Below are 72,089 nucleotides of genomic sequence, written 5' to 3'. Positions count from 1 at the left end.
CGACTATCAGCCTTGTGATAGACATGTTAGATAATATAACCAGAACAAAAGGTTACCGACTACCAGCCTCGTGATAGCGGTTTTGAAGACATGATCAATTATCAGCCAAGTGATAAAATGATTTCTGGAGACTTTGCTAGGGAAATTACTGGTTATTCAGCCTTGTGAACAGTAATAAGACCCTGATCGTCAAATGATCTTCATGATTGATTTCCTTGAGAGGAAATTTTTGAAAGAAACATAAACTGCTCAGATGATGAGGCTATTGCTTATTGTCTATTTTTTTCACGACTCTGTTTGAGGAATCGGAATTTGAATTTTTTGGTAAAGACAAGGTTCTAACCAAGAATGAATTGGAAAGAGACAGTCAAACAAGACTTTGTACCCATGAGGAATGAACTCGAATGGGAATTTTCTCCTTTGTTTTGAGAGGAGAAACTAAAGCAACCTTCTTCCACGAGGAATGATCTCAGTGGGGAACTGGAGAAACAAAAGATGTTCTTTCTGCTTATGGGTGACAACCTACTAGAGAGATAACATGCCCATACCTGTTCTTTTTCTCTCTTTTTTTTTCTTTTTTTGCTTTTTTTTTGGGATAGATATATCCTGAACAAGTGATTTCGAAGCAATCATTGAAAAATGCAAGAATGCATAAATGATGCAAATATGTATGAATGATGAATGTCATGAATGTAGTATGCATGCCGACAATACTGACAGATAATGAAGTGTATACTGGAGAGGGACCGACGTTGCAATACAACCAGATACTTGGCAAATGTTCTTCAACACGGTGTAGATAGCACGGGTGATGAATGGTGCTGCATGTTTTAATCTTTTCTGGGGAAGATAAGCATCTTTTCTCATTGAGATGGAAGAACCTCTTCATTGGTGATGGAAAATCTTCGTCACTGGGGATAAAAGACCTTCTTTACTGGGGATAGAAGAGCTTCTTCACTGGGGATAGAAGAGCTTTTCCTATCATAATCTTTGATTCATCCCATGGAGATAGCTGTTGATGTTCCTTCTGTTGTTCACAACTCAAAGGAAAGTTTCGCTTTTATTTTGAAAAAGTGAAGTAAATTCATTTAAAACTTTCTTTTTTTTTTCTCTCAAAAGTGAATAACACAATTAAAGCGTCATTTTGCAAGCTGAAAGAAATTAAAGATTGCAAATAAATGGGCACAAGGCTCAAATTTATTTAATAGGATGGTAATCAGCTAAAGGCGTGATTCCATAGAGTATTTACAAAAGTTGGAAATGGTAATTATGCGGAAAAGGCTACATTGAAAGCAATAACCACTATTCCCTAACAACTTTGAGTTCCAACTGTGCTTGTCGCTTCAGATTGGCGATGATTTGATTGAAGATCCTTTGATGAAAAAGACTCCTCAGGTGACGAAGTATGGACTGATGCAGTTACTTTGTCATTAATCCCTAATTTTTGCCTAGATTGCCCTTTCAGGTTTTCAATCTACCAGGATGCATTTTTTCTGTTTATTGTCTCTAATTTTTGCCTGGACCGCCCTTTCGGGTTTTCAGTCCACCGAGACGCTCATTTTTGCCTAAGTCGCCCTTTGTGGGTTTTCGACTTACCGAGCTGTTCTTTTGTATTTTTTAGACAAAGTATTTCTTGACTGCATCAGCATTCACAGGATGTGGGAGTTCATCACCATCCATGGTTGCAAGAATCATGGCGCCGCCAGAAAATGTTCTTTTGACAACATATGGGCCTTCGTAATTAGGAGACCATTTGCCCCTTGAATCTGGTTGAAAAGACAAGATCTTTTTAAGCACGAGGTCACCTTCTCGAAATTCACGAGGTCGAACCTTTTTGTTGAAGGCTTGTTTCATCCTTGCTTGGTATAACTGTCCATAGCATAGAGCAGTCATACGTTTTTCTTCGATTAAGTTCAACTGATCGTATCTGCTTTGACACCATTCAGCCTCTGATAACTTAGTTTCCATGAGGACTCTCATTGATGGGATTTCAACTTCTACGGGGAGTACAGCTTCCATGCCGTATACTAGAGAAAAGGGAGTTGCCCCTGTTGAAGTACGCACTGAAGTACGGTACCCATGTAAAGCAAATGGCAGCATTTCATGCGTCTTTGTAAGTGACGACCATTTTCTGGACGATCTTCTTAATGTTCTTGTTAGCAGCCTCAACTGCGCCGTTCATTTTTGGTCTATAAGGAGAAGAGTTATGATGCTCAATCTTGAATTCCTCGCATAATTCTTTCATCATTTTGTTGTTCAAGTTTGAACCATTGTCAGTAATGATCTTGCTGGGAATACCATATCGGCAAATGATGTTATTCTTGATAAACCTCACAACCACTTGTCTTGTAACATTGGCGTAAGATGCTGCTTCGACCCATTTGGTGAAGTAATCAATTGCTACTAAGATGAAACGATGACCGTTTGAAGCTTTTGGTTCGATCATTCCAATCATGTCGATACCCCACATGGAGAAAGGCCATGGAGATGAGAGAACGTTGAGTAGAGTCGGTGGCACATGGATCTTATCTGCGTAGATCTGGCACTTGTGACATCTTTTCACATGTTTATAACAATCTGATTCCATTGTCAACCAATAGTATCCTGCTCTTAACATTTTCTTGGACATTGCATGCCCGTTTGAATGAGTTCCAAAGGACCCTTCATGCACTTCATGCATTAACATGTCTGCTTCGTGTCTGTCCACGCATCTGAGCAAAACCATGTCGAAGTTTCTTTTGTATAGCACATCTCCGTTCAGGAAGAAACTGCCAGAAAGCCTCCTTAGAGTTTTCTTATCTTTGTTTGATGCCCCAAGCGGGTATTCTTGAGTTTGAAGGAAGCGTTTGATGTCGTGGAACCACGGTTTATCATCGATGACTGCTTCAGTTGCAAACACATAGGCAGGCCTTTCAAGGCGTGTAATTCTGACTTTAGGCATATCGTTCCAATGATTGACTTTGAACATGGAAGATAGAGTAGCCAAGGCGTCTGCCATTCGATTCTGATCTCGAGGTATATGATGCAATTCAACCTTGTTGAAGAAAGTCAACAGACGTCTTGCATAATCTCTGTAAGGAATCAAACCAGGGTGGTAAGTTTCCCACTTGTCTTTGATTTGGTTGATCACGAGGGCTGAATCTCCATATATGTCGAGGATCTTGATCCTTAAGTCAATGGCTTCTTCGAGACCCATGATACAAGCTTCATATTCTGCGATGTTGTTGGTACAATCAAATAGCACTCTGGCAGAGAACGGGATATGAGTACCCTTGGGAGTGATGATGATTGCCCCAATTCCATTGCCAAAAGCGTTTACTGCTCCATCGAAAATTAGGCCCCATCTTGATCCAGGCTCAGGACCTTCTTCAGGTAATGGTTCTTCACAATCTTTCATCTTCAAGTACAAGACATCTTCATCAGGAAAGTCAAACTTGAGAGATTGATATTCATTAATTGGTTGATGCGCCAAGTGATCGGCGAGAATGCTTCCTTTGACCGCTTTTTGAGCACGGTATTCAATGTCATATTCGGATAACAGCATTTGCCATCGGGCAATCCTTCCTGTTAATGCAGGCTTTTCAAAGACATACTTGATCGGATCCATTTTGGAGATTAACCAAGTAGTATTGTTGATCATGTATTGGCGGAGACGTTTTGAAGCCCAAGCCAAAGCACAACATGTTTTTTCGAGCATGGAGTAACGAGACTCACAGTCTGTGAATTTCTTACTCAAGTAATAGATGGCATGCTCCTTCTTACCGGTTTCATCTTGCTGTCCAAGCATACACCCCATGGATTCTTCTAACACAGTAAGGTACATGATTAATGGTATTCCTTCAACTGGAGGAATCAATATTGGTGGTTCTAACAGGTACTCTTTGATACTGTCGAACGCTTTCTGGCAATCTTCAGTCCATACAACCCCTTGATCTTTGCGGAGAAGCTTGAAAATTGGCCCACAAGTAGCAGTCATTTGAGAGATAAATCTGGAGATATAGTTTAATCGTCCGAGAAATCCTCTTACTTGTTTTTCAGTTTTTGGTGCGGGCATCTCTTGAATAGCTCTGACTTTGTCGGGATCTACTTCAATACCTCTTTGGCTGACAATGAAACCCAAGAGTTTTCCAGATCTAACCCCAAAAGTACATTTGTTAGGATTCAAGCGAAGCTGATATTTCCTTAGTCGTTGAAACAACTTCAAAAGGTATTCAATATGTTCTTCTTCTGTGCTGGACTTGGCTATCATGTCGTCCACATAAACTTCAATTTCTTTATGCATCATGTCATGAAAGAGAGTAGTCATCGCCCTTTGGTAAGTTGCGCCTGCATTCTTCAATCCAAACGGCATCACTTTGTAGCAAAAGGTACCCCATGGGGTGATGAAAGATGTCTTCTCCATGTCTTCAGGAGCCATCTTAATCTGATTATAACCGGAGAACCCGTCCATGAAGGAAAAGACGTTGAACTTAGCGGTGTTATCAACCAGCATGTCGATATGAGGTAATGGAAAGTCATCTTTTGGACTGGCCTTGTTCAAGTCACGGTAGTCAACACACATTCTGACTTTGCCATCTTTCTTCGGAACTGGCACTATGTTGGCCAACCATTGAGGATAACCCGAGGTGACAAGAAAACCTGCGTCCAGTTGCTTTTGAACTTCCACTTTAATCTTGTTAGCCATATCAGGGTGAGTCCTTCGCAATTTCTGCTTAACTGGCGGACATTCTGGCTTCAATGGCAAGTAATGCTGAACAATATTGGTATCCAACCCAGGCATGTCTTGGTAGGACCAGGCAAACACGTCAACATATTCTTTGAGAAGGTCTGTCAACTTACTCTTGACATCAGCATCAAGCAGCGATCCAATGGTCACTTCTTTTTTGTCTTCTTCAGAACCCAAATTGATCTTTTCTAAAGGCTCTTTGTGAGGCAGAATGGCTCTTTCCTCGTGCTTAAGTAATCGAGAGATCTCGTCCGGGATCTCCTCTTCTTCCTCTTCTTCGGCTTCGAACACAGGAAACTCAAAGTTGGGAGAGGGCATAGGGTTATTGCATTCAATGGGTTTATCAATAGTAAATCTGCACATGTGATTTATATCTATTTCAGAAAATTTATGAATGCAGGAGTGTATGCAGATTTTTTTGGAAATTTTTTTTTTTATTTTGGTTTTTTAGGATTACCATTTCCAGAAAAAAGGCAAAAATAAAACATATAATGTAGGGAATTCAAAATGACACTTTATTTATGATTCATCTTTGAAACAAAGCCCTAAACACAAACTCATTTGTCTTGGGCAGGACAAAGAGGGAAACTTTTAAAACAAAGCCCTATACACAAAGTTATTTGGGCGGAACATTTAAAAGCAAAGCCCTATAAAACATCTCTCTGCTTTGGGCAAGGCAGGAGGTCAAAATAACAGCGAGGTGATTACTTTGAGCGGCGAACAACATTCGGAACGTCAACAGCCTTCCAGTAGCAACGAACTCCTCTGTGTATTATGTATTCAGGAAAATTCTCCTCAGAATGATCTTCAGTATTGACATTGACCGCTGGTCGAGCAGGATTTGAAGGTCCTGGTTTGTCAACCTTGTTCTTTGTAGAGTTGAAACGGTCTTCTTCTACTTCTTGAAGAGCATAAGACGAATCACAATCTTCAGAATTTTCAGGATGTATTTCCCAGTCTTCAGGATGAAGAGACTCATTGTCAGCGACACTTTCCGAGTCAGTTGCGGGACCATCTTCCCCTTCATCTTCAAAAATGGCATTTATGTGATAATAACCATCTTCAGGATTATAAATCTTGGTAGATGCGTTGAAGCCGAAATCTTCAGTAATTTCAGGTTGCTGAGAAAATTGACAGGGCTGATAAGCCTCTTCTGGTTGACTATTATATTCAAAGGGATCTCCCCGTCCAGTTGGTTGGATGTCTTCAATTGCAATCTTTGAACTTTCAGGTGCAGTATATTTCACCATATAATCAAATTTTCCACTTGGTTGTCCCAAGGTGTCCCAGATCTCTGCAGGAATAGGCGGAATTTCTTTAGCACTTGTTTTCTCTGAAGGAGGATATGGTTCTTCCTGAGATATGTATCCCGAGTCATTGAGATAACATTTCCATTCTTCTTCAGTATCGGAGAGACCTTCTTCGGTGCATTCTTCGATAAGGACATTGACCTCTTGATGAATTGGGTTAAGGAATCCTCCACTAATGAATGTTTCTTTGATCGGACGAAGGGTTTCATCCTTCTTGGTGCAGTTTGAGAATGTTGGTGAACATCCGAGACCTGCTCTAGTTTCATTCTTGGTAGGGATCACAACTTGCCCCCAGCCAGTGGTAGTTCCATCTTTCACTACTTTCACTGCCTCTTTGTAAGAAGAGATTGATGCTTTCTTCTTGGAAGATTCGTATTCTAAAGAGAGACCTTGGAACTGAGTTCCTTCCACATCATCAGCACTGATGAAAGAGAAATTGGATAAATGGCTCACCATCAAGGCTTGTTCTCCACTTATTGTTACCAACTTTCCATTTGTTACAAATTTTAACTTTTGATGGAGCGTAGAAGTTACCGCCCCTGCTTCATGGATCCATGGTCGTCCCAACAGACAGCTATAAGCAGCTTGAATGTCCATGACCTGGAAGGTGATTTGAAATGTATGCGGACCAATTGTCATGGGAAGGTTGACTTCGCCGATAACAGACTTTCGCGATCCATCAAATGCTTTGACAACTACACCACTGAACTTCATAGGCATTCCTTGGTAAGACAAGCGAGCAAGAGTCGTCTTTGGCATCACATTCAAGGAAGATCCGGTGTCTACCAGTACATTGGACAAAGAGTCTGACTGACAGTTCATAGAAATGTGCAAAGCAAGATTGTGATTTCTGCCCTCCTCGGGGAGTTCTTCATCACAGAAGCTTAAATTGTTACAAGCTGTTATGTTGGCTATTGATCGGAAAAATAGCAAGTGTACTATTTTCACCGATGTAGTAATAATGGGTTTTACCCCAAGTATCGATCACGAGGATTGCGTAGGAAACACAAGTTATTTAAGTCAATTAAACAAAAGAGCAAATATGTGTTTTGTTATAATGCAATAAGTAAATTTAAATAACAGAAATAATAAAAATAAGCTGAGATTAAAGTTTGACTTTTTTAGATGTAATTTGAGGTAATGCCAGGGTAGGTGTTTGATCTTCCTTATAATGACTCTGTAAAAAGATCTCTTCAACAAGTTCATAGGATGCAACTATTTGTTCTTAAGGGTGTTTCCCTAAGTCCTTAGTGGAAAACCTTTTGGTTTGCAATCCTATTGCCTAAGTCCTTAGAAACAAAGGTTTGTAAACCAAAGATGTAAATAATCAAGAATGTTCAAATAACCTTTCGGTATCCCTAGTCCTAGGTGATAACTACTATATCAAATTGTTTAAAAACCTTAACAACCGTAGTCCTACAAATTGTTAACCGTAGATCAATCTTTGTTTTTCCGACAAAGAAGGCATAAGAACATTAAACAATCAAATTGCATAAAACTATTACTTGATTAAAGAAATACGGAATTCAAAAGTCATTACAATTCAAATCAGGGACACCCCCCTGGCATTGGGGGGTTTAGCCTCTCATAATATTCAAGAAAGACAAAGTAAAGAATTTAAACATTACAAAGATAATTGGGAACTTTGATCTTCAATGGTGTCCACCGTTGAATCTCTCCGTCTCCGAAACCCTTGATGAAGCTATCTTCTCTCCTCTGTGAATTTCTATCGTATGATGCAAAAGTGCCTTTCCCCTTGTCTCTCAAGCTTCTTTTAATCCCTCTAGGTTTTCAGATTTCAGCCACAATGCCCAAACTGCCCCCGGACTTTAAAAATTGGAAAAAACCACAAATTTAGAAATCCTGCCCGCACCGCTGACACGGCCGTGTCCCTTGACACGGGCAGACCGTGTCCGCTTCTGGTCTGGGAGATAAATTCTTCTTGAGGCCTGACACGGCCGTGTCAGGTGGCACGGTCAGACCGTGTCCGCCTCTGCCCATATGCTTTTTCCTTGCTTTTTGCTTCTTTCTTCACATCTTTTGGCCACGCGATCTTCCATCACTCTGAAGCTAACCTGAAACCATTACCAAACGAGATCAAAAGCACCTAATTGACAATGAAAACGACATAAAAATACATTGCTCATAAAATAACTAGAATTAGATGAATTAAAGAAAAACACTTAAAAAAAAAACCACAAAGTGTTACCAAGAATGGCGATCTTATGCCGAATGTATGACGAAATTAAGTAGAAATGGTGACCGATCACAACCCCAAACTTATCTCATTGCTTGTCCTCAAGTGATGCAAGAGATCAAACAGAGGTCACCTTAAACTTTTCTTTTCCACAACATAGTCGATGTCTTTCACAACTTACTTCTCTTTCTTGATTAGGCGTTCGGACTTATCGAACCTTGTTGTCCATCACACTTCACAACAGAGTGTATTTCACCTGCAAACTTTTCACACTTCTCACATTGTCTCTCGGGGTTAGAGTGTTTTTCGCTCAACATCACGATATGCAATATCAACCCTTGACTTTGCATGCATCCTACTTTCACTACACAAAGAGAATTCACACACTTTTGAGGACTTTTTAGGTTGTAACGGGGCTGAGGTGGAAGGAAGGATAAACAAGAGATTGATATGCAAATGGTTTATGAACTAGCACTTATGTTATTTTTCTTGTCTTTGTGTTCGATTTTGTGTGAGGGGGTTTCTTCTTAGACTCTCCTTTTTACCTAATTACCGGGTAATCAACATCGTTCGAGTCTTTCAAATCTTTTTAGGCAAGTGTTTCAAACAATTTTTTTTTCTTTTTCTTGTGCTTTACACATTTTTCTTATCCTTTTTTTTTCATATCACACTTGCCCTTTTATTTTCTTAAGCACCACCCCAAACTTACGATTTCACACAAGTTCAAGAGAAACAATAATTACACAAGTGTCAAACAAAAGTGATAGAATTATGGTTAAGGATGACACGTGTGGATTTAAACAAACAAGGGGGAATGGCTCAACGGGTTTAACGAGGGATAAAGCAAAAATAAATGAAGGACGGAAAGGCTCTGGGGAGAACAAACAAGTGCCTCAGTGTGTGATTTCATAATTGTACTGTGTCGGTAGGACAAACGCAAAATTAGAGAGATAAAGTCATACCTGATTTCACTCTCATGATGATCTTTACATGTGTTTGGCATTTTATGTTCCTCACCATGTAGGCTAAATTTGCAGCTTCAACACACCCTTTATGTCATGTGACTTTCCTTTCCGGCTCGATTTCACCACTTACCTTCTCAGTCCAGTTCTTCAAGTTGCGTCCGACACTTTCGGCTATGTCCACTTCCAAAGTACCTCGAGAGATTAAGTTCAGGTTGCACCTTTCATCCACTAACTACCAATCATCATTTATTTGGCATCCATCACTCAATCTATAACACAATGTCAAAACAACACACAAACAAAAACAAAAATGGAAAACAACTAAAAACAAATGCAAAGAACCCCTCCCACACTTGAACTAAACATTGTCCTCAATGTTTTAGAACCAGCCTCAGAGAGGTTGCTTACAGAGGTATTGCATTCCAATGATCACTTCCTAGATTCCACTGGAGATGCTCTCTTTTATTTCCTGAAAATAAGACAAACAACCAGAAAAAATAATTATTAAAACCGTGGGTTGCCTCCCACGAAGCGCTTCGTTTAACGTCGTATGGCTCGACGGTCCATTACCCTTTATTATGGAGGGTATTTCCTTCTCCAAACCTTTTTGTTTGTTACTTTCTCCACCAAGAACTCATGAAGATGAAAGGCATGGACCACTTTTTTCTTTAACTCACTTTCAACCTTCATCTTCTCACCTTGGTTTTCTTCTTTCTTTTTCTTCTTAACTTCTATAGCGACCTTAGGACTTTTGATAGAAGCTTGAGCTAGTTCCACCTGAGAAGCTATGCTTGAAACTTTTTCTTGGAGATGTTTAGGACTTTTGTCTTCTCCCTCACTTTCGATCATACCAACAGAAGCTTGATCATGTACACCTTCACTTTGTTTCTTGACTTCTAACATCTTCAAGGTTACTTCTTCATCAAATGATTTCACCGTTAGTGTCCCTTTCTCAATGTCAAAGTTGCAACGACTTGTTAACAAAAAGGGTCTCCCAAGAAGGATAGGAGTTTCTTCATCTTCAGGAATGTCCAAGATGTGGAAGTCAACAGGGAATACAAACTTATCAATCTCCACCAGTACATCTTCAGCTACCCCATGAGATTTCTTGATGGTGTGATCAGCGAACTTTAATTTTGTCTCACTTTCGCTTATCTTTCCCAATTCAATCTTTTTGAAGATAGATAGTGGCATTAAACTCACACTAGAACCAGAATCAATGAGTACCTTTTTAAACATTCTGTTCTTGATTGTGCATGGTATCGCCACTGCTCCAGGATCTTTCTTCTTGATGGGGATCTTCCTTGCTGGCGAGACTATACCACACTTTTCAGTTGCAATTTCTGGTTCTCCTCCCACGGGTCTCTTTTCAGAAATCACCTCCTTCATAAATTTCTTATACAACGGCATGTGCTCAAGTGCTTCAAAGAAGGGGAGATTGACTTCTAATTTTTTAACCAAAGCTGCAAACTTCTCAAAGTCCTTTTCTGTTGAATTCTTCTTTGTCACTCTAGAAGGAAAAGGTAGCTTGATTGTCGGTTTAGCATTTTGCTTATTTTTCTCTTCAAGTTGCTTAACCGGTGGTATCACAATTCCGGGCTCTTTCACATTCTCTCTTATCTCCAAATCTACCTCAATCATCAAGGGATCATCCATTTCCTCTTCTTTTTTTTCTGATTCTGCCACTTTCTTACTCCTTGTAGTAACAACATTAATCTTCTCTTCGTCTTTCGGATTTTTCACAGTTGAGCTTGGAAGGGTACCTTGTGCCTGTAGAGTGAGATGATATGCTATCTGACTCATTTGAATTTCCAGATTCTTGATTGAAGCGCTGGTGTTCCTGAGGTTGGCTCTTGTCTCTTCTTGAAACTGAGAGTTTTGGGTTGCCACTTTTTCAAGAGCGATCTCCCAATCTTCTTTCTTTGGTACCTGTTGTTGAAATTGTTGAGGATGATGTTGGAATTGTTGTTGATATGGAAGTTGTTGTTGTGGAGGTCTGTGTTGTTGTGATTGCGCTGGAGTTTGAAATTGGGTTGATCCTTGCTTTTGAAAGTTTCCTTGTTGGTCCTTCCATGCGAAATTAGGATGATTTTTCCAACCCGGATTATAAGTATTGGCGTAAGGATTATTTTGCCTCAACATATGAATCTGTTCCACCTGTTCCTGCGTTGCCACACAATGCATAGCAAAATGTGGTCCACTACATATTTCACATACAACTGAGTTCGCTGGTTCAACTTGTGCTACCTTTTGTTCACTAAGATTCATCTTCTTCAGTCTTCTTTCTACTTCAGCTGCAATTTGGTCTTCCATTTTAACTACCTGATCAGAAAGCTTCAAATCAATTTTACCTTCAGGTTGGCTCATTGCACGATCATATAACTCGATGTGCTCATTAGCAGCAATAGCTTCTATGATCTTCTTGATACCCGTGGCTGTTGAAAAATTAGTTGAGCCACCGGCAGCCGTATCAATAAGCTGTTTTGTCTTAATTCGGAGACCATTTACGAAAGTCTGCATTTGCTCGGTTGGGTCCATATTATGAGTAGGACATGCAACCAAACATCTCTTGAACCTTTTGTATGCATCCCCCAACGATTCCCCTTCTTTCTGCTTGAAGTTTACAATATCATATCTTTTCCGGATGAAAACTGATGCGGGGAAGTATTCGTTCAAGAAAGCGGTTTCCATCTGTTGCCATGTTGTGATGCTTCCAGCTGGAAGTGAGTAAAACCACTCTTCCGCATCTTCAGATAAGGTAAAAGGAAACATTACAAGTCTCTTAGCTTCTTCAGAATGACCTTCAATCTTTAATGACGTTGTTGTGGTGAGGAATCTTTGTAGATGCTTATTTGCATCTTCATTGATTCGTCCTGCAAACGGCTTGCTCTCCAACTGTCGGATAGTTGAAGGATGAAGTTGGAAGTGTGCAACATTGACCGGTTGGTTTACAATGGTCATTCTTCCAAGCGGTGCATTGGCTCTTCCATAATCACCCAAAAGTCTCTCTGGAGGAGGTGGATCAGCTGCCATAGTTTCAGGCTCAGAATCTGACTGCTCGGACTGAATAGATATTACTTCTTCTTCTTCTGATTCTGAAACTACAGGGGAGTCTTCTTTCGATGCCAGTCTTTTTCGCTTGACTTCTCGGAGTCGTGCTCTCAATAGTCTTTCTGGTTCTGCGTTAAAAAGAAGTTCAGCTGAGGCCTTACCTCGCATACAAGATTAGAAATCGATTAGTAGATAAGTAAAAAAAAAAATAAAGTTAAAATAAGCAAATAAAAATTTCAGCAAAAAGAATTTTAATTGCAGAGCAATAAAATTTTAATTGACTAAAATAAAACTTATATTTTGGCAATCCCCGGCAACGGCGCCAAAAACTTGATCGGAAAAATAGCAAGTGTACTATTTTCACCGATGTAGTAATAATGGGTTTTACCCCAAGTATCGATCACGAGGATTGCGTAGGAAACACAAGTTATTTAAGTCAATTAAACAAAAGAGCAAATATGTGTTTTGTTATAATGCAATAAGTAAATTTAAATAACAGAAATAATAAAAATAAGCTGAGATTAAAGTTTGACTTTTTTAGATGTAATTTGAGGTAATGCCAGGGTAGGTGTTTGATCTTCCTTATAATGACTCTGTAAAAAGATCTCTTCAACAAGTTCATAGGATGCAACTATTTGTTCTTAAGGGTGTTTCCCTAAGTCCTTAGTGGAAAACCTTTTGGTTTGCAATCCTATTGCCTAAGTCCTTAGAAACAAAGGTTTGTAAACCAAAGATGTAAATAATCAAGAATGTTCAAATAACCTTTCGGTATCCCTAGTCCTAGGTGATAACTACTAGATCAAATTGTTTAAAAACCTTAACAACCGTAGTCCTACAAATTGTTAACCGTAGATCAATCTTTGTTTTTCCGACAAAGAAGGCATAAGAACATTAAACAATCAAATTGCATAAAACTATTACTTGATTAAAGAAATACGGAATTCAAAAGTCATTACAATTCAAATCAGGGACACCCCCCTGGCATTGGGGGGTTTAGCCTCTCATAATATTCAAGAAAGACAAAGTAAAGAATTTAAACATTACAAAGATAATTGGGAACTTTGATCTTCAATGGTGTCCACCGTTGAATCTCTCCGTCTCCGAAACCCTTGATGAAGCTATCTTCTCTCCTCTGTGAATTTCTATCGTATGATGCAAAAGTGCCTTTCCCCTTGTCTCTCAAGCTTCTTTTAATCCCTCTAGGTTTTCAGATTTCAGCCACAATGCCCAAACTGCCCCCGGACTTTAAAAATTGGAAAAAACCACAAATTTAGAAATCCTGCCCGCACCGCTGACACGGCCGTGTCCCTTGACACGGGCAGACCGTGTCCGCTTCTGGTCTGGGAGATAAATTCTTCTTGAGGCCTGACACGGCCGTGTCAGGTGGCACGGTCAGACCGTGTCCGCCTCTGCCCATATGCTTTTTCCTTGCTTTTTGCTTCTTTCTTCACATCTTTTGGCCACGCGATCTTCCATCACTCTGAAGCTAACCTGAAACCATTACCAAACGAGATCAAAAGCACCTAATTGACAATGAAAACGACATAAAAATACATTGCTCATAAAATAACTAGAATTAGATGAATTAAAGAAAAACACTTAAAAAAACAACCACAAAGTGTTACCAAGAATGGCGATCTTATGCCGAATGTATGACGAAATTAAGTAGAAATGGTGACCGATCAGCTATTATCCCATCAAAGTGATCAACAGTCACATCATGATCTACAAAAGCCTGATCCAAGACCTTCATCAAGGCTTCCCTGTGGGCTTCTGAGTTTAACAGCAATGAAAGTATTGAGATTTTTGAAGGAGTCTGCATAAGCTGATCCACAATCTTGTATTCACTTCTTTTGATAAGCTTCAAAATTTCATCAAAATCCGGATTGACATTGGTTCCACTGGATTGACCAACATCAGCGTTTGTATTACTGACAGGAGTTTCCTCAGGATTCCCCACTGATGTATTGACAGGATTTTGTCCGGTTGCAGGAGTAACAGGCTGCTTTGAAGGTAGTGGAGTATACACACGTCCACTTCTTGTTACTCGACTCACATCAGCGATGTTTTCGACAGATGAGAGAGTTGGTAAAGGAACTTCTTGTCCATCCTTTATCATTGTTGCATTGTAGTTGTATGGAACTGCCTTGTCAGAGTCATAAGGAACAGGTCCAGGTAGACAAATGATCAGAGGAGCAACAGGAACCCTCGGCTTGTTGTAAGTAACTTCCACGCGCTCAGGCATGTTGAAATGAGGAACGATGACGTTAACTGTAGGCATTTCCGAGTTGATATCTGAGACTAAAAGCTCATGCGGATAACATCCTATCATGTTAACTTCATTTTCATCCCTATTTCTGTAAATCTCAATAGTACCATTATCTAGCAAAACTTGGAGATCTCTTCTCACAATCGAACACCCGTGAGGATCCACACAACATATTCTACAGGAACCGTATTGATGCTGGCGAAAATTCTGCCCCCGACAAAGAGTAGCGTGCATTTGTACCAAATCTGCTCTTGAGAAGTTGATATTATAGACTCGGTATTGGCCAGGACATCCATATACCATGTTTACAACATGCCCTCCATGATTGGGCAGCGGATTTGCTTGCACATTAGGGTTCAAATTTCTGAAAGAGAGAAGATTAGATCTAACCAACCTCTGAACTTCATATTTCAAAGCTATGCAATGCTCAAGATCATGGCCAGGTGCTCCTTGATGATAAGGGCATGAGACCTCTGCTTTGTACCACCATGGGAGTCTCTCAGGTACTGGTGGTGGTGCTCTAGTTTGAACGAGACCTTTTTCAATCAAAGCAGGGTACAATTTTGTATAGGTCATTGGAATCGGATCAAACTGTGGAGCTCTTTGCACACGATTCTGATTGTTGTTAAGTTGTTGAGCCTGTTGTCGAGGCTGTTGTTGTTGAAACTACGGGGTAAATCCCGGATTTGGCGCCGTATTAACAACTGGCGCAATAGCAGAAACCTATTGTTGACGACTGACATTTCCTCTTGGCCTCCCTTGGGATACCATGTCAACACTTTGTTCTTTCTTCTTTGGGAAACCACTTCTGAACTTTTTGGTTCCGCTTGAAGATCCACCTTCTTTAGTTAGACGTCCGGTTCGGACCCTTCTTCTAGACGCATCCCCATGTTTACCATTTCGGTGAAATCACTTGGAGCACTAGCAATCATGCGTTCATAATAAAACGGACTGAGAGTATTCAAGAAGATCTTTGTCATCTCTTTCTCTTTTAACGGTGGATTAATCTGAGCAGCAGTTTCTCTCCATCGTTGGGCATACTCTTTGAAAGCTTCATGATCTTTCTGAGCCATGGACCGAAGCTGATCACTGTCTGGAGCCATATCCGAGTTGTATTTGTACTGTCGGACAAAGGCCTCACCTAGGTCATTGAATGTTCGAATATTAGTGCTATCCAAGCCTGTGTACCACTTCAGTGCGGCACCAGTCAAACTGTCTTGAAAGTAATGGATAAGCAACTGATGATTATCTGCATAAGTAGACATTTTTCTGGCATACATCACAAGATGACTTTGTGGACAAGAACTACCTTTGTACTTCTCAAAGTCAGGGACCTTGAACTTAGCCGGTATTTGTACACTGGGAACCAAACATAGCTCCTGGGCATTCTTTCCAAACAAATCTTTCCCACGAATAGCCTTGACTTCCAATTGAATCTTGTTGAACTGTTCTTGGAGATCTTCCACAAGATTACGCTGATTTGTGCTATCACCTTGATCATGATAAATCTCATTGCCATCATAAGGAACAGTGTGAACCGTAGGGGTCGGAACTGTCATAGTGGGTTGAGAAAGTGCCATAGTGATTTGGGAAAAAGTTACCCCTGAATGTGGAATAAATGCTGAACCTTGTGCAGCAGGTGCTTCAGTTGTAGCTGTTTGAACCCCAGAGAAATTATGGCGGAAACCTGTACCAAAGCTGAAAGGCGGGCCCCAACCTTCTGGCATAGAGAAAGATGGAATACCGAATGCAACTGTAGAAACTGGAGTAGTGACTTCAGATGTTACTGTTGCTTGACTGTTGGGTGGCGGCGGCTGATTCTGTGCGGCCATTAAGGAGTCAACCAGAGTAGTGAGACTTTCCAACTTTTCCTGAAGAGTGGTCACTGTACCACGGAGCTCAATATTCTCTTGTTCAGAGTGTTCCATTACTCTTCTTCTGCTTGAACGAGTATTGTATCTGTGATCTGATTGCGAGCGCGGTCGAGAAACTTTGAGACGCGACAGCTTGACGATCTATTGGAGAAAGATCCAAAAGATAAGACTCTATACAACAGACTCGATATGCAGAATGATGTATGCAAAGAGAAATTTTATGATTTTTCCAAACATTTTAAAGATTATTTCCTTGCAAACATTTGAACACAAACTATTCTTTTATTGAATAAATTGGAAATGTTACAATATTGGAGCGTAGCTCCTTACAGAATCAAATGATACATGAAAATCTAAACAAATCCTAAACATCTTCATCAGACGAAGAACCAAATGCATTGTGCAGCTTGAGCTTCATGATTTCTTTCCCATAGTAAGCTTTCAACTCGGCCTTTTCAGCTCTCAGCTTGTCAACCACATTCTTCCAATTGTCAGGTATCGGAGCGTTGCTTGTTGAGCCTTCAAGCTTTTTTCTTGCTTTCTTTGATGTATCTTCTGATTGCGGCATCTTTCCGACGGATCTTCTCATCTTTGTTCATGAGCCATCCATCCTGATAATAGAGAGTTTCTTCATGTTCTTTCACTTGTTTCTTCAACTTTCTATTTTCCACATCAGTTCTTCGAAACTTTTCTTTCCAAGCGTCTTTTTCTATCCTCATCTTGGTCAAAGTGTCTTGGTATTCCTCCATAGCAGGAATGTTGGGTCGTTGAGGTACCACAGGGAACATGGGTTTTTCATAATCATAAGGCATTTGAGACTCCTTTGCTCTTTTCTTCACCCAACAGGTGTAGGCGTTCGTAGCGATACAGCTCTTTATCTCACCTTTTTCTTTCCATCGGATGTCGTACCAGGCTTTCACCATTTTTGTCTTCAACCCTTGAGGATCATTTCCTTCCTGATAGAAGTAGCTTTCCACTGTAGGGCCAATGGGTTTAGTTGAATTTGCATATCCGAGTTGTCGTCGGGCTAGGACCGGATTGTAGTTAATTCCTCCTTGTGTACCAATGAGGGGTACGTTGGCGAATTCTCCACAACTTTCAATGGTTTATGTACCGCAGCGAGCCAAGGTATACCACTGAATATCATTATTAGTAAGAGACATAAGTCTTTGAGACCAACGTAAACCTTCCCGGTTTTCCGTAAAAATGGGAGACTTAGGTAAGTGTGAAACAATCCATTTAAACAACAGAGGTGCACAACATACAATAATTCCACCACCTTGGTGATTCCTATGATGGACAGAGAAATACATGTCACCAAGCAGAGTCGGAACGGGATTTCCATTCAAAAAGACCTTTATGGCATTGATATCAACAAAGTCGTCGATATTGGGAAACAGAACCAACCCATAGATGAGCAAGGCTAGTACAGCTTCAAAAGCTATCATGCTACCAGTCTCGATGAAATCAAAGGCTCTCTTTATTAGAAACTGTGAAGGCAAACCTGGAAGGTTTCCTTTGGTAGTCCAATTACTCTCTATTTCAGATTTCTTCAAGTGGGTACCTGTTGCAATGACTGGTGACTTAGGAATGGCTTCCAAACCATTGAAAGGTATTTTGTCAGACACAGGAATACCCAAAAGATTGGCATATTCTTCCAAGGTTGGTACCAACTGATAGTCTGGAAAGGTAAAACACCGGTAGACGGGATCATAAAACTGAACCAGAGTTTTGAGAAGTCCTTCATCAACATGAGTGTTCAAGATAGGCAAAAGCTTTCCATGGCTTTTCCTAAAATCATAAGGATCTTGTACAAAAGACGCTAACTCTTTCAGTCTTTCCACATTAGGCTCTTTGAAACCGTACCTCTTGGTATGCCTTTTTACCCACTCCATAACCTAATCCTATAATGTTTGCAAAGAAAATTCTCTAATTGTTTGGAAAAAATCATGTTTTTATGGAAAAAGATTTTTTTATATTTTTTATGGATGTATGAATGCATGGATGCATGGATGCCACATACATGGTGAAACAAACATGGTAACGCAAACAGGGTAACGCGAACATGGTAACGCATACATGGTAACACAAACATGGTAACACAAACATGGTAACGCATAGGTTCAAAGGTCCAAAGTCACGAGCATGAGGTCAGAGAACCAAACATGGGATAGTTCTAGTTAATCACCTGCACAACATGTTCTACTGATACGTCAGAGTCTACATTTTTCTTTCGGATATTACCGGCTTTCCACAATTAAACTCATGAGCCAGCAATATTCTCAAGAAAAACTCGTCTGAGTGTGGTTCTCTGCATGACAACTAATCCAAGTCTTCACCTGAATAGTTTCTGCACCACAACCTAATAAGGCCAGGATGGGTTGGGGTTCTACAGTCTCTCAGCTTCTACAGTTCAATGAAAGCAACAATGTCTTCGCAATTAACTCGCTAAACATATATTACAAACAAGGAACCTCCACTGAGCGGAAGGATTCTCACGTGCGCCTGCACATGACTATACCCTCCACCTAATTTCTTATGTGTACTTAATCCGGGTTAGGATTTGTCCATAATGTATCACTTGTAACAGAACCACAGATGTAACAGAACCAGAACCACACATATAACAAAAAATGAAATGAAAAATAAAGCAAATAGAATTAACCCTTCCTTTGGAAACAATAAAAAGATGGTCCCCAGTGAAGTCGCCATTTTTCTGTCGCGGGCGAAAAATCGTTTTGTTCCTCTTTTTGTGGGATGAGACACCTGATGCCTTCTTTGGGCTCGAGTGCTCAAAAAATGATTTTTCTTTTGTACGGACCAAACTTTTTATTATTTCCAAAGGAGGAAAAGGAAAAAAGCTGCAATAACCTAAAAGTGGGGGGAGAGATCTTTGGGTAAGAGGGTTGGTTATACGTAGGGAAGGTATTAGCACCCAACGTATCTATAGTACTCTATAGGTTTCTTTGCTTTGTTTTTCATTCCATGTTATTGAGAGGTTCTTGTGAAATAGGTGGTACCTAAGGTGTTTGTTTGATTATGCTCGCAAAGATCATCGCGATCCTCTGCATACATATCCCTTAGAGGGAATCAGAGCATCTGTAGCTCGGGGTCTACGGGTGCTAAGGTTTGAATGGTTTGAGGGAGAAGTTTTGCTCGCCAAGGGTACGACCTTGTGCCTACGTATTCTCAAAGGGATGTTGAGAAAGTCAGAGCAATCGTAGTTCCCACTTATGCTAGTGGAAGCAAAGGAAAATAGACAAATGTCGTCTAAATGCTAGATGTATCTAATCTATATCATCACATACATCTGTTTGATTTTTGTTTGAAAATCTTTTCATTATAAGCCCGGGGCCATGCCACTTAGGGTGCTTAGAATGATAAAGATGTTTTTGTTGTTTAACCAGCGTTGTGGCAAAAAACTTTCAATGAAGTCAGCCTTGTGACAAAAAGTTTTGATTAATCAGCCAGCCTCGTGGCAAAAGTTTCAATGAAGTCAGCCTTGTGACAAAAACTTTGATTAATCAGCCAGTATGGTGGCAAAACGGTTTGATTGATTAGCCAGCCTTGTGGCAAGAAAAAGTTTGATTGATTAGCCAGCCTTGTGGCAAAAAAGTTTGATTTTTGATTGATTGATTGTTTGTGATGATATATAAGAGATACTCCTAGCATAGAGATGAAAAATGTCTAATCTCCTAGGGTACTTGATTTGGATATTGGGGGATGCTTATAAGAAGCCCGTGGGTCCTTGTACGAAGCCCAAGAGGAGGCTATCCGAGGGTCCTTGCATTGTAAGCCCAAGAGGAGGCTATGGGAGGGACAATCCAGGGTCCTTGCATTGTAAGCCCAAGAGGAGGCTATGGGAGGGTCACTCGTTTGTACAAAGCCCAAGGGGAGGCATGGTATAGTTGGTTTGAGCTCTTAGAGCGATTTCACCGGGAAACCATACTCTATGTCCTAACCTAAACTAGTGGAGATTCTTTGCACGAAGCCCAATAGGAGGCTATGGGGAACCTAGTGTTGTACTAAGTTGAACAAGCACACATATCACACATATGAACAAACATGAACAAGTATGAACAAACATGAACAGGTATGAACAATTATATATATATGACAGAGTGTGTGTATATAATGGAGTTTATGAAGGAAATATACCTGTAAGCATGATCCATTTGTATACACAGGGCTCGGGACTCATACTCGGGGAGAGGTCCACTTGAGTTTATTCAAAGCTATGTAAACAGGTATTCACAAAGGGCTTGGGACTTATACTTACATGGAGGCCCATGGTATTTTTGGGAAGATTTAAAGAAACCTTCATTTTTGGTTTGTTATTCAAAGTTAAAAAAAACACATTGATTGAGATATGTACAAAAGGCGTACAATGAAATACCTAATTTCATGTACTGGAATGGGTATGTACAAAAGGGGCTTGGGACTTATACCTACATGGAGGCCCGTGGTATATTTTGAAAAGTTTTGTTTCTTTGAAGTTTGGTTGTTTTGAAAATGATTTGAAAATTGTTTTGAAAAGGTTCTGTTTTTTTGAAGAAGTTTTATTGTTTCGAAAACTGTACAAAAAGAAAAGAAATGGGACTTACACTCTCTAATATTCGAGAGGCCCCACATCGTTTTGAAAATCAATTGATCAATAAAAAAGATTTAATCAATAGTTTCCTTTGAGAATCAAAAAGAAATGGTTTATCGTTTTTTGAAAAGAATCGCGATCGCTTGTTTTAAAACGATTTGAATTTTGAAAGGAATCAAATTAATCAAAATAAACAAAAAGGTTATCCTCAATTAACACTTAGATGATTAGGGTTTGCTCCAAAAATATTTACAAGTGATTAAGTTTGAAAAATCAAGTGAAAAACAATATTTAAAAGTATTAAAAACATTTAAAACATGTCATTTTAAACTCAATTAAAAATATATTAAATGAATCCTTTTTTGTGATTTTTTTTAATATTATCAAAATATGTATATTAAATAAAGAGTGTAAAAAAAATGAAGTGAAAATAATGAATTTTGATTGGTTAAATTAATTGGTGAAGTTTGTTAAAAAATGAAAGAAAAAAGGTTGCAAAAAAATTGGTTTTGTCTCCACTAGGGCTTGAACTCACGCCCTCTCTCTCACCAGCCAAAACATGAACCAACTGAGCCACGCTTGTGGCTTGTTAAACATACGCGTTTGATAAAATATATTTTAAATCAAGAATTTGAATTTCCCAAACCAAATCTGGCGCCAAGAACACAACCCTAACTGATTTTCAAATTTCTTCAAAACTGTGTTGTTTTGATCGATCAAAGGGTCTATCTCACTCGGTTTTGGACGAGGAACATGATGATGACCTTTAATTTCATTTATTTTTGCTCTAAGATGATTAATCCTCTGATGAACACGAAGAACCCTAATATGAAAAATCTTTGTGAAATCGTGTATGATCATGATATGATGCAATTGATTGAGGGTTATTATTCAGTGATGGTGCAGAAACAAGATGGTAACTCAGTTTTGCATTTATGATGCATGTATGATAGAGTTTGAAGTTCATGAACACTTACCTCAAAAACGGCCAAGCTGGAGATTGAATTTTGCGAAGGAGGTGTTACAGATGTTGTTGCTTGATCTGGACAGCTTCAATGAACCATATGGAAGGTGTCTGGATGCTTGGAGTGGATTGAAAACACCTGGAGTAATTGGAGGTACCCGATCTGCAGTTAAGCCTAAGTGTGAATCGAGCTCTATGATTCTGATGTTTCAGGTTGGTGATGAGTGTTTAGATAGCTTATATGTGATATATGTGAGGTGTGGGAAGTGTTAATTTGGACAGAAATGATCTGGAATGAAAATTGGCATGATAAGGCTCTTTATGTGTTCATATGGAGGTTGAAGAGTGAATCTGAGTTTTGGGGTGATTTGGGGTGTGTGAGTGGTTCAAACACATCCCATATGATGTTTATGAGTTGCTAGAACCATCACTTTGGCCATAACTTCAAGGGTTTGGAGGTTGAGTTTTCTACCTCTTTGAAAACTATGAAACTTGCAATTCAAGAAAGAAGAGAGAAAACCTATAATTGTGAGGTTTTGGTGTGATTTTGAATGAGGTAAGGACCTCTATTTATAGGCCAAAGTTTCTGAATACAAAGCTCTTGCAAGTTGATCAAGAATGATGATTTGGCTTAAGAGATAAAAAGGAATCTTTCACATTAAATGCAAATGGTTAAAAGTGACTTAACCATGGTTATTTCTCAAGCTTCTTATCCTCTTCCATTCTGATCTTCTAATCAGAAAATATCTCTCAATTATTGCTCCTATGCATCATTGCTTGGATTATAGGTCATGTAGTCTTGAAACTTAGTGAAAAATGGTGAAAATCCAAGTGAAAAAGATCACTAAATGCATAATTCAAAACCATAGCTACACTCCATATTTTTTCTTGCTCTTGGACATTTTGGAAAGCTCATATTACACACTTCAAAACCCTAGTTGAAAGTTTCTTCAAGATCCTTAAGGAAGTGGGTGAAAAAGATCCATGAACTTTGAAGAAAATGAAGTTTTAAGTGAAATTTTCAAAAGATACCAACTTTGAAGCTCCATATCTCTTAAATGGTTGATCTTATGGAAACAATTTATATGTGTCAAAGTTGTTTATTGGATCAAAATCTACAACTTTCATGTTGGAAGTTTTTTTCAGTTTGTAGGTGAAATTTTGAGAAATTTCCTTCCAAAGTTTGGAAAAAACCATGAAAAACACTTAGAAATTTTTCTAAGTATGAAAAGTCAGACTTTTGACTTTTTGATTCTTGATTGATTTTCTTGATTTTTCTTGATCAAATGACTTCATATATCATATATTGATGATTCAAAACTTCAAAAGTCATGGTTGACCAAAATTCCCCAAAAGTCAATGGTGATTTTGTACAGTTGACTTTTTCAGACGAATCGCGTTTCTGGAGATTTCAAATGAAACAGGCTATCCTCACCATATGAATGGTATGAATGGATCATATTGAAGCATTAGAGGATATTGAGCCATGGTTTGAGTTGTGGCACCATGTCCTGATTAAAAAGTCAATGGTTTAGTGAATTAGGTCAAAAACCCTAATTGTCGACCTGATGAAATTGATGACTGTGGATCTTGAATTGAGATGTAATTTCCATTGGATATTGTCATAGGGATTATTTGAGGATGATTGAAACCTTTGATTGACTCCCTGGGGATTTTTAGGGTTTCCCAAATGTGATCCCTGATTTTGGTCCCTGATAGTTCAAAACCCTAATCTGATGATTTGAAATTTCACTGTTGATCATTCCTTGTGTAGGAGATGTCTTGAGCCAATGGATTAGGTCAAAATGATTCACTTGGGGTCTTGAGTTCATGTCCCAAGTCATTAGGTCAAATCCTGAGCAAAAGTCAGGAGTATGCTATCTTCAGTCAAAACCCTAATCTGATTGATTCAGAGCCTTTGAGCTTGTTGAAATGAATCTTTGAGGACCAAATGTTGATTGTTGATGAAGATGATTCATTTGAGATGAAGGGAGAACAAAACCCTAATTGATTGTTACTTGTACTGATGAGTGATTTCCAGATTAAACCCTGCTGAGTCACAAGTAGCAAACACAAGCTATGCAATTTGTTAGAGATGCAAATGATGCATATACAAATGATATGAGGTGGTATCTTAGGTCAAAAATTGGGGTATGACACCAGCCTTGTGGCAAAAAGTTTTGATGAGCCAGCCTTGTGGCAAAAAGTTTTGATGAGCCAGCCTTGTGGCAAAAACTTTTGATTAATTAGCCAGCCTTGTGGCAAAAAGAAAGTTTGATTGTGATGATATAGAAGAGATACTCCTATCATAGAGATGATAAAAGTATAATCTCCTAGGGTATTTGGTTTGGATATGGGGATGCTTATAAGAAGCCCGTGGGTCCTTGTATGAAGCCCAAGAGGAGGCTATCCGAGGGTCCTTGCATTGTAAGCCCAAGAGGAGGCTATGGGAGGGACAATTGAGGGTCCTTGTATTGTAAGCCCAAGAGGAGGCTATGGGAAGGACAAGTCGTTTGTATGAAGCCCAAGAGGCGGCATGGTATAGTTGGTTTGAGCTCTTAGAGCGATTTCACCGGGAAACCATACTCTATGTCCTAACCTAGCTAAGGGGAGATTCTTTGCACGAAGCCCAATAGGAGGCTATGGGGAACCTAGTGTTGTACTAAGTTGAACAAGCATATATAACATCAACAAGCATATGAACAAGTATATGAACAAACATGAACAAGTATATGAACAAGTACATATATGACAAAGTGTATGTGTACATTGGAGTTTATGAAGGAAATATACCTTTAAGGATGAACGATTTATCAAACAAGGTTATGTACACGGGAATTGGGACTTATACTCGGGGAGAGTCCCATGAGTTTATTCAAAGCTATATAAACAAATATTTACAAAGGGGATTGGGACTTGTACCTTGAGGGAGGCCTAGGAAGATTTTGAAGAAAACCCTAATTTTTGATTTGTTATTCGAGGGTTTAAATCAAATTGATCGAGGTATAAAAAGATAGGTATATATACAATGAAAAAAACCTAATTTTATACAAAGGAATGGGACTTATACCATAAGGGATGCCCATGTTTTATTTTATAAAACATGGTTGATTGATTTGTTAACAGACGCGATGTTTCGTCGTTTGAAAAACTTTGATCTTTTATTGAAAACAGTTTGAATTTTGACAAAAGTCAACTTAATTAAGATAAAGACAAAGCTTATACCTAATTAAGACCTAAGTGATTAGGGTTTGATCACAAAATATTTACGATTAGGTTTTGAAAATCAAGTGAAAAACAATATTTAAAGTATTAAAAAAACACTTAAAAATATGTCATTTTAAACCTAATAAAAATGTATTAAATAAATATTATTTTTGTGATTTTTTTGGATATTCATAAAATATGTATATTAAATGAGAAGTGTACAAAAAATGAAGTAAAAATGATGAATTTTGATTGGTTAAAACAAGTGTTGAATTTGTGAAAAAAAATGATGAAAATAAGTGTTAAAAAAAAAGGTTTGGTCCCTAAGGGTGTTGAACCCACGACCTGGAGGTTACCAACCAAAACACTTGCCAACTGAGCTGCGCGCGCAGCTTGTAAGTAATACGCGTTCATTTGATTATATTTCAAACTCAATTTTCAAATTTCCTTCGCAAAAATGGCGCCAAGAACACTAACCCTATTTTGATTTTGAATTTTCTTAAAACTAAACCAATTTAATCAAGTGAATAGCCTAACTTGCTCGATTTTTCACAAGGAACAAGATGGTACCATTTAATTTCATTTATTTTCACTCTAAGATCATTGATTTTCTGATGAACACGAAGAACCCTAATTCTGAGATTGATCATGAAATCGTGTATGTGCAAGATAATTAGTAATTGATTGAGGGTTAATGATCCATACATATGCAGAAACATGATGACAAATCAAATTTTTATTTATGATGCATGTATGATGGAGTTTGAAGTTCAAAGCACTTACCTTAAAAGTTTGCAAAACTGGAAATTGAATTCGTGCCTAGAGGTGTTACAGATGTTGTTTCTTGATATGGACAGCTTCAATGGACCTTATGGAAGGTGTTTGGATGCTTGGAATGAATTGAATTCATCTGGATCACTCCACGGAACCCGATCTGCAGTAGGGCCAAGTATGAATCGAGCTTGATGATTCTGAGGTTTCAGGTTAATGGATGATGTTTGGAAGGTTAGTTTGGACAGATATGAGCTGGTATGAAAATTGGCATGATAAGGTTCAATTTTGGCTCATGTGGAAGTGAGGTAGTGATTCTGAGTTTTAGGTGTTTTGGTGATGTGTGAGTGGATCAAACACATCCCATATGATGTTTATGAGTTGCTAGAACCATCACTTTGGCCATAACTTCAAGGGTTTGGAGGTTGGAATTTCTACCTCTTTGAAACTTAAGAAAACTTGTAATTCAAGAAAGAAGAGAAAACCTATGCTTTGGAAGGTTTTGGTGTGATTTTGAATGGAGAAATGACCTCTATTTATAGGCCAAGAATTCTGAACTCCAAGCTTTGCAAGTTGATAATATCTTTGGTGATTTGGCAGTAAGAGATAAAATGACATCTTTTGCATTAAATGCAAAAGGTTAAAACCTTTAACCATGGTTAAAAATCTCAAGTGTTTGGAGATTCTTTCCTATCCAATCTTTAATGCTTTGATCTTTCCCTTTGGAGTTGCAAGAGGTCATTGCTTGTATTATAGGTCATATAGTGTTCATAACTTTGTGAAAATGGCTTATAATTCAAGCATAATGGTCACTAATGTTAAAATTCAAAACCATAGCTCCACTCTATATTTTTTCATGCTCTTGGACAGTTTGGAAAGCTCTTGTTATGTACTTCAAATCGTTAGTTGAAAGCTTCCTCAAGATCCTTAATGAAATGGGTGAAAAAGATCCATGAACTTTGGAAAAAATGAAGTTTTTTAGTGAATTTTTCAAAAGATACCAACTTTGAAGCTTCATATCTCTTAAATGGTTAATCTTATGGAAAACATTTATATGTGACAAAGTTGTTCATTTGATCAAAATCTACAACTTTCATGTTGGAAGTTTTTTTCAGTTTGTAGGTGAAATTTTGAGATATTCCCTTCCAAAGTTTGGAAAAAACCCTTGAAAACACTTAGAAAATTTTCTAAGTATGAAAAGTCAAACTTTTGACTTTTTTAGTCTTGATTGATTTTCTTGATTTTTCTTGATCAAATGACTTCAAATATCATATATTGATGATTTAAAACTTTAAAAGTCATGGTTGACCAAAATTTCCAAAAAGTCAATGGTGATCTTGTACAGTTGACTTTTTCAGGTGAATCACGTTTCTGGAGATTCCAAGTGAATCAAGCTATCCTCACCAAATGAATGGTATGAATGGATCATAATGAGGTATTAGAGGATCTTGAGTCATGGTTTGAGTTAGGGCACCATGTCCTGATTAAAAAGTCAGTTGTTCAGATGAATTAGGTTAAAAACCTAATTGTGGACCTGATGAAATTGATGACCGTGGACCTTGAATTGAGATACAATTTCCATTGGATATTGTCATAGGGATTATTTGAAGATTATTTAACCCTTTGAGTGATGCCCTGGAGCCTTTGAGGGTTTCCCAAATGTGATCCCTGATTTCAGTCCCTGATAGGTTCAAAACCCTAGTCTGATGACTTGAAATTTCACTGTTGATCAATCCTTGTGCGGGAGATGTCTTGAGACAATATATTAAGTCAAGATGATGCATTTGGGTTCTTGAGGTCATGTCCCAAGCCATTAGATCAAATCCTGAGCAAAAGTCAGGAGTATGTTGTCTTCAGTCAAAACCCTAATTTGGTTGATTCAAAGCTTTTGAGCTTGTTGAAATGGATCTTTGAGGACCAAATGTTGATTGTTGATGAAGATGGTTCTTTTGAGATGAAGGGAAAACAAAACCCTAATTGATTGTTACTTGTACTGATGAGTGATTTCTTGATTAAACCGTGCTGAGTCACAAGTAGCAAACACAAGCTATGCAATTTGGTTAGTGATGCAAATGATGCACATGATATGATATGAGGTGGTATCTTAGGTCAAAAATTGGGGTATGACAATGTCAAGAAGATTTTGAGGAGTCTTCATGTGAGATTCAAACCTAAAGTTAGAGTTATTTAGAAAGTTAAAGACCTGGAGACCTTAAGTTTTAAAAGTCTGATTAGCAACCTTCAGAGCAATGAAATGGAACTGAATGGAGACGAGCCTATGTCTATGAAGTTGTCCAAGTCACTGGCTATAAAATTTGCTGCTGAGAAATCTAGTGGTAAAGCTTCTAGATCCTCAAGAGTCCGCAAATCAGAAGAAGCTTTTGATGAAGGAGTTTCTGATGATAACTCGAATGATGAGGAAATGGCATTTATCATTAATAGGTTTCAACATCTGGTCAAAAGGAATAAGAAATTCTCTGGTAAGAGTAGTGGCTTCAGAAAGTCTCAAGTTTCTGAGACAAAGAAGATGCCAAAAGATATGCTACAACTGCAATAAGCCTGGCCACTTCAGATCTGATTGTCCTGATCTACATATGAACAAGTCAAAGAAAGAAAGCTTCCAAAAGGTCATGAAAAGAACTTATTTATTTATTTTTCATGAAAGGAACTTATTTATTTATTTTACTGGTATTAGCTAGCCTTATTCTTTACTTGATAACTTAAGCACCATGTAATTGGTGTTTTTGAAAGTCAAGGACAATATTATAGGGACAGAGAAGCTTGCACCATCTTGTAAACAGCCTCCCAGCCCTTTTGAGTAGGATGAAAATCGTCCCAAAAGAATGAAAGCTCTGGATTATCACATAAACTATATTTCTTTTGTCCTCTCTCATCTACAGTTCCGCACTGATAAATTGAACTCTCTGGAACACAACATGGTCGCAACACATTCTCCACGGTTGAGTGTTTCTGCATTGTTTCAATTACGGAGAGAAAAGAGTTGTAGAGGTCTAGTGTCACGACGAAAGCTGATTCATTTTCTTTGTTCAGATCTTCCACAGCTTGGAGTAACATTTCGTTGTGCTTCATGGCGATCCAGTTAACAGTGTCATTGCACTTATCATATGTTATAGTTATTCCTGGCAAACACCCAGCAGGCTCTAATAATCCAATTGCTATTTTATTTATTCCGACGCTATGGATGCGTTTAAGATTTATTGACAACTGTTTTATGAGTGAAGCACCGAACACAAATATATCCTGCAACATATAATTTAATTTATCATTCATAATACATACAATAAAAAATAATTAGTGTTACTATTAAGTAAGTTAAATCATTTACCTCAATGCTCTTCCCATTATACAAATATGGATAATAGTCGTTACCAGCAACAGTGACTAGGGCAACTGAGGAGTCAATCTCGGATTTAGTATAGATATTTTGTTTGATTAACTCTTCAAAGGTGTCGATTTGGATAACCATGTCCGGTTCTTTGAGAAATGTATTGAAAACACTGGTTCCTCCGTAGGCAAAGTTTATACCAAATTGAAGATCAGATGAATTTCTCAATGAATATAGTGCAGGAGATTTTATATTCATAGAGGAAGCTGTTTGTAATTGTATATTTCAAAGTAAAATAAATGCGTGTTTGTTAGAACATCAACTAGTATAAAGAAATATTATAATAGAAGACAAAGAACGCGATCAATATTTGTTAGAGAAATACTTGTATGGATACGAACCTAATATAAGTGATGGGAGAGTTACCAATATAATCGGTGAGAATACGACCATCGGAGAATCTTCCAGATGGTTGATGAGGAAATGTGATTCCATATGGAGGTTCATAAGCTTGCGAGTCTAAAAAGTTTCCTGTGTCAGCATAGGAGTCTCCAAATACAAACAATTTTCTAGATTTGTAGCCATTCACATTGTGTACTCCATATGACGACTTCTTAGTCCCTTCTACAAATTCATCATTAAAGTTTGCATTAATTGAATTGCATGTAAAAATCAAATTAAATATTTAGGTGTAATGTTTAGGTGTAGAGGAGGGCTAGCAACACTCTCTTTTGAACACTTTCTCAAGCACTCACTTTCTTATTGGTTGATACTTGGGTGGGCCCCTCACTTTGAAAATAGGTCCCACATAAAGTAGTAGGACCCACACATGTTTCAACCAATAAAAGAGGAAGTGTTTGAGAGAGTGTTCAAAAGAGAGTGTTGCTAGCATTTCTCTTAGGTGTATTAATATTAACTCGGATCAAAATGTGCGTAAATAATAGTACCTGTGGTTATTGATATCATGAAAAGGAGAATAAGCAAAGAGAGAAGTGTGATGAATGGTGAAGTTTGCCATGCCATTGATAAAAGATAATAAGTATGTACATCTATTAGGGACCATATATGTATATATGTAAATGGTAGCGTATACGTTACACTTAATTGAGCGTGTAAGAAATTGATATGCAACATGACAAGATGATGCCCTCAAATTAATTAACTACACTTTTGATTAATTGGAAGAGTAATGCTATACATCACGATCACGCGAATTATTTGTCACAGCACAATAGTTTTTTTAAATATTCATGCCTCCTGCCTCCTCCTTATGTTTATTAGTTATTACTTATCAACACTACGGCTATTTTATTTACATACTCAATAGCTACTTTCACATTAATTTAATTTTTTTATAAGAACATGTCCCATTGCAACATTAATATCACAATCATTACTTTTAGAATCACCTTGTTTATAGATTTATCTTTATCATACCATAGAAGAAAAAACTGAAATCAATCATGTGTACATGTAGCACTTTCGTGATGAAAATCACCAATTTTTTTTCGTTATAATTAGCATTTTCCTTTTTTTTTTTTTAATATTCATGCCTCCTAATGTTTATTAGTTATTACTTATCGACACTACGGCTATTTTATCTACATACTCAATAGCCACTTTCACATTAATTTAATTTTTTTACAAGAACATGTCCCCATTGCAACATCAACATCACAATCATTACCTTTAGAATCACCTGTAATATGTGGCTAAGTATAGAGATTAAATATTACCATTATTTATTAGCAAAAAGAAAAATAACACATGTGTAGATTTATCTTGATCATACCATAGAAGAAGAAACAGAGGATTTTTTACCAATATGCCACTCTCATGAAAATTAAATCCTAAAATACCATTCTTTCAAAATTATTTGCCAAATTACCACTTTTTTTTTTTTACTTTTTGCATGTGGCCGCCATTTCAAATGGAGGGTGTGTAGAGGCCCTTCATGTGGCCTCCGTTTCAAATAGAGGACACTCTTTTTTTAAAAATTTTTTGTCTTTTATATTTAACATATTTTTTAATGATTTTAAATTGTTTTTTGTTTTATTTAATTAGTTAAAAGCTATAATTTAATTATTTAAATTATTAAAAAATTAAAAAATAAATTTTTTAAATAAACAAAAATTAATAAATACATAAAAAATAATTGAACATTTTAGTGAAAAATTATTTTATTAATACATCTTTGTTTTCGCATACATCTGCCCCCTCCTCTGCGTACTGCAACATATCAACAATTCTGTCGAAGTTTACGTACACATATACCTACACTATGTGGAACTGGAAGTCACATGTTGCAACAACCACAAGACATAACTGTTCAGGACAAAATTAATTTTTTTTTATTGCATTATCATGGTGTAATATTTAGGGGTGGCAAAATGGGTCGTGGCCCGCCGGGCTGGTCCACCCAAAAAATGACGTGTTAGGTTGACATTTTAGGCCTGCCGTCCGCCATAGCCCGCCCCGCCAAAACCCGCCTCCCGCCATAGCCCGCCCCACCAAAGTCCGTCGTTCGCCAAAACCCGTGGCTCCGTCAAAATCCGTTATTTTTTTAGTTAATTCTACTAATTCTAATTCTTGATGTTTTTATTTTATAAATTTATTTGTGAATATATGCAATACTTTTAAGTTAAATTTGTTTAAAAATGCTTTATAAATTTTTTAAAAAAATCTATTAAAAAATAATAAATAAAAAATTAGGCAGGCAACCCCGTCGCCCGCCAACCCGCCACCTTGGCGGGACGAGTTAGGTTTTTATGCCCATTTTAATTTATGAATTTACCCGCCCCGCTCTTTTTTGGGCGACCATATGACAGGGCGGCGCGGACCGCCCGCTTTGCCACCACTAGTAATATTAGCTTATTAAATATAATTTAATAAAATAATTTTTCGCTAAAATGTTCAATTATTTTTTATGTATTTATTAATTTTTGTTTATTTAAAAAATTATTTTTTAATTTTTAATAATTTAAATAATTAAATTATTAAAAAATCTGTTTAATATAAAAAACAAAAAATAAAAATAAAAAAAGGTGCCCTCCGTTTGAAATGGAGGCCACATGAAGGGTCACATGCAAAAAGTCAAAAACAGTGGCAATTTGAGAAATAATTTTCAAAGGGTGGTATTTTGAGATTTAATATTTATGGGGGTGGCATATTGGTCAAAAATCCAGAAACAGAAATCAATCTTGTGTACATGTAACGCTTTCGTGATGAAATTACGAATTCCTTTTTGTTATAATTAGCATTTTCCTAATTAGAAATATGTATACAAATAGATGATTGCATATATGAAATAACAATGTGCTTAATGAAGTATTACGACTAATATAAGGAATACAGAATATTTGCATTTAAGGGGTGAATGGTTAGATGAACGATTGGATATATTACTAAATTAAAGTAATTTTTAGTTAAATCTTGAAACTTGTCAATAATTTATAATGGATTCTCAAGTTTACCCAAAGTATGTGGTTAATAGCAATAAAAAGTTATCACAAAAATAATTGAAATATGTGTATAATTGGATCTGGACTATATTATTTTTTTCAGTGGCTTTTGCTTATTTTGGTCTCAGTCTTCTTTCTTAATCCCCCTTAGCGAGGGCAAATTCAACCCTTTTTATTAAGGTTAGTTGGACTCTATGTAAGGTAGTAAATTTTTTCTAACAGCTTTTGTAAGAGAATCTATTTCTAACAGCTTTTGTAAGAGAATCTATTTAAATAATAGGTCATTGTCCACTTGAAGGGTATCTCTTGTATCTTATTTGAGGATTGATTTGAGTCTGCCTTTAATTTTTTTTGTTACTTGTAATCTAATCTTATTTGAGGATTAGATTGAGCATGCCTTTAATCTTTTTGTTACTTGTATTCTAACTTCTAGTGTCTAATATAGGATTTTAAGTGGTTGAGTGTCCAGTCGGTTAACCCCGGGGAACTTGGTGTCTTTTATAGTATTTTATTTCTAGTATGATCTAAGGCTAAGTTAAAGAGTTTTCTATGATTTGGCATGCCACGTATGGGATTAATTCGTTTGCTCGTAATGACAAGTTTTTTTCTGATTCATCATCATATGTGAAAGAGTGGAGGATAAGAGGGATTTTTTTGGTTTGAAATTGGTTTCTTAGTCGGTCACCATTAAATTATTCTCTTTCTTAGACTGAATTTAGAATTGTATCTTATATATAAACCTTTAGGCTATGTTTGGGAGTTTGGAGGGGAGGGCTTTGGAAAATAGGAAGAAATGAGTGAAAATAATAAAAAGATTTTGGATAGGAGGGTTTTGGAGGGTTTGATTTTCTTCATAACACCAAAAACCCCATAAAATGGGGGAACTCAAAAATTATATTGAAGGAGGGTTTTGGAGGGCTTACATAAATTTTCCAAATATCTTTTAGGTTGTTATACTATTTTAAAAATTAAAAAAATTGTAATGATAATGACTCTTTTATCATTCTAAACAAAATCATATTTTTTTTTAAATGTCAAATATTTTTCTATATTTTTTTAAAAATTCGTTTTCGGAAGCCTTTCTCTCCCCTCTCCTTCAAACTCCCAAACATATCCTTAGCGGATCAAGAGTACTAACATGTTCTAGTGGAGCTTCATGCTTCTATGTTGCTTGGGGTCCCTTGATCCGTTGGTGATGGGGCTGGCAGCTTGAGCTCTAGTTAGATCTTCTGTTAGTTTGGCTTGATGTTTTCTCTTGATTTTGAGGCAATTTTTATGCCATCCAAGTTTGTTTCGGGTTCAAAAACAACATTTTAATATTTTCTACACTTTTTTATTTTATTTCTCTTTTGAATTAAAAGACATCTTTTGATATCATAAAATTTTGTAATTTCTATATTGGTGGATTCTAGAGTTTATCTGACAGGTTTGGCACTTGCAGTCCTGTGTTTTCATTCTAGGTTTAGCGCTTGATAATTCTTTGTGATTCCGACTACGTCAGGTGGCATCAGAGCAGGTTTTCTCCTATTTCTTTTTGTAATTTTATCAGCCATGAGAGATCGACAGGTTCTTCGACATTATGGGCGTCCTTGAGAACAAACAAGTTAAGATGGTGCCGATCAGGCTGAAGAGTAATGTTGTTGTCTGGTGAGATAAACTTGTTGTCTAGAGGCATAGGCAAATGAATAGGTCAATCAAAACTTGGCGAAGAATGAAACAATTGATATTGGAGTGGTTTTTATCGGAGGATTATGAACAAATTCTTTATAAGATGTATATTGAGTATGTTCAGGGAAAAGAACTATGACTGATTGACTGAATACACAACTGAGATCCTGCATTTTTCTGAGCGCAATGAATTAGGAGAATTAGAGAGCAAGAAAGTGGCTCGATACATCATTGGCATGAAGAGATCCTTGCAGGAGAATATGGATTTACAGACTATATGGAACGTAGCTGAGGCATCCAGTCTAGCTTTGAAGTAAGAATTAATGGAGAAGTCCCCTCGAAATTTCTCATCTTTTAGGTATTCGCCCCAGAATTGAATCAACAAGAAACAAGGGAAAGAGTTCAACAACCAAGGATTTCAACCCTAAGAATATGGGGACTAGCAAGCCTATTGGTATGCAGCAGGGTAAAGCACCATTCCAGAGGTAGAATAATCCATATGCTAAACCCACTGAAGATATGTGTTGTCGTTGTAATGGAAGAGGTCACGGATCAAATGTTTCTCAAACAAGGAGAGTCGTTGCTATTACGGAAGAAAGGAAAAAGGATGAGGAAAGAGAAGGACATGCAATTGAGAACGATGAATGTGAAGGGGTTGAGTTTACAGAGGAAGAATCTTATGTATAGATCCCAATGATTTTTCATCCTAATATGATTCAACTTGTCCCTCGAGATCTGGAGACCTTTTTAAGTCTCTGATTTATGATTCCCAAATTTATGTAAAAGACAAAACCAACAAAAAAGAGGTAGAAGACAACGAATCAAACAACTTTCCAAAAAAAAATCTCAGCACTAAGATAAACATAAAAGAGAAATATAGAAAAGGTAAGTAGAACAAAATATATTTAAAAACAACGACAAATCAATTGAAAAACAACATAGATCGCTACAAAACTGACAAATTTACAACCTCTTAAAGAAGAAAAAGAAAAAAACAAGTTTAAAAAAAAGACTAAATTAGATATTGGTTGAAAATGGAAGTTGAAGAAGAAAATAAGTAAACTTATAAAATCTCTTATGAAGAGAATAAAAAAAATGAAAAGATGGATAGAAGAAGGATGAGAAATAAATGAGAAAGAAAAAAAGTTATCAGAGAAGAAGAATGAAGATAAGAATGAGAAAGCGAAGAAAAATGAGAAAGTGAAAAAAGGAAAAAAATGAGAAGAACAGAATTACTGAAAAATAACAAAGAGAATGTGGATTTTTTTTAACATTCAGCTGCAAGTACATTACAGTTGGCAGTTGAATGAATTGTCCTTAAAAACAAAACATGGCAGTAAAGCAAACAGGGACAATAGAGAAATTTTCAAAACATTGAATATTAGTATATTATCGATAGACATATAAATAATCTCACTCAAATATACGATCTCTTTTAAGACTTTTTATATCATTATGCTTCACACTACATTATTATTTTTTATTTTACTTTATATTATTTTTTATTATGGTCGTGTTTCATACTATATCATTTTTCTTTTATTTTATTATTTTTTTTATAATTACTTTCTTCCTACTAGCCCTTCAAAAGCACAAGATTTGGTAGGAATAAAATGCTTAAAATTATTATTTTGGCCTTCAAATTTTTAGTCCAAACTCTTGAACCTCTTAAGTTTAGTATGATCTACTATTTTAAGTTTACTCTAATTGAGTTGTCAATTAAAATATATATATATATATATATATATATATATATATATATATATATATATATATATATATATATATATATATATATATATATATATATATATATATATATATATATATATGAATATATTTTTCAAATGTGAAAGTTTAATTTAAAATCTTTAAAATTCATAAAATAAATTAAAACTCAAAAATTTGTATTATAAATTTATTGAAATTCAAATTAATTTTTTCAATGATAAACAGTCTTTTAAAAACATCTAAAAAGTTAATAATAATCTTTTAATGTTTTCAAGACGTTTTCATCAGAATAATCCTTTAAATTTCAATTCAATGTACATTATTTTTTTCATATTAAAATAGAGGTGACTAATGAGATAAACTATAGGAAAAAACTTAGATTTAGGTGTGATTCTTACTATTTTTCAATAAAAACATAACAAGTGTATATTTTCCTCTTACACGTGCAAATTTCCTCTATTTTTATTCACTAAATGATATTTAAATATATTTGTCATATTTTCATTGAAAGATAGTAAAAAATAGAAAAAAATCCAAATAACCAAGTTTAAAAAAAAAATTTATCCAAAAAACCAGGTTTTGGAGGAAATTACATGGGTGACCAGGTTTGGGAGGTGCCCTACACATAGAAGCCACCTCCCGTGGTGCCAATGCTTTAAAACTTCTTCTTATGCGCCACCTGGGGTGGCGCCTTAGTTTTGGAAGAACTATAAAGCCACCTGGGGTGGCGCCTATATGTGTTTTCTTTTTCCTTTTTTCTTTTTTTTAACATATTTAAAAAAAAAAACTATTAAATAAATAATTAGACGTGCGAAGATAGTGTTTAATGATATAAATAGGGAAGAACATTACAAATACGGGACAAACATTACAAATACAGGACAAACATTACAAATACGGGAAATACGAGAATTTTTTTAAAAAACATTAAGGCTATGTTTGGATATCATAAAATCAACGGAGCGGAATGGAGCGGAGCGGAGTGGGATGGAGCGGAGCGGAACGAAGATACCATTCCATTGTTTGGAAATTTTAGGACGGAACAAGATAAGTTGTTCATTCCGCCCAAATCGAAGGGTAAGAAAAATGATGGTAAGTGATGGAATGGAATGGAATCCATACCACTCTATTCCGCTCCATTCCATCCGTTTTTAAATTATCCAAACAATGGAATATCATTTTATTTCACCCCATTTCGCTCCGCTCCATCCGGTTCCATCAATCCAAACAAAGCCTAAACATATTCTAATCTTGACCCTTATGACCGTCAGTTCTACACCCTGACACTGTTCGGATCCATTGGGAAGGTTGTCGACGACCCCCCTAGCCCTTGGTTGTTCTCGTTGTGTTTGGGTAGGTGGGCCTCGGATTAGCCCCTCCATGCGCTCGTTGGACATGTAGTCTTCAATCCTTCTGTCAAATAGTCGGGGTCTCATGCCCTCAAAGATTGGTCGTGGCGGTAGGGTCGCGTCGTATGGTCGGTAAAACCTAGCGCTTTAGTTTCCTTGGAAAAAAGACATTGTTTGTTGGGGTGTGGTGTAGTCATATTGTTGGTGTTGTGACTGTTGGGAGGAATGGTAAAGTGACGATTGAGTGATCATTGGCTCGTTTGGGTCGTATTCGTCATCTGGGCCCATGTCGGGGCGGAGTTGCCTATTGGAGGGGCCTGCGTCGTGGTGTTGTTGGGTGAAGCCCCATGAGTGGTGTTGGATGGGTTGCCTAGTGGAGGGGCCCGCGTCATGGAGTTGTTGAGTGAAGCCCCATGAGTGTTGTTGGATGGGTTGATTTTGGTGGGGCATTGGCGTTGTTTGATATTCTTCACGGTAAGGGTGTTCAGAGGTCTGACGGTGTTGGTACTATGTTTGGTGAGAGCTATATTGACTTGGTTGGCTTGGTTGACGTTGTTGGCGTTGCTGGCGTTGTTGACTCTGTTGGCGTTGTTAGGGTGGTTGTTGGTTGTATTGGTGTTGGCGGGGGTCGTATAAGTAGTAAGGGTCGGACACATACATATCAGGGGTTGTCACTGATCTATACCAATTCACGTAATCTTCAGTTGGATACATCGGTAATTACGCAACGGGAAATTGTAGAAGATGGCGGCGACGCTGCTTCCACATCTCACAAAGTTCAGGTGCGAATGATTGATAATCTTTGTGATCCCATTGGTGATTCACTCTTTTCAGATGCCAACAACCCAAATCAGCGGGGGGATCTGGGATTGGTTGATGCATGCCAAATTGGAGCCTCACACGGTCAGCATGGTGCATCTCCACAATGTTGAACCTTATGATAGGTGTCATCACAGTCCAAACTTCTTGGTCACGCTCGTTGGGCTCATGGTCTAGCACCAAGTATGGTCTCCAATTAAACTGCATAGGAAAAAAGAATATAATATATTATTAAAAAAGAAGATGGTTTGTAATACATATATACGCATCATAGAAAAGTTTAGTGGTAATACATCTTGAGCTCGGAGGTGATCCAATAGTTGCCGATACAAAAGAATATTCCCCCTCAGATTCCTACTGTAATTCAACCGAGGACCACAAAACCTAAAACAAAAAAGAGCAAATATGTTATTTTAGATTTTTTGTAAAAGAGAGTTAGCAAATTGAAAAAGACGTACCTTGTTGCATAAGGGAACATGTAGTTGTCCCTGCCTGCAGGGGATAGCGTTGGCATTCTCCACCAACCCCAAACTTGTAGTAGGAACGCACATCCATAGAATGTGCAAGTGTCGTCGTATGCATTTTTACAAAGAGATTGGTATAACAATGCCAAAACTGCAGACCCCCAACTATACTTCCTAATCTTGCTAATGCTATCAAATAGACTAAAATAAAAAAAGTTGACAGTGTTACCTGTCGACTCTGGGAATAAGAGGTTACCAAACATTAACATGATATAAACCTTAGTCTTTTGGAAAATTTGCTCCTCGATAGAGTTGTCGTCCAATTTGAGTTCATCATAATAAGCTCTAAGGGAAGCCAGACTGATACCCTGTCCTCTTGAACCTTGAGACGTCACAATCAGATCTCTCCCCAACACATTCTCACATAGTACATTAGCATGTTGAACACTTCCATTAACAGCCTTCCCATCAATGGGCAGACCAAGCAACATATAGACATCCTCTAGAGTTATTGTACACTCACCTGTTGGAAGATGAAACGTGTGGGTTTCAGGCCTCCATCGCTCTTGTAACGCAAGTATGAATTTTCGGTCGATGGTGTTGTTGTCAATTTTGATGACATGTCCGAAGCCACATGCTTGTAGATACGGAACAATCCTCTCGTCGGGTGCAACATAGGTGTGAGAACAACAACGAAATAGTTCAACATCCTAAAAAGCACGAATAAATAGATTAATATGGAGATCATATATGTATAGATGTTTAGAAGTAAATAAGTATGAACTTACATATGCCGCCAGGTTTGCTCTAGTTCCTCTGTGATTTTCACCCAATGTTAGAAGTTGAGCCATTTTTAAGAACTCTGAAACTTGATGCGAAATTGAAAAATATAAGTGTTTGTGAAGATGATAAATGAAATGTTGATGAAAAATGAGTTTTTTATGAGAGTATTTATAGAGGGAATGGTTGATGCTGATGTTTATTGCATGACAACCAAGTGGCGAGCATGCATGTGATACAGATATCAAAGTAATAAAGGAGGGTTCACGTGCATTCAAATGTATAGAGTTATAAAATGCAAATGTCACATGCAATAGTCTAGGCGTGCATGCATACAGTGTTTTGTGCAGGGCTAAGTGAAGTCTGCATAATAGACTAGGTGCATGCATAAAGTTATAAATAGGGATGCATGCGTGTCAGGATAGTCTGCATGGTGCAGGTATAGGGTCGCATGCATCTATGATAGACTGCATGTTGCAAGTAGGTCTACATGGGACCACTTTTTCAAGATATGCGCCACCTCAGGTGGCGCCATGGTTCAAAAATTAGGGCAAAAATACACTAATGCGCCACCCCAGATGGCGCCTACCTGTTAACCAGTTGCACTAATGCGCCACCCCAGGTGGCGCCTACTTGCATTATTTTTTTGTTAGGGTTTAGGGTTTGTTGTTTGAATAGGGTTTGTTGTTTGACCGTAAATAATTAGTGTACAATATGCGCAATTCAGTATGGCTGTGTCTGGTCAAGTCGACTACAGCAATGTCATGCATACCTCAAATCAACTATACACGTCTGTGACGATACAGACATTCATTTTTCATCAATTTTTTCTGCATGTGAGTGTACAGTAAGCAGATTACTGCCATACCCTAAAATTTGCCCATCTTATTTCTCTTAAATCAAATTCCTATCAAAGTTCAAAACTCAAAGACATCCCTCCTAAACAAAGGCTCAAGAAACTAGGGTTGTGTTGTTCTGGATCAAAAGCTCCAATGCATCTCATATGGTTTATGATGTTTCAAACTACCTCCATGACAAAATTCAGGGCTCAATTCAAAGAGTTGATCACTCAATTGCTCAGAAAGTCAACAGTCGACTAATTTGACCTAAAAGTCAACTGTGGTCAAAGTACAGTCAAAAGTCCTGATTTTTTGTCAACATCCTTATTTTGAAGTATCATTCACCATTTGATCAAGAATTGATCATGGTTCATCAAGGAAAGATCAGAAATCAACAATTTCAAAATGTTTCTAAATTAGGGTTTTCATAGGAGAAAGTCAACTGAACTTTGACCAGCCATAACTCCTACATGGAACATCATAAATTTTCCATCTAAAGCTCATTTTGAAGGAAATTGAATTCCCTACAATTTTGTCTCTCAAAAGCCAAGTCTAAAAATGCTTCATTTGAGAGATATGGATCAAAACATTATAGGTCCTTTTCAAAAGTCAACTAAAAGTCATCTTTTTCAAAAGAGCACACAAAGAGCATGGAGAATTATTTTGACATGGGACTAAAAACATTGATTAGAGGACTCTTCAAGGTTTCTAAAAAGTCCTGGAACTCCTCCATACCTCAAAAATTGAGGGAGATATGCCTTGTCAAAGTTGGACAATTTTGAGAAGGAAAATGTGAAGAAAAAGGCTTCAAAATGGATTTCCTTGCAAATAGGCCCAACTTTTTATGGCCCAATCTTGCTACACAAGTCATCTAGAAGTTTCAATCTGAAGGCCACGAAAATATGATAAATATTTGATTTTATTTGCATTTTTTATTCATTTAAATCATATATTTAATCAACATTTGAAGAAAAATTGAAAAGATTGGATTTTCTTTTAATTTCAATCATATTCAATCATCAATTAGACAATATATTTTATTCAAATTCATGGAAGGAAGATTGGATAAAAAAAGATTGAAATTGGATCTAATTTAGAAACTTTAAAATCATATTGAAATCAAATTCCAAGTAATTGATTCGAGAAGATTTGATTGTGTTTCTCAACCCTAATTCATTCCGCTATATATATTGATTCGTTCCAAACCCCTAGGAGAGTTTTTTTTGCAGCCCCAAGAACACTAAGCAAGTTTCCAAAGAACTCAAGAAAATTTGGAATTCGGTTTCGAATTTAGAGAGCAATTCAAGGAGATTTAAAGACTCCAAAACGATCCTTGAAGGTTTCTGAAGCTGTTTGGATACACACACGCAAACAAAATTTCCAGAAACACCTCCATTTAGCCTCAGTATGTATGGATGTAAATTTGTTCGATTACTCTAATTCATATGGCATAGACATGTTTTGATTGCATAAACTGGTTTGTTATGATGTGTGGATGATTTCTGGATGATTAATTGGCTTATTATATGCGTATCTGAGGATCTACCATGTTAGGGTTCTTCCTTTACAAATTGGGGGTTTTTAATTTAAGACAAATCAAGGCTCAATACAGGTACCATTGGATTCGTGACCTCCGGACGATCGTGTTCGGATGGTCGCGAAAAATTTATGTATAGTTTCTGGGCATTTTTTATTTTCACAGGTGTAAAAGATAGGCCCTTTTACAGCGTAGAAAGAAGAAGCGCTATAAAAGCACATTTGTAGAATTTTGGTGAAGAAGACGACTACGTGTCGTCGTCTGATTGGCCTAACTTCAAGAAAAAAAGAGTGCGTTGTCTTTTGGATCCAGATGGATCTGGTGCGTTCTTGCTCATGCGCGTAGGATGCACCCTCTCATATCAGCCCTCGGATCTGCGCCTTGCCTCATCCAATGTCTCTGAACGCGCAGGTGCACCATGCACCTCCACCAGCTTGCCACACAAGATCCAAACGCTAAGTTTTCAAATTTTTTTCTTTTTAATTACATAAATTCATGTTTTTATTTTTATTATATATTTATTTTGTACAAACATTTTATGTACATAAAATCCTTGAAATTTCTTTATAAAACAATTTTTGTTCAAAATTATTTTTTCTTTTTCATAAAAATATTATAATTAATAAAACATTATTTATTCTAATAATTTGATTTTTTTTTGTTTTAAGTTAATTTAATTTGTACAAATTATTTATTTAATTATTATTTTTTATTAATTGATAAAAAATATATATTAGGGTTAGATATTTAATAGAAACCTTTATTTTCACCGATTTAATTAATTAGGTTGAAAACCAATAATTAATTAAATTGATTTTATTTATTCCATTAATCATATTTAATTTGTACCCTAATCAGGGTTTACGAAGATCGTGCCTACACTGAAAATGTTTTCCTTGTGTAGTTTTTCAGGGTCATCATCAGGCTTCCTCCGACTACGCGCCATATCAGATCAAAAGCTAAGTTCTTGATTTAATTTATTTTAAATTTTATTTTGCCTCTTTTTATTATGATAGGGTTAGCCTTAACCGTCAATGAATTGGTAACGCACTCACCCTTTGTTGTTATTTTTCTTTTTTTTTTCAATGTTCAGGGTTAGTCAGCCGGCCAAAGCTCGATTAGTCGGTAACCCTAAAATCTAATTTATTTTAATTTCTTTCTTTTAAATTATTACTTATGTCAGACCTACTGCTCTGTTGGGGTTTTATTATTGCTTCTCCCACATCCCCATGGTTCATTATGTATCTGCTTCTGGTTTGTATTGCTTGGCCTTGAAGGCACTTAACACTGTATATATATAAACTGCGTGGTTAGTAATTTAGGGAGTGGAAACTCGAACTGAACCTAGAATAACTAATTATAAGATAAATTTTCTGAATTAATCACGTGATTGTGCACCCACACACCTTTTATGGTAACCCCTCTTGTTGCCTGTTGCCTTGTGTTTTTCAGTGCAGAATAGCCAAGTCCCTCGAATACGAGGATACCTCAGCAATGTTGCCCTCGGTTCATTCTTAAGATCATAAGTCCCAATGATGCTGCCTTCGATTCGCTAATATGATCTCGTCCCTCGAAGTTGCCTACGAAATGCTGAGGTATCCTCTGGTTGCCTAACAATGGCTATTCTGATCCTTCCCTTAGACTACCTGCCCCTCTATGGCAAGGACAGTCTTGTGGCGAACGATGATTCGACGACCCTTTAACCTCCAAATAAAAGGACTTCCCTACCCTCCTATGGTATGGATAGCCCTGAAAGGCTAAAAGAACATTTTTCATCTAACTAGGTAATTTGCCCTTAATTGCATGCTCTGTTTTAAAATTCTTTTTCTACCCTTTTCTTAAAAAACTTCAAAAAAGGCTACGCTCATTTACGAGCTAAAGTCCTTATTTTCTTCTTCTACATTTCTAAACTTTTGGTTTCAAAACTAAAGAGCAAAGCAATTAAGAGCCCATGAAAAACCATGGATGCAAAGGGTGCCTTACACCCTCCCTTTGTATAAATTACCCCCCGAACTCAGTTTTCTTTTAAAAGGTTTTTCCCGTTCTTTTAGCCTTTCTATTTAATTTGGATAAAATAAAAGTCGGTGGCGACTCTTGCTTACCGTACATTTCGAATAAAGTCAGTTCACCGTATTACAATTACACTTAAATTTTTTTAAGTTTTTTCTCTCAAAGGGTTTGCTGTTTGAATACGTAACTCAATATGACCGTAAATAATTAGTGTACAGTATGCGCAATTCAGTATGGCTGTGTCTGGTCAAGTCGACTGCAGCAATGTCATGCATACCTCAAATCAACTGTACACGTCTGTGACGATACATGCATTCATTTTTCATCAATTTTTCTACATGTAAGTGTAGAGTAAGCAGATTACACTTAATTTTTTTTTAGGTTTTTTCTCTCAAAGGGTTTGCTGTTTGAATACGTAACTCAGTATGACCGAAAATAATTAGTGTACAGTATGTGCAATTCAGTATGGTTGTGTTTGGTCTAGTCAACTGCAGCAATGTCATGCATACCTCAATCAACTGTACACGTCTGTGACGATACAAGCATTCATTTTTCATCAATTTTTTCTGCATGTGAGTATACAATAAGCAGATTACACATAATTTATGGTTCACCAATTGTTCGTCTACATAAAGGAAGCCACTAATGTGAAAGATTACACATCTCATTACACACTCAACAATGGCCCCTCCACAATACATTATCAACGCTCATGTTTATGGCGAGACCTATGACAACGAAGAAGTTGGTTTTCTGTTTAGAAACACTGAGGTTACACGGTTTTCTTTAAGCAGAAAAGAAAATTTCAGTTACTTCAAACAGAGATCAGAGATGAAGCTTGCACTGGGTGATGTATTCCAAATTTTTTACCAATATCGATTTCTTTGTGGGGACAACCCAGTCAAGTTTATCCAAGTTGAGGTCAAAGATGATGAAGACCTGCAGAATATGTTTGCCAACCATGAGTATTCTGGTTACGAGTACATAGAGCTGTATCTTACTCTACCAGAAGTTCAACCCATACAATTGGTGGAGTCGCAAGTCATTGATTCACTGGTCGACGAGCAAGCAGAGGTCGACGTCGTAGATGAAGAAGAAGAAGCACCAAAAATAGAAGTTGATCACTTGATCAACGAGGAAAGTGAAGACGAACAGGACGTTGTTGTGCCACCAGATCAAGTGCATATGCCTCCAGCGCACATGAGGAATTTGAACTTCAATGGGGATGAACCATCGTCTGAAATTTTCTATGATCCATAGACTCAAACAAATGCACGGTTAAAAGAAGGAGACAAATTTCGTTCAAAGGAGGAATGTATCATGGCCATAAAAAGATTTCATATGGCAAACAATGTTGATTTTAAAGTTGATCGCGCCAACGTTGAGAGGTACAAAATTAAGTGTAGAAACCCTGATTGTGGATTCAGGTTGGCTGCATCATACAGGAAGAGAAGTGATTCATGGGTGATAGGATCTATTTCCCAAGATCACACATGTTTTAACACAAATGTTTCCCAAGATCACCGTAAGCTAAGTTATGATATTATATGTCAAGAAATCTTGCCCCTAGTAGACAAAGATTCGTCAGTAAAGGTGAAAACGATAATCTCTCATATCGTTGCAACTTACAATTACACTTCATCTTATAGAAAGGCGTGGCTGGCGAAAACTAAAGCGATCGAACTTGTGTATGGAAGTTGGGAGGATTCATACAAACAACTTCCACGTTTCTTATCTGCGCTTCAAATTTATGCTCCTGGAACCGTTACTATTTTAGAGACCCTTCCGCCGCAATCTCCAGACGGAACATGCCTTCAAGGAAATGTGATATTCCACAGGCTTTTCTGGGCTTTTCGCCCATGTGTTCAAGGAATTGCGTATTGCAAACAAATTCTTCAAATAGATGGCACTTGGTTATAGGGAAAATATAAGGGGACCTTGTTGATGGCTGTGGCACAAGACGGAAATAGTAACATTTTTCCTGTTGTGTTCGCTCTTTTGGAAGGAGAAACTGCTAGAGGTTGAGGTTTCTTTCTCAGAAATCTTCAGACACACGTTTCCCACCAACCCAGGCTCTGTTTGATTACAGACAGACATGCTTCCATCGAGAGTGCGTACAATAATCCAGCAAACGGGTGGCAAAACCCACCTTCAACGCATGTTTACTGTATTCGACATATTGCACAAAATTTCATTCGAGAGATAAAGGACAAGGTTCTTCGGAACACTCTTGTCAATACTGCATATGCATTGACTCAACTGACGTTCCAATATTATCAACATGAAATTGTATCGTCAAATCCAGATGCAGACAGATGGATAAATAATCTAGATAGAGAGAAATGGACCAGATCATGCGACAACGGGAAGCGATGGGGGCACATGACTACAAATCTTGTGGAGTCTATGAACGGAGTGTTTAAGGGCATCAGACACCTTCCGATTACTGCCTTGGTGCAAGCAACATACTATAGGATGATTTCTCTTTTCGCACGAAGAGGTGAGCGTTGGAGTGCAGTTTTAGAATCCGGACAAGTATTCAGCGAAACCAGCGTCAAATTCATGAAAGAACAATCTGCCAAAGCCAACAGCCACAATGTTACATCTTTCGACCGATTCAACCGGACCTTCAGTGTCAAAAAAATAATTGACCATAACGAGGGCCTTCCGAGACAACAATACAGGGTTCTTACAGACGAAGGGTGGTGCAACTGCGGAAAGTTTCAAGCCTTTTGCATGCCATGCTCTCATGTAATAGCAACATGTTCGTATGCGCACCAAGATCCGTTAGCACTTTTATCTCCCATTTACAAGGCGGAGACCTTGCTCGGAGTGTACAACAATGCATTTCAAGTGATGGCAAAGGAGGATTATTGGCCTGCGTATGAGGGGGACGTGGTTTGGCATAATGACAACATGCAGATAAAGAAAAGAGGTCGACCAAATAGCACACAGATCTGAACCGAAATGGATGATCATGAGAAAATGGTACGAAAGTGTGGCATATGTCGTGAAGTCGGGCACAATAAAAATACATGTCCTAATCGTGGAGCAACCTCCACCAACAATTAGTTGTATGTCATGTGTTTGTACTACTAATGTTTTTGTAGTTGTATTTGTATTGTATTTATATTTGTATTTGTATTTGTACTGCTTATGTCTTTGTATTATCTTTTATTAAATCAACTAGTTATGTATTTGTACTATCTTTAATTAAATCAACTACTCATGTATTTGTCTTGTAGTGAAGCTGTCTTCATGACCCATACTGTCAGTCTGTATTTTGGACAGTCAAATACGCATGCTTTCGTCTAGTCGTGTCAAGTCAGGCGTTGATCAGTGTGCTTGCATTTATCATTCAATTTAGGCGTGCTTGTAAACAGTACGCAACAGTACTCCTTTTCTATCCACTACTATTATAAATTAGGGGCTCCTAGGGTTGAATGCATACACAGAAACACAAACACCATACACCAAACACATACACAACAATAAAAGCTTGCATTAGGCCAGACGGATCGCATCAGAAATCAGAGCCCCCGCCACCAAAGAAACGTCTCGATTATGAACCAGATTACCCCAGAAGGAGCGGGTATGTCATATACTCTGCAGTGAAACCCCCCATGCCGATAATGTATTGGAATATCAATTCCGTGGCCCAACTCAAGAGGACTCTCCTGAGGTTTTTGGAAGGGGAGTACGAACCCGGCGAAGAGATAAGAAGTATCAAGAGGCTTAGAACAAGGGGTGGTGTTGTCATCGGAGAAAGGGAACGCTGGTGGGAGAATGTGGAATACGACGTGGATTGCACTCGAATGATGCATGGAACATATGACATTGTTTTAACCGTTGTAATTTCTTAGATGTTTTAGTTTTCTTATTTTTTGTTAGTGGCTTTCAATGTACCTTTTAATTAATGAATTAATCTTTTCTATCAAAATCGTTTTTTCCGTTACAACAACCCGGTTAATTTCATGGAGTGAATGTACCAAAATTTCTTTTTAATCGGAGGTTTCACTGCATAGAAAACACATGATCAACTCTCTTAAAAATCGGCAAGTCAGTCTGGGCAGCAACTATGGAAGAAAATGTGAGAAACGACTGAGAAAAGTTGTGGAAAAATACCCTACACATAATTTTTTTATTTAAAAAAATAAAAAAAATTAAAAAAAGAAAGAAAACACACATAGGCGCCACCCCAGGTGGCGCATAAGAAGAAGATTTAATGCATTGGCGCCACGGGAGGTGGCTCCTATGTGTAGGGCACCTCATAAACCCGGTGATCCAAGTAATTTCCCCTAAAACCTAATTTTTTTGGGTAATTTTTTTTAAACTTGGTTATTTAAATTTTTTTCATAAAAAATACACTTAAGGAATTGTAGCTAAGTTTTATTCTAAAGTATATCCTATATGTGTAAACAAAAATGTAAAAACAAAAAATAAGTAACAACAAATTCCATGTACTTGGTCGATTAATTGGAGAGATCCAACTTCACTAAGTGTCTAAATCGATGGTTGAGGTTTTTTTAAGCGACAGAAAATCGACGGTTTATTTTAAAAAAACAATCGAAGACGTAATCACATACGAGCGCGTCATTTTTTGCGTGTAGTTTAAGCTGTGCTGTGTTCAACCCAACGTAGTTGTCTCTCTCTCTCTCTCTCTCTCTCTCTCTCTCTCTCTCTCTCTCTCTCTCTCTCTCTCTCGCCATCTCTGAAAAATTGTTTTTTCTTATCCCTATATAAACCAAACACCCTCAAACACAATCTACATCGAATCTAATCTGCATCTATATTCTAATTTGACTTTTATCTCTCAATTAAGTCATAACCATGTCTCAGGTGAATCTCAATCCTTACATTAACGGTTTCTCGTTGTGCTTTTCCGATTCAATTTCTTGTTGTTTCTCGTTTTGTTATCTGCATAGAGTTTTACGTTTTTCTCCCATGATTCCTTGTTCTTTTCTGTTTGATTTGTGAAAAATAAGGTTTCTGAAATTGTTGGTTTTGTTTTATGAGATTTAATGATTTTGAGAAAAATATGATTTTGTTCTTGGGGGATTAGTTACTGTGTTAAATATAAATCTTCGTGGTTTATTTTTTATGCTTAGGTTGAAATATGTGTTATTAGGATTATTTAGGAATTAAGATGATTGATTATTTTATTCATTTTATGAAATTTTTGCATTGTGAATTTGTGATTGCAGACTGTTGTTCTCAAAGTTGGTATGTCATGTGAAGGATGTGTTGGAGCAGTGAAGAGAGTTCTGGGAAAATTGGATGGTATGTTTAATCCCTTGCTTTATAGTTTTGGTTATATAGTATTCACCATCATTTAAATTATCATGCTAGTACAATTTTTTCTCTACTACCCTAAATTTGTTGTCAGATTGACATGATTTGCAATAGTTTTTGGTTTTGAATGTGTGTCTGCTGTTTCTTTAAGTAATTCTGAAACCTCATATCCTTTCTTTAACAATATGCTTTATGAGGGTGTGAGCTCTATAGCTTGAGGTGGTAGAAGTGTAGAACATTTTGATTTCATTTGTGATGTTAAATATGTAAAAGTCTTGGTTAGTGTTCTTTGATCTAAACGAGGGGATCTCGTGCCGGTGGATTGTCTTTTGGTTTCATATTTAAAAGATTCAAAGTAAACCATCAATAGTAGTGTCATATGCAGTTTCTTGTTTACCTTGATTGTAATCTCGAAATTGGTTCGTCCGGTGGTTTCTACGTATAGCCATTTGCAGACTTGCAGACTTCAGAAGTTGCAAGTTTGATCTATCTCCCCCTTTTTCTCCACTGTCTATGTTCTTCTCTCCTATATTGGGTATTATGATTTAGAATATTAGATATGTTAGACTTTGAAGTGTTTTTCATGAACTTTGTTTTTATAGCATTTTTGTGTGTCTTGTTCTTCTTATCTTTATTTCAACTTCAAGTGTCCACATATCTAATACCCCTTCCAGTCATTTTTTAAACCTGTTTGAATGTGTCACAATCACAAAGCAAAGAGAAGGACCATTGAACATGTTAAATCACACCTTCTCTAGTATATCATCTTACCTTTACTAGTTTAATGTTAATATCCTCCTGTTCAAGTTTCTAATCATGAATAGATTAATCTTCTACAGTTACAACAACAATTCTAGTCTTATCCCACTAAGTCTGGTCCGTTACATGGATTAAATTATGCCATAAGACTCTATCTAAGACCATGTTTCTTTCCAACTCGTTAATCTCGATATCTTTTTTAATAGTTTCTCTTAAAGTTTTTCTAGGTATACCTCTAGTCATTTGATTACTCTCCATCTAATCTACTCTCCTTAAACATAATTCCCATGTCTTCTCTCTAGATGTTCAAATCACCTAAGTCTATTTTCCCCATCTTTAATGTTATACATCAACTTCCTCTCTAATATTGTCATTTTTAATCTTATCTTGTATAATCTTACCATACATGTAACACCAGATCATCATCTCAATTACTTTTAGTTTGTTTTCGCGTGCTGGTTCTTTACCGTCCAACATTTTGTCCTATACAAAGTCGCCAGTCTTACAGCCATTCCATAAAATTTTCCCTTCAATTTGAGTGGTCTTTCATGTCACCTAAATTACTTGAGACCCTTCTCCATTTCAACCACCCAACTTAAATTTTAAAGTTTTTGTTTCCTTCTATTTAAACCGTAACTTGCACGATCTTCATCTTTCATTGAAATGCTTCTCCTTTTGCTATACTTATCTTCTTCATATTCCGACTTACTTCTGCTTAGGCGAATTAAAATATTCACCAGTGTTTTTTCAGTCAATGAGTCAATAGAATAACTCCGCTTCCATTGTCTTACCCTAAATATGTGTGTTATGCTGTCGGCTTGGTTTTATTTATTTATTTATTCATTTAATTATACAATATAATGTAGCCGATTCTACTTAGTGGGATAAAACTTGGTTGTTGTTGTTGTTGTAATTATACAATATACTGATAGGAACCTGAATTTAGAAAGAAGGAATTGTATTATTGATTAAAAATATATGTATAACAGAAGGAAATCCCCTGTAACTCCATGGCAAAAGCTCTCCTCGGAGAAAAGAAAATTGTAACTGATACTCTATTTGGCTCATTTGTTGGCTTAAGGCCCAAACCCGGTACATAACATATACTTGTAAATTTCAAGGCCAAATTGTTTTGGTTAGTTAGTTCAAGAATGTGATAGAAGTAAACTTGCTGAGTCTAAATCTTGATATGTTGTTAAAGTCAATACGATAGTAGTATATCAACCAAGGATTCCCCTGAAACATTGCAGAATAATAACTAGTTCTTTTGTTTACAGGTGTGGAATCATATGACATTGATTTGAAGGAACAGAAAGTGGTAGTGAAAGGAAATGTTGAACCAGATACAGTTCTAAAGACAGTTTCCAAAACTGGGAAGCCGACTGCGTTTTGGGAAGGCGAAGCATCATCTGAGACTAAGTAAACCCGTTACTAAAATATTTGGCTCAATTTCTATGTGAGATAAGTAGTTCTGTAAATCAAATACTATTTGATGGGTTTGAATAGCTAGAATATGTCCTTTGATGTATTCTTGGTGTGCTACAATAAGGCCCTAGAATGTTGGTTCTTTTCAAAGCTATGTACTGTATTGATGTGCTTTTATTGAAAATTTGACTTTCTTTGTTAAGTTGTGTCCTTGTTGTTACTAATGTTATTCTGCATATCTAATTTATGGTCATCATCATATATATAAAGCACAAACACTATCGAAATTGAAATCATGTTTTTCTATCGAAATTGAAATCATGTTTTTCCTGAGTCAGACACGCTCCCAGTATCTTCCTCGAAAGAAGTAATAACACGGAGAGGTAGTATCACCATACCTCAATATACAACCTGCAAAATCAGAATCAGAGTACTCCAATTAAAATACAATCAATTCCATAAATGATGGGCTAGTGAGATACTTTATAATGTGTTTGACTGTAGTGATGTGTGATTATTTGGAGTTTTCTTGAAAGTAGTGAACACATAAAAAAGAAAACATAATTTCAAACACTTCTACCGATTTGGGGTTATTTTCATCAAAGGTAACATAAACTGATTTTTCTACCGATTTGGGGTTATTTTCTATTGTTAGGGTTTGTTTATTAAAAACTTTAAAAACTTTACTCTAAGTGGAATATCCTAAGAATATACCTGTTAGCTGAAGATTTCGTTTTATATTATTTATCCTTCGAAGAAGTAAAAATCGAAGGAAAGATGGTTACTGATGACCATCCCTTAAAAATAAAAGAATGGCTACTGATGGTCATGCTTCGAGAGTAAAGATTTCTAAGTTCACTATGAAGATAATGAATACTGAAAGTTAGTGAAAAGTATGTGTCTTCGGGGACTTAGACAAATTTGTAAATATATTTAAGTATTACTACTTAGCGTGTTTTTTCATAGTGTTTGTTAATACACTGCCACGCGTCGAAGACGGACTCAGGCGGGAAGATTTGAAATTCGAAGACGGTTTCGTAACTGTCCAAGTAACAGATGGCATCGCTAGAAGTTCTTATGAGAAACGTGGCAGCAGATTAGTATAGGACCGTTAAGGTCGAAACTAGTATAAATAGGAGTCTTAATGTTAGGATTCTGTGTGTTCATTTTGTACAAATCACTCACATATTTACTCAAGTATCAAGCGTTAAGAGAAAGAGTTCGCTGAGAAAATGTACGTATGACACCACCATTTTAATACATGTGTATTATCTTTTGTTTTTAATTACTTTCCAGAATTACTGCATTTCGTTTACTTCTTGCCATTTACATTTCTGTATCTTTACTTCAATGTCATTTACTTTCGAATTACTTTCATGTTATTTACTTTCAAAGTCTTTAACATTTCTGCAAATTTAAGATTCTTTACGTTTCAATAGTCCTTTTAACTTTCTATGTTATTGTTTACGGTGATTTCCGGTAAACAACCGCTAGTCTTCCAAACTATAATAAATACGATTTGGTTACTTGCAGGATCGACTAGATTGATCCTAGGACACATAGTCAAGAAGATTGTTATCAATGTTCATTTGAATCATATTCGTAATTTGTCCTCTTCGATGAGTATTGTTCGATTCAAGAATCTTGGTAATTGCTTCGTTATATGTAATTATAACTTCAACAAGAAAGATAAATAACATAACATATGAAACTTAAAGATTGTTAAAACATAAAGAATCTTAAACTGCAGAAACGTTAAAGACTTTAAAAGTAAATGATCATGAAAGTAAATTCGAAAGTAAAATAAAGATACAGGAATGTAAATGACAAGAAATAAATAGAATGCAGTAACTCAGAAATGTATTCGAAAATGAAATATAATACACATGTATTAAAATGGTGGTGTCATACGTACATTTTCTCAGCGAACTCTTTCTCGTAACACTTGATACTTGAGTAAATATGTGAGTGATTTGTACAAAATGAACACCCGGAATCCTAACATAAAGACCCCTATTTATACTAGTTTCGACCTTAACGGTCCTACACTAATCTGCTGCCACGTTTCTCATCAGAACTTCTAGCGAAGCCATCTGTTATTGAACGGTTACGAAACCGTCTTCGAATTTCAAATCTTCCCGCCTGAGTCCGTCTTCGACGCGTGGCAGTGTATTAAACAAACACTACTAAAAAAAACACGCTAAGTAGTAATACTTGAATACATATTCTATGAATTTTGTCTAAGTCCCGAAGACATATGCTTTCATTAGTCTTTCAGTGTCCACTATCTTCAACGAACTTAGAAGTCTGTATCTTCGAGGCATGACCATCAGCAGCCATTCTCTCACTTTTTAAGGGATGGCCATCAGTAACCATCTTTCCTTCAATTCTCAACTCCTTCGAAGGACAAACAATATAAAACGAAATCTTCAGCTAACAGTTATGTTACTTATCTTTTCGTTAAAGTCACATTTATATATGACAAAGTGATTGTCAAGACTATTTATTCTTTAATCGAACAACGCTTATGAAGAAGACAAATAATGAATATGGTTCGAATGAACGTTGATGACAATCTTCTTGACTATGTGTCCTAGGATCAATCTAGTCGATCCTGCGAGTAACCAAATTATATTTATTATAGTTTGGAAGACTAGCGGTTGTTTACCGGAAATCACCGTAAACAAATTGGCACGCCCAGTGGGACCGTGTCAAGCAGATTGTTTTAATCAATTGCTTTATTTTTGTCTAGACAATATCAAGATCTTGTATGAACCTTAGGAACGGTAAATTAAAGAACAGTGCACAACCGATTCCCAAACGAAGGTACAACAGGAAAATGGTCGTTACGGCCAGTGCAGGGGTGATCGAGATCCCCCACAAGGTTCAGGATCAGGAGCGGCAAATTCGACTTCTGTTCAAGGAACACGAGATGCAACGGGTCCAAATGGATCGAGACCTGCAGATAATTCCCAGGCTTTGCCTGAAAATAATACAGGGCTTTCGGGGACTATTCCAGTTTCAGTGTCGACAACCGCACCCTCATCCACAAGCGCAGAGGACGTATTGTTTGCCTCGACAAATGCTGCAAATAATTTGCCTGGTCAAGGCACGAATTCTGCTTTCGAATGGAGACCAAATAGTTCATTTGGAATGCCATACCCATATGGAACAGGCGTACGAGGGGCAGGATCTATATATGCCCCAACTAACAATGCGACATTTTCACCAAATGTTAGTTCAGTGGGTCGAAGTCCACATAACACTGGTTTTTCTACCCAGGTGCCTCACTTTACCACAAATAACCAAGCAGCGTTTCGACAAGAAATGGATGCAAGCAATCATGATATGGTAGGGGTTTTGGCCAGAGAATTGACTTCAGTTTTAAGCCCACTAATGGCAAATGTTACTACTACAAATAGAGAAAACATGGAGACTTTCCAAAAGATATCATCTCAAATGAATCGAATGGCAGAATTCATGGGAATAACACCACCTAAAAGGAAAGACAAACAGCCTTCGAATCAAGAAGAGAGGCCCATTCTAGAACGTGTACAAGACTTAGTTCCGTCATCTAGGACAGCCACTAGGGATGTAGGCCCCTCACGAAGAACAGAGATGTTCGAAGGAACTCCAATAATTAACTTAGAAGCTTCAAATCAAAGAACCGTCCCCGTTCGACAAGAGACGGAGGAGGAGCGACCCAGATTAAGGATTGTGGGTAGGAACGAACACCCAGATGAGGTTGTTCAAAGAGTCAGAAGAGAAAATCTGGCTACAGAAAATAACTTAACTGCCATGATAGAAAGGGTTATGGCCAATAATGGCCTTAGTACTGGACTTAGACGTCCAAACTATACATCCCCTATATCAGATTATATCATGCAGACAGAGTTGCCTAAGGGCACTAAGGTGCCCAAATTTACAAAATTTTCAGGCGAAACTAATGAGTCAACGGTGGAACATATTGCTAGATATTTGACGGAAGCAGGAGACTTAGCGGGAAACGAGGATTTAAGGATCAAATATTTCCCTAGTTCGCTGACAAAAAATGCCTTCATTTGGTTTACTACTTTGCCACCAAATTCGATAGATGCATGGGCATACTTGGAAAGGCTTTTCCATGAGCAATTCTACATGGGTCAAACTAAGATAAGTTTGAAAGAATTGGCCAGTGTTAAAAGAAAATTCACAGAAACAATTGATGATTATTTAAATAGGTTCCGTTTGTTGAAATCAAGATGTTTTACAACAGTCCCAGAGCATGAACTTGTTGAAATGGCTGCAGGTGGTCTAGATTATTCAATAAGAAAGAAACTAGATACCCAATACCTTAGGGACATGGCCCAATTAGCAGACAGGGTTCGACAAGTCGAACGACTGAAGGCAGAAAAAGTTAGGGCGAATAAAAGTTATAAGAAAGAGAGAGTAGCATACGTCGAAGCCGAAGGCGCTGATGATGAGTCTTTCAATGACTCGTATAGCCCTGAAGAAGTCGAAATAGACTTAGCTGAATTGAAAGAAGCGCCACCTTACGCCTGCAAATTGCTAAATCCTGCCAATGGAAAAAACCCAGTAGAAAACGATAAGAATGATAGGTTCCCTAAGAAAACTTATACATTCGACATTACCAAGTGTGGTGAAATATTTGATTTATTGGTAAAAGATGGCCAAATGATACTACCTCCAAATTCAAAAATTCCTCCGTTGGAACAACGGAAGAAAAGAGGTTTTTGTAAATATCATGGGTTTTTAGGCCATAAAACTTCTCAAACGTTTTCTTTTCAGGGATCTAATTCAAAATGCTCTCAATGATGAAAGGTTGAAATTTGCTGACGAGACCAAGAGTCATATGAGGGTCGATACCAATCCCCTGAACATTGCTGACGCTAGCCTCTGCGAGGTAGAAGATATCAACATGGTGGAGGCCTCTGAAGTTGAAGTTGTGGAGACTAAAGCAATGTTCAATGGAAAGCAGGCTACTGAAAGCCTAAAAGGTGAAATAGTCTTCAACGCTGGTGTGGAAAAATCTTCCAAGACAGAAATAACTGAAGCATCGAAGGAAGAAAATAGTGAGGCCACTGAAGACCTCAGGATGAAACTCCAGAAAATCCAGATCTCTGAAGTTCCTCCAGCAGCGGTTAACATGGTCAGCGCCAGACGACCAGTGTCCGAATTTGGCGAACTAGAGACATGGCTGACGAGGCAAAATGGGGGCATCGAAGTTCCTCCAAGAACCGAAAGCCTCAAAGAATATCTCTGGAATTGCCACGAGAGAAATGGTGGTAAGCAATGGATGTGTCCAAGGTGTTCGATCATGCTGAATCGAAGGGTCGAAGCCAACTTCGAAAGGGTTCGACGCGAAAGGTGGGAACACCCAGGAAGAGAGCCAAATCCCCTACTACAACTGTACCCAAAGATGGAGGAAAGCTTGGTAGGATTTTTGGTCAGATGCCACAAAGAAAACACTGAAGTTGCTCTCTGCCCAAGATGTGGGGCAGTCTATGACGAAATACTAGCACGATCATTCGAACGTGTGTATTGCTACATGAGTCAAGAAACTCAGGGGTTGCGTCCTAACCTGTACGGTTTCGACATATGGACTCCAACAAAGAGGCCTGATAGCCCACACCCCAGAGCTCGAAGGGTAACTTTCAAAATCCCTGCAGATGTGCCAAGGGATAGGTGGGTGCAAGCTGATGCAAGAACCAACAAATGGCGAAGTTAGGACCAAGGTGGTAGAACTGCAATGGCATATAGGAAACAATTTCAAAGACCAAATCGAGAGGCGTATCGATTGGAGAATTACAAAGGAAAAAAATCCTATGTCTCGGTCCCAGTGGAGAAGGCATCAGAGAATAAAAAAGGCTCAGAAGGAATACAGGCCAAGAGAAGCTGGAGAATCTAGTAGCAACCAAGTCCCATACCGGGGGGCAAAGTCAAACAAACCTCCGGTGGAACGCAGATTATTCGAAGCTGAAAAACTCTTGGATGAAGAAGAAAAGATGTGTTCAAATTCTTGGAAAGAAGAGGATAGAATGACAAATGATTTTGATTCTGATGGAGTGTCATCTATAAACTTGAATTGCAATGTTGTTTCCGTACTCCCTCACGAGTTTAATCAGGAAACTGAAGTAGAAGACTGCGAAGAGGCTGATATCGAAGAAATGACAAAACATAAACCTGTGTGTTACTATGTGCTGAATAATGGTGCAGTAGAAGAACAGAATGCTTTCTTCGAAAGGCCTGATGAGGGTATGCGAAATCATTTAAAGCCACTCTATATCAGGGCTAAGATTGAGAACGTTGGTATTAATAAAGTCCTAGTTGATGGGGGAGCAGCAGTGAACCTAATGCCTCAATACATGCTAAAAAGAATTGGTATGTTCGATACGGATATAAGGCCACATAACATGGTTTTATCTAACTACGAAGGCAAAATAGGACAAACACTGGGAGTTGTTCAAGTCAATTTGACAGTAGGCTCAGTTACCAGGCCAACCATGTTCATGGTTATACCAGCAAAGGCAAACTACAATCTTTTGCTTGGTAGGGAATGGATTCATGGGGTAGCAGCTGTGCCCTCAACAATGCATCAGAGGGTGACAATTTGGAGAGAAGATGGTATAGTGGAGAATATCGAAGGTGATCAGAGTTACTACATGGCTGAGGTCAACCAGGTGAACAAAACCAACTTCGACAGGAACCTAGCAAACATAGGCCCTTGTCATGCTGCAGAAGAAATGTATACACCAAATAAAAATGCATTGTACTATTTAGCTTTACACCCAAATGGATTCCAATGGGATAGAGAGATCATGGATGGTCCACCAGATACAGCACCATTGGAGAATTATCCGACAGTACGGCCAACAGGCTGGGACGATGATATTAATCATGTCTGAGTCTTCGTTCTTCGAAAAGATTTCGGCCTATGTGGCCGAGAACAAAAGTAAGGCGGCTCTCGAAGCCGAACTATCAGATACAAAGATAGATGCAGTTTTAACCAAAGAAGGAATAACAGAATTGGAGATACGTGCGAGTTTCGAACTCCCTGAACACACGACTTCAGACGAAGAGATCATAAGAGAAGAACCAAACCAAAGGTTGGATGCAATATACGACGAGGAACCTTTGGGGTTCGAAAAAGACCCAATGGCGCCGAATATAAAGATGTTAGCCCAAGATCCACTTGAAGAAGTAAATCTTGGAGACAATGATCAAAAAAGGATAACATATATCAGCGCGAAACTGGAACCAGAATTGAAGGCCACGGTCATCAAAATGCTGAAAGAAAACAGAGATTGTTTTGCTTGGGACTATGATGAGATGCCTGGTCTAGGAAGGGATTTAGTTGAACTAAAATTACCAATAAAAGAAGGGAAGAAGCCCATAAAGCAAACTCCCAGAAGATTCGCGCCAGAGATTCATTCGAAGATTAAAGCAGAGGTCGAAAGACTCTTACGGTGCAGATTTATCCAAACTACAAGGTATGTTGAGTGGATTGCTAATATAGTACCTGCAATTAAAAAGAATGGCTCATTAAGAGTATGCATAGACTTTCGTGACCTTAATGCAGCTACTCCTAAGGACGAGTATCCCAGGCCTATAGCAGAAATGCTAGTAGACTCAGCCGCAGGTTTTGAGTATTTGAGCATGTTGGATGGATATTCGGGATACAATCAAATTTTTATAGCAGAAGATGATGTATCCAAGACAGCATTTCGTTGCCCAGGGGCAATAGGCACTTACGAATGGGTTGTGATGCCTTTTGGTTTGAAAAACGCTGGGGCAACTTATCAAAGAGCAATGAATTCTATATTTCATGACTTTATAGAAACATTCATGCAAGTGTATATAGATGACATTGTGGTAAAATCTACCTCGGGTATGAGTCATCTCGATCATCTGAGCCAATCATTCGAAAGAATGAGGAAATATGGCTTGAAGATGAACCCCCTTAAATGTGCTTTCTTTGTGCAGGCAGGTGATTTCTTGGGGTTCGTAGTCCACAAAAAAGGCATAGAAATTAACCAGAACAAGACGAAAGCCATTAGGGAAACCAAGTCCCCATCCACGAAGAAAGAATTACAATCATTATTGGGCAAGATAAATTTCTTAAGGAGATTTATCTCTAACTTGAGTGGACGCACGCAAGCTTTCTCACCTCTACTTCGGCTTAAGCAAGGAAAATTCGAATGGCGTGCTGAACATCAAGAAGCTTTTGATCAGATAAAGCAATACTTGACTTGTCCACCAATTCCGTCTCCCCCAAATGGGAAGAAGCACATGCGCCTATACATTTCGGCATCAGATAAAACAATAGGCAGCATGCTTGCCCAGGAGGATGAAAATGGCATCGAGAGAGCCATTTATTACTTAAGTAGAGTACTCAATGATGCAGAGACTAGATATACTGATATAGAAAAACTCTGCCTTTGTTTGTATTTCTCCTGTATCAAACTTAAGTATTATATAAAGCCAGTTGATGTTTACGTTTCATCTCATTATGATGTTATTAAACATATGTTATCTAAGCCAATACTACATAGTCGAATTGGCAAATGGGCTTTGGCCCTTACTGAATATTCATTAATATTTCAGCCTCTCAAGGCAATGAAAGGTCAGATTGTGTCAGACTTCATTGTCGACCATGCGGTGGTTGAGAATCATCAGCATTATGTGGACTTAAAACCTTGGAAGTTATACTTCGATGGTTCAACGCATAGAGGGGGTACCGGGGTTGGAATATTGATAATTTCTCCTGATGGAATTCCAACAAAGCTCAAGTTTAAAATCGAAGGTCCATTATGCTCCAACAATGAAGCTGAATACGAAGCATTAATTGCTGGACTTGAGGCTTTGTTAGAATTGGGGGCAACCAGAGTCGAAATTAAAGGAGACTCCGAATTGGTCATCAAACAACTGACAAAGGAGTACAAGTGTATCAAAGAGAATTTGATCATGTATTTTGTCATCACAAATAGGCTACTCAAGAGATTCGAATATGTGGAATTAAAACACGTATCAAGGGTGAATAACCAGGAAGCAAACGACTTGGCACAATTAGCTTCAGGATATAAAGTATCAAAAGAAAAGTTGGAGGAATTGATTAAAGTAAGAGAAAGAGCAATGTTTACTAAACTTTCGCCAAGTGATCTAGAGAACTCACAATTGGGTTATGCCAACAAAGAACAATTCGAAGTACTAAATATAGACTCGTTGGCAGACACAGATTGGAGGAGTCCAATTATTAGCTACCTAAAAAACCCTTCGACGGATACAGACAGGAGAATCAAGTATAGAGCATTGTCATATTTTTTGATGGGAAATGAATTATTCAAGAAAACGCCTGAAGGGGTATTGTTGAAATGCTTGGGTGAAGCAGAAGCATATTTGGCTTTGTCGAACGTACATAGTGGGGCATGTGGTGCACATCAAGCAGGGCACAAAATGAAATGGCTCTTGTTTCGTTATGGGATGTATTGGCCTTCGATGTTAAAGGATTGCATAGAGTTTGCGAAAGGGTGCCAAGAGCATGCAGGTATCCAACACGCTCCAGCAAACGAATTAAGTACGATAGTAAAACCATGGCCTTTCAGGGGATGGGCATTAGATTTGATTGGAGAAATTCACCCCAAGTCATCTAAAGGTCAAAGGTACATTTTGGTAGGAATAGACTATTTCACAAAATGGGTCGAAGCAATACCACTGGCAAATGTGGATCAAGAGGTTGTGATTGAGTTTATTCAGAAACACATCATATATAGGTTTGGAATCCCAAAAAGTATAACAACTGATCAGGGATCAGTCTTTACTGGACGAAAGATGCAAGACTTTGCCAGAGAAATAGGTTTCAAGTTATTTACTTCTACACCTTATTACGCCCAAGCAAACGGACAGGTTGAAGCAGCAAACAAAATAATAATTGGCCTTATTAAGAAACATGTGGGAAAGAAACCTAAGAATTGGCATAAGACTTTAGATCAAGCGCTCTGGGCTTGTCGGACATCTCCAAAAGAAGCTACAAATACAACTCCTTTCCAGTTGACGTTTGGACATGATGCAATACTCCCAATCGAGATATGTTTGCAATCGGTAAGAATACAAAGACAAGCAGACATTCCTCCCAACGTATACTGGGAGTTAATGATGAATGAGTTAGTAGATTTGGACGAAGACAGACTTCGGGCACTGGAAATGATAAAAAGGCAAAAGGAAAGGGTGTCCAGAGCATATAATAAAAAGGTGAAAGGTAAAACTTTTGTTAATAATGACTTAGTTTGGAAAGTTATTTTACCTATAGATCGAAAGAATCAGGCACTTGGTAAATGGTCCCCACATTGGGAAGGACCCTTTCGAATCTTGAAAGTATTCTCGAATAATGCTTACGAAATTGAAGAATTAGCAGAAGATCGTAGGATCTTAAGAGTAAACGGGAAATATTTGAAGAGATATAAACCAAGTATGTACGAAGTAAGGATTGCAAAAACGTAGATACTCAGGGTACTACGAAAAGCCAAAATGGTCAGGCATGTGTCAAAAACATATACGCTACGTTGATCAAAATGGCTTCACAATCAGAATAAATTGTTAAATGGAAGGAAAAGAGTCTAAGGAGACACCAAAAGTGTTTTTCATTTAAGAACATGGAACTACATGCATTACAAGGGATCCAAAAAACAGGATCCAAGATTACAAAAAAAAAAGAAGAAAAAATGCTAAACCTAAGGAAAAAACTAGCTAGTTGATCCTTTGGTCCAAGCCTTCCAAGGACAGCACAGGCGAAGGTTCAGCTTCGAACATATCCCTGGCTCCAGAGTCACGCATTCGCCTCACTACACCTTTCTTCAGGAAAATGTAACTGAGGAGTCTCCCGTAGGGAAGACAAGTCACACTCCCTCGACGGTCAACACCGGCAGAGACAGCTTTAACGAGTCCTTTAAAGATCATTAAAGGAATGTTAATTTTCCTCCCTCGAAGACCACAGAGGATGAATTCCAAGTCTTCAACCATGATGTTGTTTTCATCAATCCGCCGAGGTTGGAAGTTACCCACGAGCATCTGGTGCCAGATCCTGATGACTTTGTCACTGAAGCGATCATTGTCCATAAGAGTTCTCAACATGAGATGAGTAGTCGTGCTGAAACTGTTGTCATCAAAAGTTTCACCAGAGTTATTGCATCTTATTAAGTTGGCAATAGTGGTGGGAGTGATGCTAAGACGAGCGTGTCGAATTTCAGAATCAATGGTGGTCCTACCTTCAGGATCTATGCGTAAAGACGCATTCATCCAGAATTCTGCCACCATGTTGGGGTAGATAGCGCCCTCCAAGACTTCTTCAAAATAAAAGTCCAGTTCTTGGTTGACAAAGAGGGTTTCGATGTTGATAAAGTTACGAACAAGTTCATCCTCAGAGAGTCTGAACTCGCCTCTGATGAGGGCTTTGATGTCGTTAAAGAAGAGAGGTTCAGCCATTGCAAGATAAGAAAGGTGTTCTGAGAGAGAAGTTGTGTGTTTTCTTTCTTCTATGTTTGGTTTGGAGAGAAAGCGCATGAATGAAGAAGTGAAGACAATATTTGACCCTTTATATAGACTGGGAATTCTGAAGGGTGGTTTTTAATTGTTAATGAGTGATTGGACTGCGGTTGGTTTTCCAAAGAAAGAAGTTATGGCTTCCGCCGTTTCCCGCCCTTGGAAGTTGAAAAGTAATCATGAAACTGATGCACGCACGTCTTAAACCGACGTTTTGGAAAAAGTGACGTCACTGTTTAATAATGATTATGGCTAGAGAAGGGGAAACGTCAAGTCTAGAGGCAAGGATGCTGCGAAAGATGTCCAGGTTCTACACGTTGTATTAAATAAAAGCACTGTAGAAAATCTAAAGATATATTTTGGCAGAAATATTTAGATTCACCAAAATAGTGCTGGCAGACATTATAGATATGAACGAAGAAAATAGAAGTCAAGCATACAAATAGGTGTTTCTACAATAATTTCGATTACAAAACGAAAATGCAACAAGTAACATGATTGGAAACAGCTAGTTGAAATCCTCAGGGAGATCCTTTTTGATCTTCAAGTATTGAGTCTCCCACGAAGACATACGAAGCTCAATTAGTGCCCGTTGTTTCTTCAATCTTTCGATCTCTGGCACTAATTTTTGTGCAGTCTCGAAATGTTTAATTCCCGACTGCACCACTTCGAGCAAATCTTGTTGGTTAGATTTTTGTATGGCTGCCTGACAACGTTCAGCTTCTTTTATCTTGTCTTCGAGTGCCTTTATCTCTTGTTTCCAGGAGTTGATGCTCTTCAACCCGCTTTGAAACTCCAATCAACAACACGTTCTGGGGAACGAGAGTTTGTTCCAAACCCTAACACTGAAGAAATACGCGCAATCTACGCTTCCCAGGTAATCATACCTTTTGATCTTTCTGGAAAAACTCTTGCTTTTATGGGTCCGTTACCGAGTGAAAGTATCCAATCTGTGAATAAATTCTTCCCTGCTTATTACAAGACTAGACCATTAGTTAGCAAAGTTAGGATAGATGAAGACGGTCGTTCTCCTTTAGGCAAATCTGCTAATGTAGAGAAAACTTCAACTGCAACCCCTTTAGCTTTAGCCAAGATTAGGTTAAACTATATGACCAATTCTGTAAAAGTGTTTAGGTCATTTCCTTTAGCCAAAGATCCTGATTTGTATTATGCTTGGCTAGGAAAGGTAGAGAAACAAAAAGGATCCCTTTGGAAATCGTTAGGGATATACGATTTGATCCAACTATCAAAAACAGGTTTAGAATACAACCAACCCATGTTAGTAGCAGCGGTTCATTTCTGGGATGCTTCTCACAATACCTTCCATCTCCCATGTGGAATGGTTACCCCCACGCTTTTCGACGTGGCTGCTATTACGGGACTTCGACCAACTGGCGAAACCTTTGATCCCAATGACATGGATAATGACACTATAGGTTTCAACGATTCGCAAGTTACTTACACGGCATTCATCCAGAAACACCATATTACCACCGAAGCGACAGTATCTGACGAAGAGCATATTGCTTTTCTAGCATTATGGCTCTCACGGTGCGCCTTCTGCTCAAGATCTATCCAGGTTGCAAAGAGGTACCTTTGCATGGCTAATCAATTGCATGCTGGTAAAAAACTCAACCTCAGCCAACTACTTCTAGGGTCTCTTTACGAAAACCTTAGTGAAGCTGCGAATCTTACCAAGAATTTCAAATCTGGCAATTTACTTTATGCTGGTCCTTTTTGGTTATTGCAACTGTGGCTCAATGCCACATTCGAAACTTATCTTCCTTTTCGAGGAGATGTTAATGAGGAAGATAGCACAATCAAAAATCGAACTATAGAAGGGACCAGGTTAGCTTACCTTACTCCAAAAGAGGAAATGGGAAAACTTCATGAACATTTCTTGGCGTATTCAATGATGTTTGCTCGGCGTGATCAGTTCGATCCTTCCATGGCCCCATTTGTACACAGAATAATAGGTCCTGAATGGTTTACTCGGAAATTTCCACCAACATCTCAAGATCAGCAAACTGAATCCATGGAAATTTGGGAAGCCTTCTTGACTCCAAGATTATTTTCCCACCGTCTTCGACCATCAAAGGGTCAATGTATCCTCATGTGTTATCAACCAAATTTGGTCTCGAGGCAGTTTGGGCTAACTCAAATAACACCCAAGTGCTTATATGAGAAAAGGAACCATATGTGTTTCCACACTTTGTATCTGACTGAAGAAGAATGTGAACGAAAAATCAACAAATATACTGGCGTCGCCAACCTTTCTCCTATTCCTTTCGAACCTTCTTTTTACTCTACACCAGATTTCCATCAATGGTGGACAGAGTATTATAGCTCTCAAATTTTTGATGCTGATAGCCTTGCTCAAGAACTAACCGCAGCTTTCACTGATGTGCAGGAGAACTTCAAAAAAGGTACTTCAACTCATATTAAAGAAATCCAAGCTTTTCAAAAATTCTTTGAAACTATCTATAGGCCTGATGATCTTAGTCGGACCGTTCGTGAGGCTGCAGTTACTTTGCGCGAAAAGTTTTCCACCAAACTAAATAAATTGAAATTGCCCTCGTATGTTCGACCAGAACTACGTTATGAAGTGGCTTTCAAACTTCATCCTCCAAAATTCCCTCCACTACCAAGTGCTGATTTTGGTGTGGCTCTAAGTCCTCCTTTCCCAGACTGGTTCGTGTGTGGGAATGCTCTCAAAATTCTTCAAGAGAGTGCCAAAAAACGCGCTGAACGAGTGGTTCCGACTAAGCATACCTTGGATACTTTCAAAGGACATCTTCATATAGATCTTAAACACGTTCGTGTCCTGACTCCAATACCTGAAGGTTTGGATTAAGGCAATCTTTTTCGACTGACTTTTCTTTTCTTTTACTGATATACTGATTTCAGTCTCAACTACAGCTGTTGCACGAAGGAGGAAGATTAAAGAAGCTTCTGCCCCAAAAGAGTCTGAGACATCTAAAAGCGACAAACCAAACGAAAGTGATTCGATCGTCACGGATAAGAAGCCCACGGTAAATACTTATCTCATACTCTAAATCTTGTACAATTCTGTGATTGGTACTCATCTTTCTCATCTTTCACTTGCCAGAGCTCGAAACCCCCAACGGGTTCGAAGCGTAAAGCTTCTTCGACCAATGCCTCAGATGGTGAAGACAAATCTCCTCCTCAAACTAGACAAGGACAGAAAAAGAAACACAAAGCTGTTACCCCTTCAAGAAAAGGGAAAAAAGCAAGTCCTTCAAAAGCTGCTTCTCCTGGCAATAAGGCGTCTTCTGAAGAGTCTCCTTTGAAGACTGCCAGCAATGCTCTTGTTTTGGAAAGTCATAACTCAAGCCCAGACAATAATCCACCCAAGGTATCTTGCGTTTGTCTTACATATTATCTTGTAATTTTAACTAACTAATTGCACTGGCATTTTACCTTGTTATTGCAGGATGATGCTGGCACTGCTACTTCTGGTTTCAAAGACCCTGGCCTCACCATTGATGTTGATAAACTTTATGGTAATTGTTAAATTTCAACTTTCGTCAATTAAAACTTTCGAAGGCTTAACCTCATGATTATCTTGGCTTCGTTCGAAACAGATACTTCTCAAGCTAGAACCCATGTTCTCTCACCAGTCTTCGAAGACGTTAGGCCAATTGCCACTATATTGCCTAATGAGCCAATCGAAGAAAGCCAATCTACTGACGAATCCCCACCTACTCATCAAGGCAAAGATTTGGAAGAGGATCATCCATTCTCCGGCAGCGACAATGTGAACCAGCAATCACATGGCAACGAAGATTCTGCATCGGAGAAAGATGCCATGGAGGAGATTTCTCAACCAGAAAAACCAATTTCTCAAGGAACTTCGACTCCCGATGTAAAAACTATTCCTGAGACAACTTCGACGCCTGCTCCTACGAAGCCTACTCCTTCGGAGCTTGAACAACTTAAACAAACTGATCCTCTTGGGTTCCTAAGGGCTATCATGAATGTGAATACTTCTTCACTTTCGGAGCCTGATGTCTCTCCAGCTGTAACTGCAGATTCTAGTGACAAGGAAGATACTCCTAATCTTCTTCGACAGATAAAAGAGAGATTCTTTGGGGTCAATCTTGTAGATGTTCTCAACCGGGACCCTGTTAAAAGCTACAACTTAAATCAACTTTTAAAGAAAGTAGATTTGCTTCAAGTTTCCCCAGAAGTCTCAGAGATGATTGTTCTGCTAGGCTCTCTCCTTGAACAACTCCAAGCTGACATTCTTCGAAAGCAAAACGTCGAGAAAGAATTATCTGAGATAGTGGCCTCTCATGACTCTTCATGGAATTCTGCTGTGGAAGCCACAAAACAAGGTGAAGCCCTCAAGCTTAAACATTCGGCGAATCAAAAAGCCATTGATGAATATGAGAAGAAAATCAGCTCCTGGAAACAAGAAATAAAAATGCTCGAGGGCAAGATAAAGGAAGCTGAAAGTAGCCAAGCAGCCCTCCAAGAATCTAACCAACAAGATTTGCTCGAAGTGGTGCAGTCAGGAATCAAACATTTCGAGACTGCACAGAAGTTAGTGCCAGAGATCGAAAAGTTGAAGAAACAAAGGGCACTAATTGAACTTCGAATGTCCTCATGGGAAACTCAATATCTGAAGATCAAAAGGGATCTCCCTGAGGACTTTAGCTAGATGTCTTCAATCTTGTTTCATTTGTTGGATTTTTATTTTGTAATCGAGACATATAATATTTGTACGCCTGACTCCCATTTCTATCTATAATATTTGCTTGCACTAATTTTAACAAATCTTTCAATTTTCTGCCAAATATATCTTTAGATTTCCTACAGTGCTTTTATTAAATACAACATGTAGAACCTGAACATCCTTCGCAGCACTCTTGCCTCTAGACTTGACGTTTCCACTTCTTCTAGCCATAATCATTATTAAAAGTGACGTCACTTTCTCCAAAACGTCGGTTTTCAGACGTGCGTGCATCAGTTTAATGATTACTTTTCAACTTCCAAGGGCGGGAAACGGCGGAGGCCATAACTTCTTACTTTGAAAAACGAACCGCAGTCTAATCACTCATTAAAAATGTAAAACCAACCTTCAGTATTCTCCTTCTATATAAAGGGTTCCATATCACTTTTATTTCTTCATTCAAGTATTTCTTCCCCAAACCAAAACACAGAAAAAAGAGAAAACACAACTCTTTCCTCTCAAACACCATTTTTCCCTGAAATGGCTGGAATTCTTTCCTTTAACGATCTCAAAGCTCTCATCAAGGGTGAGTTCAGACTTGATGAGGATGAACTCCTTCGTCATTTCATTAACATTGAAAATCTCTTTGCTAATCAGGAACTGAACTTCTACTTTGAGGAAGTCCTGGAGGGTGCCATCTACCCTAATATGGTGGCAGAGTTTTGGATGAATGCGTCTTTACGCATGGACCCTGAAGGTAGAGCCACCATTGATTCATCCGTTCGACATGCTCACCTTAGCATTACCCCCACCACTATTGCCAATCTCATAAGATGCAATAACACCGGAGCAACTTTTGATGATAATGTTCTCAGCATGACTACTCATATCATGTTGAGAACACTCATGGATAGTGATCGCTACAGCGCACAAACCATCAGGATTTGGCACCAAATGCTCGTAGGCAACTTTCAACCTCGGGTGATTGATGAGAATAACATCATGGTTGAAGATCTGGAGTTTATTCTCTGTGGTATTCGGGGAAGAAAGATTAACATACCTTTGATGATCTTCAAAGGTCTTGTCAAAGCTGTTGCTATCGGCGTGGACCGTCGAGAAAGTGTAACTTGTCTTCCATACGGGAGACTCCTTAGTTACATTTTTCTCAAGAAAGGCGTAGTGAGAAGAATGCGTGATTCTGGGGCTAGGGACATGTTCGAAGCTGAACCTGTTCCTGTGCTATCTCTGGACAGTCTAGACGCCAGAATTAACTAGCGAGTCTAGGTTTAATCTTTTTATATGTCTATGCCTTCCTCTCTTTTTGTAATCTCAGATCCTATTTCTGGATCTTTTTGTAATGAAATGTATTTCCATGCTTGCAATGAAAAGAATATTTTGGTGTTTTGATTTTTCTTTCCATAATTCTTTCTGATTCTAAAGCCATTTTGATCAATGTGAAGTATATTTTGACACATGCCTGACCATTTTGGCTTTTCGTAGTACTTTGAGTGTCTACGTCTTTGCAATCTTTACTTCATGCATGCTAGGTTTATATCTCTTCAAGTATTTCCCGTTCACTCTTAAGATCCTGCGATCTTCTGCTAACTCTTCAATTTCGTAGGCATTGTTCGAGAATACTTTTAAGATTCGAAAGGGTCCTTCCCAATGTGGGGACCATTTACCAAGTGCCTGATTCTTTCGATCTATAGGTAGAATAACTTTCCAAACTAGATCATTATTAACAAAAGTTTTACCTTTCACCTTTTTGTTATATGCTCTGGACACTCTTTCCTTTTGCCTCTTTATCATTTCCAATGCTCGAAGCCTGTCTTCGTCCAAATCTACTAACTCGTTCATCATTAATTCCCAGTATACGTTGGGAGGAATGTCTGCTTGCCTTTGTATTCTTACTGATTGCAAACATATCTCAATTGGAAGTACTGCGTCATGTCCAAACGTTAACTGAAAAGGAGTTGTATTTGTGGCTTCTTTTGGAGATGTTCGACAAGCCCAAAGTGCCTGATCTAAAGTCTTATGCCAATTCTTGGGTTTCTTTCCTACATGTTTCTTAATAAGGCCAATTATTACTTTATTTGCTGCTTCAACCTGGCCATTTGCTTGAGCATAATAAGGTGTAGAAGTAAATAACTTGAAACCTATTTCTCTGGCAAAGTCTTGCATTTTTCGTCCAGTAAAGACTGATCCCTGATCCGTTGTTATGCTTTCTGGGATTCCAAACCTATATATAATATGTTTTTGAATAAACTCAATCACAGCCTCTTGATCCACATTTGCCAGCGGTATTGCTTCGACCCATTTTGTGAAATAGTCTATTCCCACCAAAATGTATCTTTGACCTTTAGAGGACTTGGGGTGAATTTCTCCAATCAAATCTAGTGCCCATCCCCTAAAAGGCCATGGTTTTACTATCGTACTTAGTTCGTTTGCTGGGGCGTGTTGGATACCTGCGTGTTCTTGGCATTCTTGGCACCCTTTTGCAAATTCTATGCAATCTTTTAACATCGAAGGCCAATACATCCCATATCGAAACAAAAGCCATTTCATTTTGTGCCCTGCTTGATGTGCACCACATGCCCCACTATGTACGTTCGACAGAGCCAAGTATGCTTCTGCTTCTCCCAAGCATTTTAACAATACCCCTTCAGGAGTTTTCTTGAACAATTCATTTCCCATCAGATAATATGACAGGGCTCTATACTTGATTTTTCTGTCTGTATCCGTCGAAGGATTTTTCAGATAGTTAATAATTGGACTCCTCCAATCTGTGTCTGTTAATGAATCTATATTCAGTACCTCGAATTGTTCTTTGTTGGCATAACCCAATCGTGAGTTCTCCAGATCACTTGGCGAAAGTTTAGTAAACATTGCTCTTCCTCTTACTTCAATCAATTCTTCCAACTTTTCTTTTGATACTTTATATCCTGAGGCTAATTGTGCCAAGTCGTTTGCTTCCTGGTTATTCACTCTTGATACGTGTTTTAATTCCACATATTCAAATTTCTTGAGTAGCCTATTTGCAATAACAAAATACATGATCAAATTCTCTTTGATACACTTGTACTCTTTTGTCAATTGCTTGATGACCAATTCGGAGTCTCCTTTAATTTCGACTCTGGTTGCCCCCAATTCTAACAAAGCCTCAAGTCCAGCAATCAATGCTTCATATTCAGCTTCATTATTGGAGCATAATGGACCTTCAATTTTATACTTGAGCTTTGTTGGAATTCCATCAGGAGAAATTATCAATATTCCAACACCAGTACCCTCTCTATGTGTTGAACCATCGAAATATAACTTCCAAGGTTTCAAATCCACATAATGCTGATGATTCTCAACCACCGCATGGTCAACAATGAAATCTGACACAATTTGACCTTTCATTGCCTTGAGAGGCTGAAATATTAATGAATATTCAGTAAGGGCTAAAGCCCACTTGCCAATCCGACTGTGTAGTATTGGCTTAGATAACATGTGTTTAATAACATCACAATGAGATGAAACGTAGACGTCAACTGGCTTTATATAATACTTAAGTTTGATACAAGAGAAATACAAACAAAGGCAGAGTTTTTCTATATCAGTATATCTAGTCTCTGCATCATTGAGTACTCTACTTAAGTAATAAATGGCTCTTTCGATGCCGTTCTCATCTTCTTGGGCTAACATGCTGCCTATTGTTTTATCTGATGCTGAGATATACAGGCGCATGTGCTTCTTCCCATTCGGGGGAATGAGAATTGGTGGACACGTCAAGTATTGCTTTATTTGATCGAAAGCTTCTTGATGTTCTGCACTCCATTCGAACTTTCCTTGCTTAAGCCGTAATAGGGGCGAGAAAGCTTGGGTGCGTCCACTTAAGTTAGAGATAAATCTTCTCAAGAAATTTATCTTACCCAATAAAGACTGCAATTCTTTCTTCGTGGATGGAGACTTGGTTTCCATAATGGCTTTTGTCTTGTTTTGGTTGATTTCTATCCCTTTTTTGTGGACTACGAAACCCAAGAAATCACCTGCCTGCACAAAGAAAGCACATTTAAGGGGATTCATCTTCAAGCCATATTTCCTCATTCTTTCGAATGATTGGCTTAGATGATCGAGATGACTCATACCCGAGGTAGATTTTACCACGATGTCATCTATATACACTTGCATGAATGTTTCTATAAAGTCATGAAATATAGAATTCATTGCTCTTTGATAAGTTGCCCCAGCGTTTTTCAGACCAAAAGGCATCACAATCCATTCGTAAGTGCCTATTGCTCCTGGGCAACGAAATGCTGTCTTGGATACATCATCTTCTGCTATAAAAATTTGATTGTATCCTGAATATCCATCTAACATGCTCAAATACTCAAAACCTGCGGCTGAGTCTACTAGCATTTCTGCTACAGGCATAGGATACTCATCTTTAGGAGTAGCTGCATTAAGGTCA

The 72,089-nt window shown here is 37.9% G+C and overlaps 4 protein-coding genes across 5 annotated transcripts; 2 read left to right on the top strand and 2 right to left on the bottom strand.

The window, feature by feature from the left end:
* Positions 1–28,556: 28,556 nt before the first annotated feature.
* On the bottom strand, positions 28,557–30,377 carry LOC131613932 (GDSL esterase/lipase At5g03610-like). Of its 2 annotated transcripts, none has more exons than XM_058885573.1 (4): positions 30,219–30,377; positions 29,698–29,895; positions 29,272–29,537; positions 28,557–29,186 (listed from the first exon to the last, which is right to left on the bottom strand). In XM_058885573.1, exons 1-4 carry the CDS (start codon positions 30,292–30,294, stop codon positions 28,689–28,691), a joined length of 1,038 nt encoding a protein of 345 aa, XP_058741556.1. In that variant the 5' UTR covers positions 30,295–30,377; the 3' UTR covers positions 28,557–28,688. The 2 variants fall into 2 exon arrangements, with proteins under 2 accessions (XP_058741556.1, XP_058741564.1); XM_058885581.1 differs by having other exon boundaries at positions 29,698–29,892; positions 30,219–30,366.
* An 8,118-nt stretch (positions 30,378–38,495) lies between these two features.
* On the bottom strand, positions 38,496–39,614 carry LOC131650838 (protein MAIN-LIKE 2-like). Its single transcript, XM_058920553.1, has 4 exons — positions 39,552–39,614; positions 38,758–39,473; positions 38,565–38,683; positions 38,496–38,500 (listed from the first exon to the last, which is right to left on the bottom strand). The coding sequence occupies exons 1-4, from the start codon at positions 39,612–39,614 to the stop codon at positions 38,496–38,498; spliced, it is 903 nt and encodes a 300-aa protein (XP_058776536.1).
* An 8,993-nt stretch (positions 39,615–48,607) lies between these two features.
* LOC131643786 (copper transport protein ATX1-like) lies at positions 48,608–51,607 on the top strand. Its single transcript, XM_058914106.1, has 3 exons — positions 48,608–48,768; positions 49,134–49,209; positions 51,258–51,607. Exons 1-3 carry the CDS (start codon positions 48,760–48,762, stop codon positions 51,401–51,403), a joined length of 231 nt encoding a protein of 76 aa, XP_058770089.1. The 5' UTR covers positions 48,608–48,759; the 3' UTR covers positions 51,404–51,607.
* A 13,882-nt stretch (positions 51,608–65,489) lies between these two features.
* On the top strand, positions 65,490–68,548 carry LOC131643785 (uncharacterized). Its single transcript, XM_058914105.1, has 2 exons — positions 65,490–65,972; positions 66,050–68,548. Exon 2 carries the CDS (start codon positions 66,518–66,520, stop codon positions 67,622–67,624), a length of 1,107 nt encoding a protein of 368 aa, XP_058770088.1. The 5' UTR covers positions 65,490–65,972; positions 66,050–66,517; the 3' UTR covers positions 67,625–68,548.
* The last annotated feature ends 3,541 nt before the right edge of the window (positions 68,549–72,089 follow it).

This window comes from Vicia villosa, linkage group LG1 (assembly GCF_029867415.1).
Source record: "Vicia villosa cultivar HV-30 ecotype Madison, WI linkage group LG1, Vvil1.0, whole genome shotgun sequence".
In the NCBI taxonomy this organism is placed as follows: Eukaryota; Viridiplantae; Streptophyta; class Magnoliopsida; order Fabales; family Fabaceae; genus Vicia; species Vicia villosa.
The sequence above is the reverse complement of the archived record's forward strand: the minus strand, read 5'-3'. Positions and strand labels throughout refer to the sequence as shown.

Excerpts from the sequence above, each read along its gene's own strand:
- LOC131650838 (XM_058920553.1), bottom strand. The coding sequence starts at position 39,614 with ATGGCTCAACTTCTAACATTGGGTGAAAATCACAGAGGAACTAGAGCA. Across the intron at positions 39,474-39,551 it reads GAGCAAACCTGGCGGCATAT|GATGTTGAACTATTTCGTTG; the intron begins GTAAGTTCATAC and ends CGTGCTTTTTAG. Across the intron at positions 38,684-38,757 it reads ATGTTCCCTTATGCAACAAG|GTTTTGTGGTCCTCGGTTGA; the intron begins GTACGTCTTTTT and ends TTTTTGTTTTAG.
- LOC131643786 (XM_058914106.1), top strand. Across the intron at positions 49,210-51,257 it reads AGTTCTGGGAAAATTGGATG|GTGTGGAATCATATGACATT; the intron begins GTATGTTTAATC and ends TTTTGTTTACAG.
- LOC131613932 (XM_058885573.1), bottom strand. The coding sequence starts at position 30,294 with ATGGCATGGCAAACTTCACCATTCATCACACTTCTCTCTTTGCTTATT. Across the intron at positions 29,538-29,697 it reads TATTCTCACCGATTATATTG|CTTCCTCTATGAATATAAAA; the intron begins GTAACTCTCCCA and ends AATTACAAACAG. Across the intron at positions 29,187-29,271 it reads ATAATGGGAAGAGCATTGAG|GATATATTTGTGTTCGGTGC; the intron begins GTAAATGATTTA and ends TATATGTTGCAG.
- LOC131643785 (XM_058914105.1), top strand. The coding sequence starts at position 66,518 with ATGATTATCTTGGCTTCGTTCGAAACAGATACTTCTCAAGCTAGAACC.